The sequence below is a fragment of the Schistocerca americana genome, chromosome 3 (genome assembly GCF_021461395.2).
Source record: "Schistocerca americana isolate TAMUIC-IGC-003095 chromosome 3, iqSchAmer2.1, whole genome shotgun sequence".
In the NCBI taxonomy this organism is placed as follows: Eukaryota; Metazoa; Arthropoda; class Insecta; order Orthoptera; family Acrididae; genus Schistocerca; species Schistocerca americana.
Genome location: NC_060121.1, coordinates 237,140,366 through 237,212,454, shown reverse-complemented (window position 1 = coordinate 237,212,454; position 72,089 = coordinate 237,140,366).

Sequence of the window (72,089 nt, the reverse complement as noted above, 5' to 3'; positions counted from 1 at the left end):
CACGTGCTGACGTGGGTTAGGGGTGCTGCAAACGAGCCGTCGATTCTGTCGCTGCACACTATTTTTGAAAATATTTGTCTGTTTATTTATTTATTATTGTGGTGATATGTGTACATTCCAAATGAATATATACGTATGCCTCACAGCAAATTTTTGTTTTCTATGCCATGAATTTCGAAAATGACGTGATGCAAAACTTTTGCTTTTGTTTGTAGTTACGAGGTGAGCTAATCATGCATCAATTATGCATAGCAAGTGCTCACATCTTGCGTTCTAAATCATACAAGTAACGTCATAGGTATTAACAGTTCACAATCACAAATTTTCGCAACCATCTGTAAGGGATTGGGGATCAGATAGAGATTTGGAGAAATTTCTGTGTAACTTTTAGTCCGATTTAAAATGTGTTACGTTAAAAATTTATTTTTATTTAAATAATTATTTTAGCTGCAAAACAGTTTAAAATTGCTGCTTCACTATACTGTTTTTTAAGCATCAGCGTACGCACAGAGAATCTATACATAATAAACTGCATTGCTGTAGGTAAATATCAAATGGAGTCTTGTAGAATATTGCACAGAGCATAGTTAACTCATCGCTAATACACAGTTTAAGAATCATGAGAGTAGGTGATTTAGGTGGAAGAGATCAGCACTCACCGGAAGCTTTCAGATTGGTTATATAATGGTAAGACAGAGACCTCGGAACTAGTTTTAAGTTGCATGACATTCTCACATGCAGAAGACGATTCTAACTACAATGTATTGGTTATGAACTGTATATTGAAACTGAAGAAATTTTCCAAAGGTAGGAAGTTAAGGAGATGATACCTGGACAAGTTGAAACAACCAGAGGTTGTGGAAAGTTTCGGAGGGAGTGTTAGGCAACGATTGACGGGAACAGGGTAAGGAATGAAGTAGCAGACGAATGAGCAGTTCCGGGATATGAAATAGTAAAGGCACCAGGGGATCAAATATGGAAAAAGACACGGTGTAATAAAAGCCCTTGGATAGCACAGGAGGTAATGAATTTAACTGATGAAAGGAGAAAACATAAGAATGCAATAAATGGATCAGGCAATAAGCAGTACATACGTCTAAAAAGTAATACTGCTAGGCAGTGCAAAATAGCTAAGGGGGAATGGAGAGAGGACAAGTCTAAGGATTGCGAATTACATATCACTAGGGGAAAGATACATACCGCCTACAGGAAAATTAAAGAGCCCTTCGGAGGAAACAGAAGCAGCTGTATGAATATCAGGAGTTCTGTTGGAAAACAATTCCTAAGGATAGAAGGGAAAACTGAAAGGTGGAAGGAGTACATAGTCTATACAAGGCAGATGATCTTAAACGCAGTGTTATAGAAATGGAAGAGAACTTAGATGAAGATAAAATGAGAGGTATGATACTGCAAGAAGAATTTGAGAAAGCGCTGAGAGACCTAAGTCGAGGCAAGTCCCCGGCAACAGACGACAATCCGTCTGATCTACTGATAGCCTTGAAAGAGGCAGTCATGACAAAACGCTTCCATCTGTTGTGCAAGATGTATGAGACAGATGTAGTACCCTCAGACTACAAGAGGAATATAATAATGCCAGTTCCAAAGAAAGCAGGCGCTGACGGGGTGGGTCTCTCCGAACTATCACTTTAATAAGTCATGGTTGCAAAATGTTAAAACAAATTCTTTTCAGACGAATGTAAAAACTGCCGACCTGGGGGAAGACAGTTTGGATTCCGGATTAATGTAGGAACACGCGACGCCGTAATGACCCCAAGACTTCCGTTAGAAGACATATTAAGCAAATGCAAACCTATGTTTATAACATTTATAGACTTTAGAGAAATCTTTCAATAACGTTGAGTGCGGTAGCGTTCTCGCTTCCCGCGCCCGGGTTCCCGGGTTCGATTCCCGGCGGGGTCAGGGATTTTCTCTGCCTCGTGATGACTGGGTGTTGTGTGATGTCCTTAGGTTAGTTAGGTTTAAGTAGTTCTAAGTTCTAGGGGACTGATGACCATAGATGTTAAGTCCCATAGCTCTCAGAGCCATTTGAACCATTTTTGATAACGTTGATTGGAATACTCTCTACGGAATCCTGAAGGTAACAGGGTTAAAATACGTGGAGGGAAAGGCTACTTACAGTTTGAACAGAAAACAGACAGCAGTTACTAGACTGAATGGGCATGAAAGGGAAATCGGTTGCTGAGAAGGGAGTGAGACATGGTTGTAGGCTACCCTCGGTGTTGTTCAGTCTGTTCATTGAGCAAGAAGTGAAGGAAATCAAAGGAAAATTTGGAGTAGGATTTAAAGTCAAGGGAGATGGTATAAAAACTTAGGTTTGGCGATGACACTGTTATTCTGTCAGAGACAGCAAAGCAACCGGAAGAGGAGCTTAACGGAACGTACAGTGTCTTGAAAGAAGGATAAGGAATGTACATCAACAAAAGCATACCGAGGATAATAGAATGTAGTCGAAGTAAATTGTATAGAGAGACCTAGAGACGAACACAGTAAGCAGATTCAGAATGATGTAGGATGCAGTAGTTATTAGGGGATGAAGAGTGTTGCACGGGATAGAGTCTTCGGACTGAAGCCGACAACAACAACAACATTGTATTATCGCTTTGAGTATCGTGTGCAACATGAAGTTTACACAAAAGCAACAGTGTTTGTAAACGTTTATTGTTTAAGACTTAGAACGTTCTTCAGTACTACAAATGAGTTTTATTCTTCTCAACAACCAAGACTAATTGTGGCCTGCACCTTCGAATATTGTGCCGTCCGCTTTCTTTCAATCGCTACTGTTTACGCGTAGCGACGTACAGCTCTGTAACCATGCGCATACGGTAAGTGCCTGTTCATAATGGACGCAGAATCTGCCACGCTCCTGCAAAATGAATCTAATTAGGATTTCTCTAAAACTGTGAATTGCCAAGAACAGTAGGGTCTGAGGGAGGTCTCAAACAGAGTTACAGAAAGGGAAAGTCCTGCTTTATTTCAGAGGCACTTGTATCACAGAAGTATGTATTGTTTTGGAAATGAATTAATACATTTAGTTAAATGTCCGCACTCGTTGAGCTATTATCCTACGTGAGTGTTCAACATCGTATGATGTCTGTGCTGTTATGGATTGTTGGAGAATCGTAAGACTGTGTGTAAAGAGTAGAATAGAGCACCTGGGAATTTTAATGAGAAAATGTACGCCGCCACTTCTATCTACCCCATCACACTTCGAAGATGATGTTTCTCATTCTCTCTCTATATATATATATCTCTGCGTTTCTCTCTTTTTCTTAGGGTTTCAATTGGTCGTGTTGTAATGGGGTTTTATGCTCTGTACCAATGAGATTGGTCTGGCAGCAATAAGTGAAAGCTTTCTTTAATCCTCAAATGAGCGCATACGACTATATTCAGAAAATTCCTGACGATATATAGGCTTAAGAGTTTTTTTATACGGTATGAATGCAAATACAAAATGTAAAAGGAAAAAAATCTAGGTTTGGTGTTTTACACCAGGCAGTGCATCGAGAGAGATGTTAAGCGTTACCACAGCTTCAGTTTATACGAAACGTGTGAGCTAATAGAAATAATTTACAGTAAGCTATGTAGAGATCCGATGTGGTCAAAATGAATGTATATTACATCATTTAACCCAGCTACTTTTCCATTAATATATGCCTATAGTCACAAGAACTAGAATGCGTTTATAGCAGTGTATGTTGTTAAAGATATTTAAAGACCTCAGTGTACCAAACGTATTCAGCTGGACGAAAGCGAACTTCGTATCTATGCACTCGACAACGTTTCCTGAATATCTTGTGACGTAGATCGCGCTCTCAACCGTTGCAATATGTTACACAGAAAATTTTGTCCAGTAAGCCAGTAAGCATATATAGAGGCGTGATCAAAATTTTAGTTTGAACGCTAAATCTACAACTGAACGAGACAATCACTGGCAGTGAATGCGAATTGTCATTGTGTGAGTTCTGTGACAAAGAAAACTTCAGTACCTTTAAAATCACTAAAACTACTGTTGCATTCTATGGCATCCAGATTTCCCGAGAAACGAAAGTATTGTGAAATTCGCTGGTTTAACCGTTTTAAACATGTAAAATATCAATTATGGGAGCGTGACTATGTCATTATGGTAAAATTCCTACACTCGTAACATCAGTAACAACAGATGAATTTTTTGTGCTATTAAAACGTTAAACATGCACACAGCTCGGTTTAAAACAACAGGAAAACGAAACTCAACTTTACAACATTCCTCGGTAATGTTGCAACACGAGTGCTATTGTGGATAATATAGGAAGTACTCCTAGGTATAATGCGCTCTAAAAGTCCTGATGACGGAGATAATTTCTCTCGAGGAATGCAGTGTATTCCAAAGTAACGTTACTGCCTGTTATATGAATGCACCCTATCTAGTTTCTAACGACTGATATTATTGTTGTATTTCACTACATCTTACTTTCTTGCCATTTGCTAAGAAAATAATTTTCTTCGTTGCCTCCTGTGTCCGTAGGACGTCTTTGTTCCTTATTCATTCATATTTTTTCTCCGGAAAAGAGAATAATACCTGTTGTAGAAGATTGAACTTAGCGCTCCATTTTCCCGGGGTACATGAAAAGATCCGGCCATTTCTCTCGGGAGCGCAGCGTAGCGGTGCACTGTTCTCATTTCTTTTCTGTATTGCTACTTCAATACACCATAAAGTAGCGAGCTCTCTGCGGATAAAACAAACATTTGTTTATATTGTTTACAGTTTAAAAAAGTCCAGTGTCCGAACTGATAACTTTTGCTTTATAATGATTCATACTTGTGAATTGGTGGTCCTGGACTAGACTGTTTCACGATGAATTACATTTGCGCAACCAGGCATTTATATGACATGTAAAAGTATATACGTATGATACTGTCGCTGCTACGATATGATGAGGATGACGATGTGCGGAAACGGTCACGGTATGAAATATTGACTACTACAACTAGACACCGAAAGAACAAAACCGAGAACCGTGAATATGATTGTTCTCTGGGTTTTGTACGCATTCACAGTTATCTTGCTCTTCAGAATATTTCTCACATTTATGAGAAGTTTTCTCTCAACGATTTCTGAAGAAAAAAAATGTATGAGAAGTAGACAGATGCAGGTAAAGAAAGCTTTTACTAACAAAGAAGCTACGCTGGTATGAGATATTGATTTGAAAATAAGGAGCAAATACGGAAAATTCAGACCACATCATTGTATTGACGTAACATTGATCATCATAAATCTGGAGATGAAGAAACTGGAAGAACATTGAAAAATGCAGATAGAGTACGAAATGTTCTACTGAATAAATAAATGAGGAAAGAAGTCCTTGAAAGGCCTTTCTACTTCCTTGGTTTAATACATTGGAGGCAGTATTTCCGCAACAGTCTATCGATTAGTCCCGGATATTGGGCCAACTTATGGAAGATGAATGAACCTATTTTCTACTTTATCTCTTCCCGTTTTGGTCCCTTCCGTAGACAATGTTCATTCCAATTACAATACCGGCTGGTTTTCCCGACCTGACCACTCATTTCCTAACGACACTTTTCATGTGTTTTAATTCCATTAGACTTTTCTTGCCTAACTTCTCGAAGTGCCTCTAGAAGACGGTTACGAAAGATGTTGAAACACAGTAAATGAAAACAACGCATTTACTAATCCTTTCTGTCCAACAGAAGTGACAAAGCACGAAAGCCAGGACTGACGTAGTTTAGGACTACCTGAAAGATCCAACCCAAAGACTACAGGATGCAAATGAACGTGGAGATACAGCTTTACAGTCACAGACTGTAAGGCACTTCTTGATTATTTGTTCATTGTGGTCTTTAAATACAAACACTTTCTTAAAAGAATACTCGTTGCCCGAGAAAACTTTTATAGTGAATCTGAGTACCCACCGTTGCCCGGGTACGTATTTGTGGTTCAAATGGCTCTATGGGACTTAAAATCTGAGATCATCAGTGCCTTAGAACTCAGAACTACTTAAACCTAACCAACCTAAGGACATCACACACATCCATGCCCGAGGCAGGATTCGAAGCTGCGACCGTAGCAGCAACGCGCTTCAGGACTGAAGCGCCTAGAACCGCTCGGTCACAACGGCCGGCGGTACGTATTTATTCCAGTCTCCCACTAGTCCTCATTACCCTCTCTCTGGCCTCCTGCCTCTTTTGTGTCCCCTTCTCCCTTTTTCTATCCATTTCCTCTGTACAGGAGGTCGAGTGATCAAGACTTTTGAGTGGGCGTCGAGGGCTGCTGTTAAATGATAGAACAGGAAATTAGGTAAAGTACTTCTTGTACGGTGTACAAGAGACGCACCTAGGGTCGGAAGTTACCAGCTGCAGAACAGTCTAGGAAGTCGAACAGACTAAAGGAAGTGAGCAACTGGAGGGGAGGTAGTTCACGTTCATTTCTGCTATTGACCTGTTACGGGGCGCAGGGACATAGGCCCTGCCTCCGAGAAATATGTCTGTACTACTCTAAGTCTAGATGACGACAGAGAAGCGACTGTGTTCTGCTCTGCAGAATCCTCAGACCTGCCTCCCACGCACTCTATTGGCTAAACTGATGAAGTGAATTCGCTAGTAACATCAGTAGAGGGCCTCGAAATTTGGAGGCCCCCTGGACCAGAACGTTCTTAAACAAATTCCAAACAAAGTCAAAATACATTCAGTGAATTAGAGGTAGTTTGCAGCTGCAGGCACCATACGTATTCAAAACGCAATCGCAAGTGTCTAATTACCTATTATGAGGCCATGGCAGTTGTCAATGGGCGTTTTCAGATTTTTAGAATTTTTTGGAAAACGTTGCATGGAACTTTAAAGCCTATAAAATGATGACCAGTTGCCTGGTAGTTGCATGAAACTTTAAAGCCTATAGAATGATGACCAGTTGTCTGGTAGAAGCAGTTCTTCTACGGGAAACGTTTTTTAATATCCATGCCATCTACACAGGTCTACAATGAACACAATTTACAGATACATGCGTAAGAAGACCAAGACATGGGTAAGCAATTTACATCGGCTTTTAGATATTACACAGTTTTTAGTCCAGTAAAACCTTGCTGTCAGCTGACATCGTGAAGACGACTCATCGGAAAACAGGGGAAATTTCTTTAGAACTGAAGAGGCATTGTTTAAAACTTGTAGCGTCTTTCTGGTGAGTCAAAGGGAGAACATTCTTACTTCCCTAAAGGGGTACAAAATGAATTTACACTCCTGGAAATGGAAAAAAGAACACATTGACACCGGTGTGTCAGACCCACCATACTTGCTCCGGACACTGCGAGAGGGCTGTACAAGCAATGATCACACGCACGGCACAGCGGACACACCAGGAACCGCGGTGTTGGCCGTCGAATGGCGCTAGCTGCGCAGCATTTGTGCACCGCCGCCGTCAGTGTCAGCCAGTTTGCCGTGGCATACGGAGCTCCATCGCAGTCTTTAACACTGGTAGCATGCCGCGACAGCGTGGACGTGAACCGTATGTGCAGTTGACGGACTTTGAGCGACGGCGTATAGTGGGCATGCGGGAGGCCGGGTGGACGTACCGCCGAATTGCTCAACACGTGGGGCGTGAGGTCTCCACAGTACATCGATGTTGTCGCCAGTGGTCGGCGGAAGGTGCACGTGCCCGTCGACCTGGGACCGGACCGCAGCGACGCACGGATGCACGCCAAGACCGTAGGATCCTACGCAGTGCCGTAGGGGACAGCACCGCCACTTCCCAGCAAATTAGGGACACTGTTGCTCCTGGGGTATCGGCGAGGACCATTCGCAACCGTCTCCATGAAGCTGGGCTACGGTCCCGCACACCGTTAGGCCGTCTTCCGCTCACGCCCCAACATCGTGCAGCCCGCCTCCAGTGGTGTCGCGACAGGCGTGAATGGAGGGACGAATGGAGACGTGTCGTCTTCAGCGATGAGAGTCGCTTCTGCCTTGGTGCCAATGATGGTCGTATGCGTGTTTGGCGCCGTGCAGGTGAGCGCCACAATCAGGACTGCATACGACCGAGGCACACAGGGCCAACACCCGGCATAATGGTGTGGGGAGCGATCTCCTACACTGGCCGTACACCACTGGTGATCGTCGAGGGGACACTGAATAGTGCACGGTACATCCAAACCGTCATCGAACCCATAGTTCTACCATTCCTAGACCGGCAAGGGAACTTGCTCTACAAGGTGTAAGTCAACTACCCTGGCCAGCAAGATGTCCGGATCTGTCCCCCATTGAGCATGTTTGGGACTGGATGAAGCGTCGTCTCACGCGGTCTGCACGTCCAGCACGAACGCTGGTCCAACTGAGGCGCCAGGTGGAAATGGCATGGCAAGCCGTTCCACAGGACTACATCCAGCATCTCTACGATCGTCTCCATGGGAGAATAGCAGCCTGCATTGCTGCGAAAGGTGGATATACACTGTACTAGTGCCGACATTGTGCATGCTCTGTTGCCTGTGTCTATGTGCCTGTGGTTCTGTCAGTGTGATCATGTGATGTATCTGACCCCAGGAATGTGTCAATAAAGTTTCCCCTTCCTGGGACAATGAATTCACGGTGTTCTTATTTCAATTTCCAGGAGTGTATTTGTATTAGGATGACCATATTAAGGATATAAGTTGACGCGGATATAAAAAACATTAAATATTGCAGAATAATTTTTGAGGGCACTACCGGCGATAGTATAACTGACCAAATAAGCTAAATAATTAGAAACGTCCATGTAGAAGACTACATTTTGGATATTGGAAACCCTTTTTTTTCAATCCAAATGCTACGTTCAGTCCCTGCGCTAGTCAATCCTCAAATATTTTTGCAGATCGTGTATTCTTTGTTCGCTCTAGAGTCACCTGTTTTCGAACTTTAGAGAAGTTACATTTATTCTCCCCGTTTTCTGCATATAGATGGTAATTATCTGTAGAAAGAGCAGGAAAACGTCTGACACTCGCTGGCTGTTTCATTACAATTCAATCATAGTAATAAAAGGAAACGTGGAAACAATTTTGAACAGACTGGAAAACACACAAGATCCAAGACATACCGTGGTTCAACATCAACAAGAAGCTACCTCATTGCGACAATATGTGCTTTTACATTTTTGACGTACGCAAACTTTTGGCACGTGGTACTGTAGGAAGTAAATTTAGTCCAACAACATCTTCAGTATTGTGATTGTAGAGGAACACAGCGGACAGTCGCGTATCAATCTTTGTTTTCTTGCAGATGTATCTCGATTTCACGAACTACATATCCATCATCACTGTGTTTAATAGCGAGTATAGACTCATAAAGTTTGGAAATGCATATATTGTGCGTTAGTTCGCCAGTGATTTTAATTGTTATGCGTATGTAGTACAGTAACACGAATAAATAACTGAATTTGTAGGTGTTCTGTGCTGTGTGGTGTGATATGGTGCGACGTTTAGTACTTTTAGCTGCTATCTCTGGAGGCAATAATGGCTGAAGCGCAGTTGGAAATTGAATATACGTGTAACTGAACTTGGGTGGTACATACTCGAATGTCACTGCATGATCCTTGAAATCAATGCAATGGTTCATTCACACACACAGGGTGTGTAGTGTTAGCAGTTAGCCAACACTACGAACACTACCAGAGTGAGGCAGCCGATATGCACACGTTAACCCACGCAGGCTAGAGATAGGTCTGAAACAGGATACGTAATGAATGCTATAAAGAAAAGTACGTAGCTGCTGGAATACTTAACTTTAATCCATCATTGTTGTACATCGCTCTTGACGATACAAGTGAGACTCTGTAGATACATGCAATGTTACTATTGGCGCCTTGCTAGGTCGTAGCCATTGACTTAGCTGAAGGCTATTCTAACTATCTGCTCTGCAAATGAGCGAGGCTTCGTCAGTGTGCATCGCTAGCGAAGTCGTCCGTACAACTGGGGCGAATGCTAGTACGTCTCTCTAGACCTGCCGTGTGGTGGCGCTCGGTCTGCGATCACTGACAGTGGCGACACGCGGGTCCGACATGTACCAATGGACCACGGCCGATTTAAAGCTACCACCTAGCAAGTGTGGTGTCTGGCGGTGACACCACAGGGTGAGTCACTAGATATTGCCACCTCGAATAACTTATTTTCTGATAGCGGCTATCGAGACTAATCCAATGATGTGTAACGGTAAGGTCTGTGAAGCCCTCCCGGTTGGCCGTGCGGTCTAACGCACGGCTTTCCGGGTGGGAAGGAGCGCCTGGTCCCCGGCACGAATCCGCCCGGCGGATTTGTGTCGAGGTCCAGTGAGCCGGCCAGTCTGTGGACGGTTTTTAGGCAGTTTTCCGTCTGTCTCGGCAAATGCGGGCTGGTTACCCTCATTCCGCCTCAGCTACACTAAGTCGGTGATTGCTGCGCAAACAAGTTCTTCACGTACACGTATACCACCATTACGTTCCCTGGGGGTTCCACAGGGGCCAAACCGCACAATAACCCTGGGTTCGGTGTGGGGCGGCGGAGGGGTGAAGTGAACTGCTGTAGTCGTCGTGGGGTTGTGGACCACTGTAGCTGCGGCGGGGACGGAGCCTCTCCGTCGTTTCTAGCTCCCTGGTTAATATAACATAACATAACATAAGGTCTCTGAAGGTCACAAAGGTGCCATGAACGTCCATTTATATAAAGGATTCGAATTGATGATCATTGGTATCAATGTAGTGCTGCACTCTTCTTATCATGGATTGAGTGGTATTCCTTATCACTTCGGATCTTATTGAAGCACATGCACTGACAATTCTTTCTCGCACATCGTGCAAGTAGTAAATATTCGCCAAATACGGCGAATCCATCTAACGTGCCATTGGCATGTAAACATCATTCGACGGCTTCGCAATACAACACTAATAGGAACGGTAAGATTAGTATCGACAAATAGAGCGAATGTGAATGATGTACTCCTTCGAAGAAAGGAGATATGAGTAAACAGTTCCGGGCTAAGTTGCCGTGGTCGATCTGTAGAACTTCTTCTCCCTGACGTTTCGTTCTCAACAACGGAGAACATCTTCCGAGGTGAGTCGACAACTGGCTGCTAGGAGTTTTTTTTTTTTTACTTTATTGTTATTTTGACTCCTGAAAAAGCAGGTAGGCTGGCAGCAGCACAATACGCCGCTCTTCAGCCGAAGAGAGTACAAGGAAAATAGGAGACGGCAACAACCATCAGCTGGAAAAGTATTTCATCCGTAATATCACGGATCGAATTGGAAAAGTACTAGCCAAGTTTCAGGTAGAGACCAATTTTAGACCTACTAAGAAAATTAGTGAATGCCTAAGATCAACAAAAGATGCCCGTCACCCCCTAGCCACCCCAGGGGTATATAAAATTCCGTGTAGTTGTGGCAGGGTTTACATAGGAACTACAAAAAGAAGCATCAATACACGGTTGACGGAGCACAAAAGAAACCGTCGCTTGGGACATATCGACAAATCGGCAGTAGCGGAACATGTTTTTAAGGATGGAGATCACGAAATAAAATTTGGTGAAACAAGCGTGCTAGCGAGGACGTCGCACTATTATACACGTATGTATAGAGAGGCAATTGAAATCCACAAACATCAATACAATTTTAATCGTAAAGAAGGAGGATTAAAATTGGATAAGATATGGCGGTCGACGTTGCATCAATCACGTGACAATCGATTGCCTGCAATCGAGAGAACAGACGATAGCCAGAGACAGCTGCACATCGACGCCACGTGACGTGTTGTGGCGCCCCCTACGATCTCTATATAAGCGGCGGCCCCAGCTCCTAGCAGCCATCATCAGAGGGTTGGATCCCCTCAGTCGACGACGTCAGGTTGCAACGCCTGGGCTACTCTCAGGTTGTAATCTCCGTCTTCGACGGTTGTGTCTGTCTGTCTGTCTGTCTGCCTGCCCGCCGCTTCCTGCTGTAGCTGTTCGTCCGTCCGTCCCTCCGTCCGTCTGTCCGCCTGCCTGCTCGCTGTCCGCCGCCGCCGCTGCTGCCTGCTGTCCGTCCGTCCGTCTGTCTGTTCGCCGCCGTCTGCCAGTTCGCCGCCGCCGCCGCCGCCTGCTGTCCGTCCGTCCATCTGTTCACCGCCGCCGCCAGCCGGTGCCCGCCGCCGCCGCCGCCGCCGCAGCCTGCTGTCCGTCCGTCCTTCTGTTCGCCGCCGTCCGTCTGCTCGTCGCCGCCGCCAGCCGGTGGACGTCCGTCTGTTCGCCGCCGCCGCCGCCAGCCGGTGCCCGCCGCCACCGCCGCCGCCGCCAGCCGGTGCCCGCCGCCGCCGTTGCCGCCTGGTCGCCGCCGTCGCCGCCGTCCTGACCCTGGTCTACGGCCGTCTTCGTCTTCATCCGTCTTCGTCTTCATCTGTCTACGTCTTTGTCTGTCCCCAGTTTCTGTCCTTTCCTCTTCGTTCTGTTCGTTATTGTTTCTCCCTACCGTCATGTCCGCCCCCACCACCACTGCCACCGCTACCACCACCGCCATAGTTTATACTTCCCCTTCCGCCGCCTCCACCACTATCACCTGGTGTGCCCAGTCCCACCCCCCTCCTTCCATCCCTCCTCTTCTCACTCTCCCTTCGCCCTCACTCTTTGTCGCCCCCTCTCCAGCTTCTTCCTCTCGATCTGATCCTTTCCCCCCACTCCCCCAGCCTGTCACTGCAGCTCCAGCTCGGGTGGTGGCCCGTCGGGCCACTGTCCATGCCCAGCTCTCCCCGTCGCCTTCGCCACCGCCGCCGCCACCGCCACCGCCGTCGTCACCGTCGCCTTCGCATTCACCGTCACCGTCACCATCTCCGGCGCCGACTACGGCCCCGAGACCTGCCCCTCCCCGTCACATTCCAGTTGTTCCCATCCCCCACACCTCCCCCACCGCCGTCAAGCGCCCCAGTGGCACCCCTGCCTCCTCTGCTTCCAAAAAGGCTCTGCCTCGTCCTCCTTCCCCCACCCATGATGCCATGGATGTCTCCCCTCCCGTCCCTGCCCCCTCATCCTCCTCCTCTACCCCCTCCTCCTACCGCTACCTCCTCTCCCGTCCTGATCCCTCTCTCCTTGAAGCCCGGAACCTCACCCTCTTCCTTCGCCAGAATTGTCCTGGTGCCCCCGTCTCCCTCCTCACTCCTCGCCGTGATTCGGTCCTCATCTCCTCCCCCAGCCCAACCCTCCACACATACCTCCTTTCCCGCATCCCTGTCACCCGCTTTGGCCCTCATGCCTCTCTCACCCCTGCTCCTTCGCCACCTCCCTCCCGCCAACCCCAACCTCCGCGTCGCCCGCCGACTCTCACCGCCATGATCACTCGGCTTAGTCCAGTGATCACGGAGGAGGAGGTGTTGGCGGAGCTTCAGGCCCATCCCCATTTGGAGGTGCATGCGGTTCGCCGCATCCATAACTCTGCCGGCCCCACCCGCCTTATGCGGGTTTTTTCTGAGCACGCTCCCTCCATTGACCGTCTCCTGAAGGAGGGTGCCCTCCTTTTTAACCAGCGTTATAAGGTTGACCCCTCCCGTTCCCCTCCTCAATCCCTGCGCTGCCAGAGGTGTCTGCGCTGTAACGCGCACCCCACAGCTGAGTGCCGCGAGGCCCCCACCTGCCCGCATTGTCGGCAAGCGCACTTCCTCAGGCAGTGCCCTAACCTCCAATCCCCTCCTTCCTGCAATACCTGCAATCTCCCCCATCCCACCTACTCCCAAAAGTGTAAAGCCCGACCCCCTCCAACCACTCCTGAACTCACCATCCCTGTCCATCCCCTGGACGCCCCTACCCCTCCTGGCAATTCCCTTCGTCCCCCCCCCCCCGCTGAGGACATCATCAGGTTCCTTACCATCATCCTCCAGAATGTTCATCCCTTTCAGCGCCCCCACACCCTCCAGCAGATGTCCCTTGCCGCCCGTTCCATATTCCAACTCAAGATGTACGCCACCTACTCTAACAACCAGGCCCATTTCACCTTCTCCCATCTTGACACCCTCGTTTAAATCCCTGTCATGGCGCGACAGCAACGTATCCTTTTCAACAACATCCGCTCCCTTCCTGCCAACACGAACCTCTTTCTCCATACCCTTGCCACCCACCACGTGGACGCCTTCCTCCTTAATGAAACCTTCCTCCAACCCCACCACACCGTCCACACTTCGCCCTACCTCCTCCACCGCTCCAATAATCCCCTCCCAATTGCGCGTGGCGGAGTTGCCATTGGGCACCATCGCCAGATCCCCGTTCGGCTCCAACATCTCCTTCCCAACCCCACCGAACACCTGATCCTTAGTCTCTTCTTCCCTGGCCTTACCGTTACCTGCGCCACCATCTATGTCCGCCCTAACGCCCCTATTCCCTTCGACTTCCTCTCCCACATTGACCGTACCTTCTCCTCCTACGTGATCGCCGCCGACCTCAACATCTATAGTCATTCCCATCCCCCAGCACACCTGTCCCGAATCCACCTCCACTCCTGATGTTATCCTCTCCTCCCCCAACCTCCTTGGCCGCATAACGGTGGATGTCCTGGAGCCTATTGGTAGCGACCATCTCCCTGTCCTCCTCACCTTTTGAGACGGTCGTCACCCTCGCCCTGACCCTCGTACTGACCCTCCCCCTAAGTATGTCCACGACTATTCCCGAGCCGACTGGAATGCCTACCGGGATACCCTTTCCACCCAGGTCGATAGCCACCCTCTCACCTACCACCACCCTGACGATGTCACCCATGCCGCCTCCTTTCTCCAGCAGACCTTGTCTGAGGCCGTGGAGGCCCACGTCCCTACTGTCGCCATCCACCCCCACCGTCCTACCTTATCCCCACCGGCCGTTCTCCTCCTCCGTGAATCCCGTTGTCTCTATCGTGCCTTCCTCCGCACGCATGACCCGGGCACACTACGACGCCATCGGCAACTGCAGCGACACATTCGTAATTTGCTCGCGGCTAAGAAACGCCGGGACTGGCGACAGACATGCACCCGTTTAAATGCTACCCTACCAATCAACTCGTCCAAGTTCTGGTCGGCCTTCCGTCGCCTTACCGGAACTAAACCCTCCCCCTATTATCCTCTTCTCCATGATGATCACCCTTTCCCTGACTCCCTTAGTAAGGCCAATCACTTTGCCTCCTACCTCTCCGATGTATTTTCCATCCCCGATGATCCCCATTTCGATTACTCCCTCTTCCCGGATATCCGCGATCGAACTGACTCCTCTTCCCCTCCCCTCGCTCCTTGTTTCGAGTACTTGGACAGCATTGCACACACGGAACTCAATGCCCCTATCACTACACAGGATCTCATTGCTACACTCCGCACAAAACGCAACACCGCTCCTGGTCACGATCGTGTCACCTACCGTCACCTTCGTGAAGCTCCTGTCTCTTTCCTCTCCACCCTGGCCAGGCTCTACAATGTAGTCCTGTCCACCGGTTACTACCCCGACCTGTGGAAAACCTCCCGTATCCTCATGTTCCTTAAACCCGGCAAACCACCGTTCGCCGTCTCCTCCTACCGCCCCATCAGCCTTACCTCGGTCTTCAGCAAGGTCCTGGAATCTATCCTCACCCGCCGCATCCACCAGCATCTCCGCCAGCACCGCCTCCTTCCAGTCACCCAGTGTGGCTTTCGGCCGTCCTTCTCTTCCGACGACCTTCTCCTTCACCTCGCTCATCTCCTTTCCGAACAGCTTAATTCCCGTCGCTCTGCAATCTTCCTCTCCCTGGACCTCGAACGTGCCTATGACCGTGTATGGCATTCCGGTCTCCTCTTCAAGCTCCAAACCTTCGCCCTTCCCATTAACTACGTCCGTCTGATCGGCTCCCTTCTCTCCCGCCGTCCTTCCTATGTCACCGTCCATAACTCAGATTCCTACACCTTTTTCCCCTCTGCTGGCGTGCCCCAAGGCTCCGTCCTCTCCCCTCTTCTGTACCTTTTGTACACGGCGGACATGCCGCCGCCGTCAGCCCCCGTCCACCTTCTCCAGTTTGCCGATGACACCGCCTTCCTTGCCCTTGCCCCCTCCCTACAGCGCTCCCAACACCTTCTCCAATCCCATCTTGACCGGTTCACCGCTTGGTGCAACCAGTGGTTGCTCAAGGTCAATCCCTCCAAAACCCAGGCGATCATTGTAGGCAAAACCACCCCTTCCTTCCGCCTCCTTGATTTCTACATCACCATCTATGGCCGTCCTATCGCCCTCACTCCCACCCTTAAGTACCTTGGCGTCACCCTCGACCGTCGCCTCTCCTGGACTCCCCACCTCCGGACAATCCAAGCCAAGGCACGCTCCCGACTCAGTCTCCTCAAGCTCCTCTCCGGCCGTACGTGGGGTCTGGACCCCTCCACCATCCTCCACACCTATAAATCCCTCATCCACCCTATCCTTTGTTATGCCCATCCGGCTTGGATCTCCGCCCCCCCCTCCCTTTTATATATCCCTCCAAATCCTTGAACACCATGCTCTCCGCCTTGCCTATCGCATCCGTCTCCCCTCCCCCACGCGGATCCTGTATGATCTCATCCCCTTCCCCCACCTCCTCCTTTTCCTTTAAAGGATACGGATCCTGTACACCTCCCGTAAACTCGACCCTCCTCCCCTGCTCGTCTCCCCGATCCTCACCCACCCCCGCCCGCTGCCGCGCCTGTATTCCCATGTCCCACCCGGTCTCCATCTCTCAACCCTCCTTACCCTCTCCCAAGGTGGCTTCCGCCAGCTCCCCCTCCCTGATGATGTCCTCCTCCCCTGCATCTACCCCTCCTATCAACTTTAATCCTCCCCCCCCCACCTCCTGTGTCCTTTCATTTAGGCACCCTCGCTCCCCCCCTTTCCCTTCCCTTCTCTTTCCTTTCCCCCCTCCCTCCTACCCTCTCCACCGGGCTTCCCCTCCCCCTTCCTCCCTCCCCCTCTCTCCTTTGCCCATGGCATCTCTGCTCTCCCCTCTCCCATTTCCCCTTCCTCCTCCTCCACCTCCACTCTTGGCAGGTCCCTGGACTCGTACACGCTCAGTGAACATTCGCGCGCCGGAGATCATCGCCATCAGTGTTTAGTGTGTGTGCATCATTTTGTGTTTCGTGCAGTTACAACTCAACTGTTCACATGTGCCGTCGCCGTTCTCCGTGTTTTGTGCGCCGTGTCTCCAAGTGTTAGTGTTTTTTTTTTTTTTTCATCCAACGTGAAGGGCTTCTTGTTTATTGTTTTTTTGTATCTCCATTTTTTGCCCGCCGTTTTTTGTATTGTATATATCACCTCTCTGTCCTGTTTATTGTTCCACTTAAGGCTGAAGAGCAGCGTACTATGCTGCTGACAGCCCGCCTGTATAGGTGTTTAAAATTACAATAAAGGAAAAAAAAAAAAAACTCCTAGCAGCCAGTCGTCGACTCACCTCGGAAAATGTTCTCCGTAGTTGAGAACGAAACGTCAGGGAGAAGAAGTTCTACAGATCGACCACGGCAACTTAGCCCGGAAGTGTTTACTGATAAAGACGCCGGCCGTGAAAGCCTACATGGAATGAAAGTAGATATGCTTCACATTTACGGAGAATGCCAACGAAACTCAGTGAGACCTACAGAATTATAAGCTGAAAGATATCCTCAGCGTACTCACTGTGCACGTCGTACATTTCAATATGTGTATGATAAATCGTCAACAACGGATGTTTAACACATCGGAAACATATCCGGCAAAGGAAAGTTACTGTCGGGGAAACGCAAATTGGTACTCTTGCCACTGATGTTCGAGAACCTTGTATTAGTTCGCGTGAAAATACAAGGGAATCTGGCATGAGGCAGAGTAATGTTGTTCGTGCTCTGCATCGTCATAAATATCATCCCTACCATATCAGTCTCCACCAATGGCCTTGTCGCAGTGGTAACACCGGTTCCCGTCAGGTCACCGAAATTAAGCGCTGTTGGGCTGTGCTAGCACTTGAATGGGTGACTATAAGGTCTGCCGAGCGCTGTTGACAAGCGGTGTGCGCTCAGCCCTTGTGTGGCAAACTAAGGAGCTACTGGATTGAGAAGTAGCGGCTCCGGTCTCGGAAACTGACATCCGGCCAGGAGAGCGGTGTGTTGACCACATGCCCCTCCATACCGCATCCAGTGACGCATGTAGGCTGAGGATGACACGGCGGCCTATCGGTAGGGCCTTCATGGTCTGGTCGAGAGGAGATATCAGTCTCCACCAAGAATTAACTGGTACGGATTGTATGCGTCGCATTGAATTCTGGTGACCGGCTCAAGTACAGATTCAGAGGGATTTTATTTACTGACGAGGCTACATTCACGAACCATGGAAATGTTAATTTGCATAACATGCATTATTGGGCTACTGGAAATCCATGTTGGCTGCTGCAAGTTGCACACAAAGAACCGTGGTCGGTGAATGTTTGGTGTGGGATTCTGAACGACGGAATTATAGGCCCCTATTTCATCGAAGGAAATCTTAATGGTAGGTAGTACACCACATTCCCGCAAGAAAGATTTGGTCTGTTATGGGAAGAAATGCCTTTAGGAACAAGGAACAGAATGTGGTATCAACACGATGGGTGTCCGGCACATTTTTCGCTGATGGCTAGAAATAAGTTGCAGAGATAAATCCCAAATCGGTGGATTGGACGTGGAGGAGATGCGTCGTGGCCGGCTGGTTCGCCGACTTGACACCTCTGGATTTTTTCTTGTGGGGATTCGTAAATGACAGTGTTTATAAAGACGTTCCAACTACACCTAAAGATATGCGAGAGAGAATTGTCAGAGCATGTGGCGGAGCGGCCGCACGGTTTGAGGCGCCATGTCACAGGCAGCGCGGGCCCTCCCGCGGGAGGTTCGAGTCCTCCCTCGGACATGGGTGTGTGTGTTGATCTTAGCATAAGTTAGTTTAAGTAGTGTGTAAGTCTAGGTATTCGTCTAGATAGCCGCTATCAGAAAATAAGTACCAAATTGCAGTATCTCATTTACAAAATCAAAGTTGAGCTTCATATCTCTGACGCGATCCCATCTAGCAACAAAAAACTTAGGTCATATTATGGCCCCGGTTGTTCCATGCACCTTTCGTCCCACAAATTTTTCAGCTCCTGTCAGACTTTCGGAGTTATTCTTGGTGGCAATAGTTAGTGACTCTCCCTGCATATGTCTTGCGCTAGTATGGTGTTAATCTCTCGGGACGTATGGGCAGCTGTTTATAGTGGGTCAGCGGTTTGGAGAACGTGCTGGCTATGGAAACAGCAGAAAGCCTTTTCCATCGAGGTACGTCAACAGAGCTTGAAGAGCATGTCACAGAGACAAGAGACATCTACAAAGTTCTGCTGCCCTTAAAGTATCAAAAAGATAACACCTGCTGTTGGCACATGCACAACAGGCGTGATAGTGCTATATGCTCAATGACATCCTAATCCACCGGGATAGATTCTGGTTCCACATGACGGTGATGGATGCAATCTCACGACGTTCGTTCTATTTGTTGTCACTGTAACTGAAGTGCCCTCGTACTTGGAAGAGATTGAGGACACTTCTAGAGAATATCTGTTTATTAACAAATCCAAAATTCAGCTGTAATATCCTTGGATGAATATCCACACAGTTATGTACAACGGAAATACGTCTGTGATGTTGTCTGTGATGTCCTGCAAGACAAGTCCTAGAGTCGCTGTTCGCGGGGCGTGAAGTTCTGGGACGTTACAGGGCATATGGCGGTCGACACACTACTGGTGAAGACCACAACAAACTAGGCTAGGATTGTCGTTGTAGAGCGCTGAGACCATTCCTTTAATACTGTCAGATGCAGCGCTGGGACTGAAATGTTGATGCGGCCGGGCAGAACTGCTGCTGGTACTGTCAGCTTGATGTAACTGACTTCAGTCTAGCGGTGGGCAAAATAGTCGGGCGCGATAGACATCTTCGTGGGGCTGTGACGGCATGTTATCTTATGTAGCATCCTTCCGGCAGTGCTCTATGCTATGACAGGCATGATGCCTGCTGGCGAGGTTGACGCATACGCTTTGGAAGTGACGTGGAACTCCGTGGTAAACAGCCCATGGCGTACAAGGAAAATATCTCTGTTTTGATTAGAGCTGTATACAAACGTCCTCCTGGTAGGGTGGCTGGCAGCACAGCTATTCTGAAGTGTGGAGGAACCGACTACCAGGTGGATACAACGGTAACAATGTAAGCAGAACTGGGACTCGTCTGAAAAGATTACTGTGTGTGCAATGTTGTCATTGGGTGCACCGTTATTAGCGCTCGTCTTTCTGCTGTCACTTGACTGGAAGCCGTGTGGACAGCCCTTATTGCTGCAGACTCAAGGTAAGCTAGGTTCCTAAACAATATTGCACGTGTGGATGAATAATCCTCTTCTTTTGGGCGCTAGTCGTGAAGGGCGACTGTAATACTATATGACGTTGACTATGGCGCTCTTGAATCCATTGATTCCATGCTCGCTTGACAGTTTTGGTATCGTGACCAGCACGAGGAGAAATATAGGGGAGAACAGTCTCTATAGGCCACGATCTTGACATTATCGAATCCCGACAAGTTGCTGGTAGAGGTTTTTCTTTCTTACGCGAGACATAATACGATCTTCTCACAAGCTATGAACATTCAAACGTGATTTTTGAATGAGAATCCCACCACATAATCTACATCAAACACCGAAAATATTTGTGCAGTTGTACTTAGCTGCTGATGTCTTACATATCCAAAAATTTAAAGCAATTGAGGTCAGGTTGATGGGTATTGCTTACCAGCATTATGATACTGCAATTTTAATAAATTGTAAATCGGTATGATTCTTCTTGATGAATCTGTGACAGCAATTTACGGTAATCTGGGGTTTTATGTTCATAATACACTAACTACTGTAGTAAAAATCGGCGATACTGAAGAATACACTTCTCTATTCAACACCTTATAACGCGAAAACTAATTACCATTTCAGGACCAAAGTTGGTAAGATTAATTTCAATGACATGGGAAAGAGAAATAATTTAGAACCAATTCAACTGAAACACTTTTAATGTGCTACTACGGTATATCATACCATTACATACCAGTACCATTACTGCTAAAAATGTGTCAATACTGCACCCAGCAGTTTCCAGACGAATCTGAAAGCGCAGGATACCATTCTGCACAGCAGAACGAGACATGTCTATAGGTATCCCGGCTACCTCTCTTGATATGCTGCGCTTCAGATCAGCACATGTGTGAATGTTCCCCTGGTAAACCCTGTTCTTCAGGTAGCCCCACAACCAGAAATCACAGAGAATGAAATCAGATGATGGTGGTGGCCAAGCGTTTGTAAACGATCGCTTCACAATTCGATTGTTTCCAAATGTTTTTCGGAGAAGCAGGTGAAATTCACGAGCGATGTGCGGTGGGGCCTTATCTTGTGTGAAAACTGCTGAGTTCAATGCATCTCTCCCCTGTAAGGCAGGTAGGATATGCTAGCGGAGCATATCGCAGTAGCCCTGGCCAGTCACACTACACTCCTTTGGTCCTTCAGTGCCAACCTGTTCAAAAAAGAATGGGCCAATGATGAACGTAGCCGTGAAGCCACACCATATCGTGACAAGACAGGTGATACGAACTAACTTCATGCACAGTGACTGGAGGTGAAGATCCTCGCACTCGGCAATTCTGTAAGTTCACTCGTCAGAGAATAATGAGCTTCGTCTGTCCATAGGATGGTCCAGGGACAGCCCTCGTCAACTTCATTCCTTGCAAGAAAGCGGAGAGCGAAGTCAACACGTCGTTGTGCGTCCTGTGATGAAAGCTGCTGTACGACATGGATCATGTATGGATACCATTTGAGAATGATTCAAAGCACCTTCCGTACAGTGAATCACGGATATTCAACTGTCATGACACACAACATCGCGCGCATTGCCTGACGATCGGGAATTGCGCGCAGCGATTTCATCAACCACCTGTGGTGCAAACGGTCATCCGCCTCTTCACACACCGACTCCCAGTTCTCCACTTGATTCGAACTTCTTCATCATGCTCCGCACAGCAGGTGGAGAAAGAGGACGCTCCTGTAATCCTTTCAACCGGCGATATTCTCGAAGTGCAGCTGCCGCATTACTGTTGTTTTGATAATAGAGCTTCACCGATAATGCCCTGCTCCTTTTGTCCAAGCTCATATTGACACGTTAAGAAATGCACTGCGACTGGTCATGTGTGTGAGACTATGAATCACGATCCCTGACCACGGCACCTGGTGGTCATAGTTGAAACTCGACGGTGATGCTGTGACGCATGGAAATCATGCACCCCATACTCTGGACATTAATACTATCAAATCTGGTAATCATACGGTAATTAGTTTCCCTGTTATAACGTGTTGAATAGGGAAAGTTTAATTATAACCAGCCGGTATACTGAATTAGAGTTCATGTTGTACAGTCAGTGAATGTCTTTACCAATGAGATACCCCTCACATTTTAGTAGTGCATTAGCTGCTTGGTTTCAAAAGTGATAATTACCTGCATCAAAGTAACCTATCACGCTTCTTCCATTCAACTGTTTAGATCACTGTTGGAGTCAGCACCGACACAAACATGGAAGGAACGAAATTGTGATGGCCGGTAGCAGAAGTTCAAAATGATCTGTACATATCACACGCTGATTAATACAACACTTCATTTCTACAAATAACTTCATTCCCGTACTTCCTGTGCCTCATACATACAAGTACTTGACCTCTATTGTTACTCAATACTGATGATCTCGAAACCTGCAACCGAACTGGGCCGACCAGCTATGGGCGTTTGGTTAAATTAGCGTTGGAAGGTGGCGCTGAAATCTGTTTTCGTGGAGGTGTGGCGCTGCCCGTTCTTTCGATTTCTGCGAGGATCAGCCCTTTCTTGATGCCGTTTCGCGGTGCTGCGCTGGTCGGTGTGCAGTCGATATTTTAGGACTGCAGACGGGAGGCATGAAATATGAATGTTGCATCTTCAGTTTGCACTTTCATTTTGTCCACAGTATTTTTACTTTTCAAAATCGCGACTTCGTCACGTTCTATTCAATCTTCCTACGATCAGCTTCAATTACTCGAGCCTACCACTTTGACCTACCTCTTTGTTGCATCGTAGAGGCATGTTGTATCTTTGGTGTACCGACATTGCTTTCAGCCAGTGGGAAACGTTTACGTGTGTCTAGCAACGAACCGTGTTAATTCGAATAGGTGTTCGCCATTGTGTTCCGTTTTTTCTGCTCTCGGCTTGCTGTTTACTGCTCCTCTTTTCGGTGTGCTGTAGTCGGAGTCTTGCAGTGCTTGAGATTCTGGCTGAAATGATAACAGTTACTTGTCTTGGTGACGAATAGACGATGTGTAGGTTAATTAAGTGGTGTTTTCTAAATATTCACACACTTATTTTGAAATCTCTCTCATAATACAACTTCCAGAGCATTATAACGCGAAATGCTTTAATTTTTTGTGGCGACCCAAAGGCTTATAGACTGTTCGCTTTCCTTAAGATAGAGGCTGATATTTAGAACCGATTAATATCTTTTCATTCAATCAGTTGGGATATACACTACTGGCCATTAAAATTGCTACACCATGAAGATGACGTGCTACAGACGCAAAATTTAACCGACAGGAAGAAGATGCTGTGAAATGCAAATGATTAGCTTTTCAGAGCATTCACACAAGGTTGGCGCCGGTGGCGACACCTACAACGTGCTTACATGAGGAAAGTTTCCAACCGATTTCTCATACACAAACAGCAGTTCACCGACGTTCTCTGGTGAAACGTTGTTGTGACGCCTCGTGTAAGGAGGAGAAATGCGTACCATCACGTTTTCGACTTTGATAAAGGTCGCATTCTAGCCTATCGCGATTGCGGTTTATCGTATCGCGACTTTGCTGCTGGCGTTGGTCGAGATCCAGTGACTGTTAGCAGAATATGGAATCGGTGGGTTCAGGAGGGTAATAGGGAACGTTTGCAAGACAACAACCATCTGCACGAACAGTTCTACGATGTTTGCAGCAGCATGGACTATCAGCTCGGAGACCATGGCTGCGGTTACCCTTGACACTGCATCACAGACAGTAGCGCCTGCGATGGTATACTCAACGACGAACCTGTGTGCACGAGTGGCAAAACGTCATTTTTTCGGATGAGTCCAGGTTCTGTTTACAGCATAATGATGGTTGCACCCGTGTTTGGCGACATCGCGGTGAACGCACATTGGAAGCGTGTATTCGTCATCGCCATACTGGCGTATCACGCGGCGTGATGGTATGGGGTGCCATTGGTTACACGTCTCGGTCACCTCTTGTTCACATTAACGTAACTTTGACAGTGGACGTTATATTTCAGATGTGGTACGACCCGTGGCACTACCCTTCATTCGATCCCTGCAGAACGCTACATTTCAGTAGGATAATGCACAACAGCGTGTTGCAGGTCCTGTAGTGTCCTTTCTGGATACAGAAAATGTTCGAGTGCTGCCCTGGCCAGCACATTCTCCAGATCTCTCATCAATTGAAAACGTCTGGTCAATATTGGACGAGCAACTGGCTCGTCACAATACACCAGTCACTGCTCTTGATGAGCTGTGGTATCGTTTTGAAGCTGCATGGGCAGCTGTACCTGTACACGCCATCTAAGCTCTGTTTGACTCAATTCCCAGGCGTATCAAGGCCGTTATTACAGCCAGAGGTGGTTGCTCTGGGTACTGACTTCTCAGGATCTATGCACCGAAATTGCGTGAAAATATAATCACATGTCAGTTCTAGTATAATATATTTGTCCGATGAATACCCGTTTATCATCTGCATTTCTTTTTGGTGTAGCAATTTTAATCTCCAGTAGTGTAGATTTCAATCTACCATCTTCTCCTGCGTTAAAATGGTTTATTGTGTCGCTGAAAGACGTTTTTCGAAGACATGTAATGTCATGCCTTTTTGTCAAGTTGAACTTCATGTTACACACACTGAGAGCCGATGCGATTTTTGTGCTTTGTCTGCACTCTTTTGAGTAATATATTCGACTATAAGGTGTTCGTAAAATGTGTCTGAAATATTTCACTCAATCAAAGCCATTCATTTATTATCGCACGTAAAATAGTTTCCTGCTGTTGAGCCATCATCTTGTCCGTATCTGTTGCTACATGCTACTTAATATCAGCGATCAGCCAAGGTCTGAATTAGTCAATCCTACGTTGCTATTGCATTCCATTAATAATAAATATGTGACGAATATTTTCAGCTTTAACTTAAAGAATAATTTTACGAATAATTTTAACAAAAGATTTTGTAAAATATGGGTAGAAAGAGAGATTAGGTAATTGAACCAGAAGAAATCCATATTAGGCGAGGAGTTGTACAAGGTACATTGACGACTATTCAAGGGGGTACAGTTTGACGAATTATGTTATGATACCAGTGAGTTAGTTCAAAACGAAAGAGGCGATAGTTAAGACACATGAAAAAAAGTTACTAGATTTGGTAAAAAAGAAAGGTGGCGTTCTAAATGGAGCAGATGTGTGTGAAGTGAACAATAAAACATTTTATCCTAGGGTTAAAAACTATTCTAACATCGAGCTCTCCGATGAGGAAATGGCTATTCTACATAATGGTTTAAAAGAAAATGTTCTGCCAACAGCAACGACGAAAAACATCCATAAATTAGTGGCTGAAATCAAAACTATTGCCGGTAGTTTGAAAATGTCGAGAGAGGAACAGTGTAATTGGACATATAAGGAAAATAGAAGAATTCAAAAGGAATTGTCATTTGGGAAGGAGAGCAAAGGATCTAACGTATTAAAACAGACAAATCGGGTGTTGGAAGAGAACGATATCTTGGTGCTGAAAGGGGACAAGAGTAACACAGCCATAATTATGAAAAAAGATGATTACGTGGTAAAAGTAAATATTTTCTTCATAGAAAATGGAACAGTCAAAGCTTTACTTTACTAGTAGATCTTAAGAAGGACTTGAGAACTGTTTAAAGAAACACAGCTTTACTTTATCAAAGAATAAATAGACAACATAATAGTAATGAATACACAGGCTCCTTATTTTGACGGTAGAATAAAGACCAATGAAGATGGGGAACCGGTACGATCGGTGGTGAATGGGAGAAGAGGACCTGGAGCAAGATTAATGAAGCGATTAAAGTGAGGTGCTTCGGAAAAGGTATACTTATAATGAGAGCTTTTTGGTTAAAAAGACTAAGGAGGTAGCGCAGTTGATACAAGAAAACAACTCATATGAAGGTGCAAGGTTGGCCTCATTAGATGCAAGTAATTTGCATAAATCTGTGCCAGTGGATGGAACGATAGACGTTACAGAAAACAACTTACGTGAACGTGGAAAAACATCTTATATGGAAATTGATGAATTTATGAGGTTATTAAAGTTTATATTATCGTTCAACTATTCTAAGTATAACTGTAAATTTTATGTACAGGATAAAGATTTAGCAATGGGATGTGCATTAGTAGGGCAGATGGCAGATATCTTCTTGAATAAGAACCAAACGGCTTTTTTAAAGGCAAATGTTAAGTGTAATGACAAAATACAGATGTACAGAAGATATGTTCATGATATTTTCATAGTATGGTTCAAATGGCTCTGAGCACTATGGGACTTAACTTCTGAGGACATCAGTACCCCAGAACGTAGAACTACTTAAACCTAACTAACCTAAGGACATCACACACATCCATGCCCGAGGCAGGATTCGAACCTGCGACCGTAGCGGTCGCGCGGTTCCAGACTGTAGTACCTAGAACCGCTCGGCCACAACGGCAGGCTTTTCGTAGTATAGCAGGGGCCCGAAGAAGAAATAAATGAGTTGGGGAAAGACTTCAGTAAGACGCATAACGACATAGTTTGTACAATTGAGCAAGAGACACATGGCGTCTTAAATTATCTGAATCTCATGATCTAGAATAAGAATAACAATCTGATGGTAGTAATTTTTAGGAAACCCACGTTCACAGCGGCGGTTACTGATAACTCTTCATGGCAACCCTAGAAATATAAATAAGCATTTTTCGAAAATTCGATCCACAAGGCTAATTTCATACCTCGAAGTGCGGAAAACAAGAATGCGGAAATGAAAACCCTTAGAAAAATAGCAGTAGAAAATTGTTTTGACCCCGGTTGCATAGGTCGGTTGGATATAGCAGTTAGAAACGATAACCTACAAAATGATAAAAATACAGATAAAAATCCAGACAAATACAGAGTCGTGCAGTATTTGTAGACCATCTAACATAAATTAGCAAGGTGGTTTAACAAGAAAGAGGTTAGAATTGCTTTCAACACAGACAACAAATTAGGACAAAGACTGAGGCATAATATCGATCCATATGAGAAGTGGATGAGGAATTAGGGGCCGGCCGTTGTGGCTGAGCGGTTCTAGGCGCCACAGGTTGGAACCGCGCGACCGCGACGGTCGCAGGTTCGAATCCTGCCTCGGGCATGTGTGTGTGTGATGTCCTTAGGTTAGTTAGGTTTAAGTAATTCTAGATTCTAGGGGGCTGATGACCTCAGCAGTTAAGTCCCATAGTGCTCAGAGCCATTTGAACCATTTGAGGAAATAGGGCGTGTATAAAGTAAAATGTCAGGACCGTGAAACAAGATGTGTTGGGCAGACGAGATGGAATTTTAAAGTTAGATTTAAAGAGAATAATAGAGAGAGTGGCTCGTCAGTTTAGAATGAGCGGCATTCGTTCGGGGATAATACGGGAAGCCTACAGGTGCTGCACGTTGAAGAAAAGGGTGATTGCTATCAAATTGAAAAGAGGTAGCGATTTATTGTGCCTTGAAGAAGGAGTGCGTCGGCGTTCTAAATGAGAGAACGGAAATGTCTAAAGGGCATTTTTGGGCACACTTTTGCGATATCCTCATTAAGAAGCATTCACCAACAAGTTTTACCTAGTGACATAGGATCTTCGTCTGCTATTTTCATTCAGATTGCAGCGTAGAGGTAGTTTTAAGTTACAATTGGCTAGGATCAGTTGGGCATTTCTCAAAGATTTTTTGACAGACAGTAGTGTGATTGGTGCTGTGCATTACACTGTAGGTAAATATCATCGTTGCTTGATGAGGGCAGCGGATTTCAGTTTGCAACTGTACCTCGTGAACGGTGGAAGTACCGGCGTGCGATGGTTTATGTTTTATGGGTTGTTTTTACAATGCAGTTGTGCAGCATTGATTTGTGTTGCGACGAGGTCTAACGGCACAAATAAAGAAAATGAATTAAGGTAAATTATAACTGCGGATGTCTGTAATCCATATATGGCTGTCGGTAAAAGGAAGTTGTTTTATCTGGTTACCTTGTTCTTAGCACTTGAAAATGGGATAATGTGGTCCCGAAACATGTTGTGACAATAATCACATGATCGACAACTAGGCTGAATATCCTCAATATTGTTCGATTTAACACCACATTCTTTGCGTGAGACAAATTTTAAGTGCAGAAATGTAGGTCACTGGACGCTGTTCTGGTACGCTAATGAAGTTTTTTGTGTAATGATGAGATATTTCGTGAGACACACTGTCGTGAATGGCTCCATAGTTTCACTAGTGTATGCAGATATTGATCTTAAATTACGTTATGATCTCAGTGGTCAATGAAGCACATGACAAACCATTCTTTTGAAGCTTGAAGTCAATTTCAGACGCGACGAAAGATTCTCATCGCACCGCTTTTGGCTACAAGCTGTAAATGTACACATTATAAAATTTTTTGATAGGCTCTTGGTGAGTGTTTACCTACTATTTGATGTTAGATTACAGGGCTATGCAAATTCATTACTACTGCGCTTGTATTAAGTACGCGTGTATTCTGTTAGTATTTCGTTAACGTCTGTGACCACATCGCGTTCTCAGCTGTGTGCAGAGGCATAAACATCAGATAATACAGTATAGCTAGACAGATCAGGACTTTACCTAACAACCCATGATAGTAGCTCATTCTTACAACACAGCACACTGTTTACAGGGTGTGCCGCACAGTTTGATATCTAACGCTGTGTCTTCTGACATTGTTTACTACTCAAACTGTTATTTATCTGTCACCGATCTCCGCTTCCTGTATGAGGGAATTTACAATAACCCGGCGAACGATAAGACTACAACATCAACACCTGTCAAATGGAACAGTGATATCGGCAGTAAGTATATTGTCTTAGTTTCTTTCCGTCGAGGTTTGGAAGAGTGGAGGCGTAGGGACCTCACAGCCGCAGAGCATCAAACAGAGCAAGAGTATAATTGTGTTGCTGGGCTTGCGGCAGCCGATTTCGTGGCGGCGAACTGACGCTGTTGAGAAGAAACTTTGCCGGAGAGAAGCTTCTAATTACCTCCCCAGTTTACAAGGCTCTTGGCACTAATAGGATAAGTTCTGGACAGGAACATGTTTTCATGCTGCAGTTAATCAGTGTATCTGGACACTTCACAGTAGCCATGAAGTCTTCTCACAGAGCTTTATGCACTGCCGGTAATTAATTACTGGTCCACACGTGGGAGAGCGTACAAGGTTACAGAGTCGAAATGTTTCACAATATTGTCACCAAAGCGACTTTTAAAAAAAATTATGGTTCAAATGGCTCTGAGCACTATGGGACTTAACATCTGAGGTTATCAGTCCCCTAGAACTTACAAGTACTTAAACCTAACTAACCTAAGGACATCACGCACATCCATGCCCGAGGCAGGATTCGAACCTGCGACCGTAGCGGTCGCGCGGTTCCAAACTGAAGCGCCTAGCAGCGCTCGGCCCCACCAGCCGGCGAAACAAAAAAAAAAAAAAAAAATTATCTGTCCGTTTTAAAGGTTTCCAATTCGCTGAAGATTTATTGTTTCAACAGTGCTTATAGAGCACATGAAATGACTACATCTACAAATCTATAACACAAGAAGTTCAGATGTTCCCATGTCTATGAATTCCTAAGAGACCAAGCTGCTGAGGTCATCTGTCCCTAGACTTACACGCTACTTAAACTAACTTATGCTAACAACAAGACACATACCTATGCCCGAGGGAGGACTCGAATCTCCGGCACGAGAGGCCGCGCAGTCCGTGACATGGCGCCCTAAACCGCGCGGTCATTCCGCGCGGTAGCACAAGAGGTCCTGAGGTACCAGGTGCTGAAACACACATATCAGTACGTGGCGTAGTCTCCCCTGGCGGCAATGCCGGCGTTGACTCTGGCACTCACTCGAACTTATAGGTATCGAATACTGTCCTGGGATAAGTTGTATGGTATTGTATGTTTACCAGGGGCCTAGAAACGACGGAGAGGCTCCGTCCCCGCCGCAGCCGCAGTGGTACACAACCCCATGATGACTACCACAGTCCATTTCACACCTACACCTCTGCCTCCCCACACCGAACCACTCTTTCAGGGTTGTTGTACGTTTCGACCGCCGGTGGACCCCCCCCCCCTCCCCCCCGGGAACGTCACACAACCAGACGAGTGTAACCCCTATGTTTGCGTGGTAGAGTAATAGTCGTGTACGCGTACGTGGAGAACTTGTTTGTGCAGCAGTCGCCGACATAGTGTAGCTGAGGCGGAATAAGTGGAACCAGCCCGCATACGCCTAGGCAGATGGAAAACCGCCTAAAAATCATCCACAGACTGGCTGGCTCACCGGAACTCGACACAAGTCTGCCGGGCGGATTCGTGCCGGAGACCCAGCGCTCCCTCCCAATCCGGAAAGACGTACGTTAGACCGCTCGGCTAACCGGACGGGCTCCTGGGGTACGTTACTCCACGCCTGCTCGAACTGTTCATATGTTACTGCAAGGGTTGTTGGTTGATGAGTCGCACGAGTTACTTCTCGTCCCCTCCCCCTCACGCGTGCTAGATTATAGACAATTTCGGACATTGTGTTGGGAAGTTACTGCACGTCTTATAGAGTACATTGAGTTTACTGTGTTGGAACGACGCATCACCTTCCTGTTGCAAAATAACGGTAAAAGAAAGGAACTAACAATATTCTGCATGCACAAGTGCTGGATAGTGTACCCTTCATCAACCTCAAAGGTGAACGAGCTACGCTATCTGTTGGCGGATGACGTTGAAATCATGCCGTCATCGTATCAAAATCGACGCTGTGTTTCCAAGTGTACTATGTATTTCCAGCAGTTTAAATCGTAATTAATCTTGCAATTAAGGCTACAGAAAGTCTCTCTCTGTGTTTGTGTTTGTTTGTGTTTGTTTGTTTGTGTGTGTGTGTGTGTGTGTGTGTGTGTGTGTGTGTGTGTGTGTGTGTGTGTGTGTGAGTAGGTTGATTCAGGAGGCGTGAGGGGGAGGGGCCAAGGGACCAGACAGTGAAGTTAAAAAAAAAATGGCTCTGAGCACTATGGGACTTAACATCTATGGTCATCAGTCCCCTAGAACTTAGAACTACTTAAAGCAAACTAACCTAAGGACATCACACAACACCCAGTCATCACGAGGTAGAGAAAATCCCTGACCCCGCCGGGAATCGAACCCGGGAACCCGGGCGTGGGAAGCGAGAACGCTACCGCACAACCACGAGCTGCGGGACAGTGAAGTCATCGGTCCGATCGGATGAAAGAAGGATGGGGAAGGAAGTCGACAGCGCCCTTTCAAAGGAAGCATCCCGGTATTTTCCTGAAGCGATTTAGGGAACTCACTGAAAACTTGCATCAGGATGGCCGGATGCGGGTTTGAACCGTCGTCCCCCGGAATGTGAGTCCAGTATGTTAGCCACTGCGCCACCTCGCTCGGTGTGTGTGTATGAATGTGTGTGTGTGTGTGTGTTTATTCCATACACTGTCGAAACGCATTAAGAAATTCCAACCAAATATTATCCACACACGTCTTACTACTTGCAAAGTCGAAACGAAACTACTGCTCGGATCTAAAATTACTGCATAATCCGAAGGTATAGACGTCCTGGTAGTATTGGGGACGGTTTGAGATGTAAAAATATTCGAAACGATGATTTTCGTGATTGCCTGGCTGAGTGCTGATAGCGTCTCTCTAAAGTAGAAGTCTATGAAACTTCCCGAAACATTTTACGAACTTATAGAACGCTTTGAAAGTGTTGTTATTGTTGTTGTCCTCCGTCCTAAGACTGGTTTGATGGAGCTCTTCATGCTACTCTATCCTGCGCCAGCCTCTTCATCTCCGACCAACTACGCAACATACATCCCTCTGAATCTGGTTACTGTATTCATCTCTTGGTCTCCCTGTACCAGTTTTACCCCACATGCTTCTCTCCAGTACTTAGTTGGTGGTCCCTTGATGTCTCAGAATGTGCCCTACAAACCTATCCATTCTTTCGGTCAGGTTTTACCACAAATTTCTCTTGTCTCCAATTCAGTTCAGTACCTTCTCATTAGTTATGAGATCTACCGATCTAATCTTCAGCATTCTTCTATAGCACCACACTTTGAAAGCTTCTGTTCTTGTCTAAACTATTTACCGTCCATGTTACACTTCCATACATGGATACACCCCATACAAATAATTTCAGAGAAGACTTCCTGACACTTAAATCTAAACTCGGCATCAACAAATTTCTTTTCTTCAGAAACACATTTCATGCAATTGCCAGTCTACATTTTATATCCTCCCTACTTCGACTATCATCAGCTATTTTGCTTTGCAAATGGCAAATCTCATTTATTTCTTCACGTGTCTCATTTCTTAATCTAATCACCTGATCTAATTCGACTTCATTCCATTATCCTCGTTTTGCTTTTGTTGATGTTCATCTAATATCCTTGTTTCTTGATACTGTCCATTCCGTTCAACTGCTCTTCCAAGTCCTTTGCTGTCTCTGGCAAAATTGCAATGCCATCGGCAAATCTCTAAATTTTTGTTTTGTTTTGTTTACTGCTTGCTCAGTATAAAAACTAAAAAACTCCACCCGAACAGGCTGTGAAGGCCTAACGGCCTCAGTATACAGATTGAATAGCATCGGGGATAGCCTACAACCCTACCTCATTCCCATCTCAACTACAGCTTCCCTTTCTTTTCAATCGACTCTTGTAACTGCCCTCTGTTTTCTGTAAAAAGTGTAAATAGACTTTTGCTCCTTGTATTTTCCCCCGGGGACCTTTAGAATTTGAAAGAGATTATTCCAGTCAACAATGTTAAAAGCTTTCTAAGCCTACAAATGCTATAAACGTAGGTTGCGCCTTTCCTTAACCTATCTCATTTCTCCGGTATCCAAACTGATCTTCCCCGAAGTCGGCTTGTACCAGTTTTTCCATTCTTCTGTAGAGGTGGTAAATGGGGAAAAAATAATCTTATTACGACATCATATACTAAGAAATCCTACACCTCCCATCTCACTTAGATAGGATCAAATGTATTTTGAAAGGAGATTGAAAGAGGTGGAACGAAAGGGGCAATAACCTACAGAGAGAGAAAGTGAGAGAGAGTGAGAGAGAGAGCTTCCAGAACTGTACAGATAGTTTGTCATTCCTAGAGCAGGTTCAAGTGGATGTAGTTTGCAGTACGAGATCTGTTCAAAAAATTCCGGAACGTTGTCGACAAAATTTTCAACACTTGCCTTTTACTTATTGTGCATGGTATCTTTCGAAATACTCTCCTCCACAATTGATACATCGATCCCAAAGCCGTTTCTACTTGCGGAAGCAGTTTTGGTTCGCATCTTGCTGGATCGCGCTGAGCGCCGTCAGCGAATTTTCTTTTATCTCTTCTGTTGTTGCAGGTCTTCGTACTTTCAACGGATTTTTCAACTTTGGATATAAAAAGAAAGTTCGCAGGGACAGGTCTGGAGATCATGATGAATTAATCCTTCATTATGAACTAATCCTTCAAAGTCTAAGAAAACTACCAGCTGGTTTTGACATTTGATCTGATCTGACGACCTTTTCTCGGTCTTGGAGAACTTATGCCGACCTATTGTGAAAGCTGAACCTTGGCCTCAACACCATAACCGTAGACCCACTTCTCGTCACCATTTACAATTCCCTTTAGAAATATCTCAATCTCATTTGCGCGATCCAAAAGCTCTTCACAAATTGCGAGGCGAAGGTCTTTCTGGTTTTCACTCATGAGGCCTAGGACGAACGTGGCGGCAACACGATGCATTCCAAGACGCTGTGTCAGGATTTTGTGACATGATTTTTGAACGGATCTCGTATTCTTAGATGAAGAGACTTACACAGGAAAGACTAGCGTGGCGAACTACATCAAACCATTCTTCGAACTGAAGACCACAGCAACAACTATACGATCCCGCAAAACCGCGTGGGAATATCATAGAATGAAGCTAAATGCTTCCCGAGACCGTTCTAAATCTCAAACGTCTATGATGTATACATACAGACTGAAGCGATGAATGGAAATTTGTACAAAGTCTGTTCGATGTGAGGGGGAGTATCAAGTGTGCCGAGACGTGAATGGGAATTAGGTTCAAATGGTTCAAATAGCTCTGAGCACTATGGGACTTAACTTCTGAGGTCATCAGTCCCCTATAACTTAAAACTACTTAAACCTAACTAACCTAAGGACACCACACACATCCATGCCCGAGGCAGGATTCGAACCTGCAACCGTAGCGGTTGCGCGGTTCCAGACTGTAGTGCCTAGAACCGCAGGGCCATCACGGCCGGCTGGGAATTAGGATTGAGGAGAGAGGCGTGCTCGGATAGTCCGAGTAGTTGCGGAAAGTCACTGTAACAGGGTGACGTAGTGGTTAGCGCATCTGTCTAGTGAGTGGGAGATCTTGGTTCGTATCAAGGCGTTGGTATAAATTTTCATTCATCTCGTCAGTCTGCGTATACACTTCATGAATAGAACAGACTGACGTGACCTAGATATTAAATAAATCGGTAAAAGTTAAGAACAGCAGATAGCATTTGGATTAGGACGATGATGAGGAAATAGAGTTTTACTCCAAGGCAAATGAGATGAAAAAAAGCGCAGGAATAACAGAGAGTATCTGTTTGTCTGTGAATCCTACAAAACCCATCGACGAGGTTGCCGGTAAAAATTTCTATATCATTCTGGTCTCTTGATGAAATCATCACACACATTTACAGAGATTCAGAAGCAGCTAATGCTGGTAAAGCAGATTTTGATAAGAAAGTGATTTAGAAATTCAGTACTAGTGTACACCTTAGCATTACTATTTAACTGTTGTGGCAGTAAGTTGTGACGCTTAACAACTACACACCGCTAAACATTTACGAACAGTGAGGAACCTTGACAGTAAGCCGTTCATGAACTGTAAAATACCTACGAAGCATCAATGAAACATAATCCATTGTATGTAGAGAATCATAATCTATTTTCTATTAAATAGCAATTGGAAACGTCATTCAAAAAGAGTACATTCAGTCAGCTTGGTAGATTCAATCGGTTTCCTGCAATACGTCTTAGCTTTCGAAAGAATACCGTTGACTGAAAGTGGGAAGAAATAAGAATGATTCATTTCAATAGACCACTTCGCAGACATTTAAAAAAGAGAAGAAGCGAGATTAGGATTTAATTTTTCAGAAGCTCAGCTACTCCTATTCTACTGTATGGAACTATAAAATGGATTATAGAGAGAGAGAGAGAGAGAGAGAGAGAGAGAGAGAGAGAGAGCGAGAGAGGGAGAGAGAGAGAGAGAGAGAGAGAGAGAGAGAGAGAGAGAGAGAAGGTTACAGATACCAATAACATGTAATATAAGGAGAACCGCGCGGCATACAAAAAGAGACAATATGAGTACAGAAAGAACAAAGACTAATTTAAGAACGTGGTGACAAAAAAAGACTGTAAAATAAAGTGGATAAATCGCTTAGATAGAATGTACCACACTTTTGTTCACAACAACATATATACATATCAGCCATGGATGGAGAACGAGGATTGGCCATACAGAAGGCAGACTGAACTGCCAACTAAAGAAAACAACATAAAAAGCTCCTAACAGATATACATCCTAATACCTCATTAAATGCAAGGAAAACAGGAAGATAAGATAAACACTCGTGAACGTCGTTCTATAATGAGAGACGACTTTCAAATCAGATAAAATTTACTCGTCCTAATGACGTAGCTTTCTTTTCCCATTTGCCCAGTTTCGTTTCACAGCCGACCATAAATTTCCTGCGACAAAGTGCTTAATCACCTGGACTGTCAGCTGAATAAAAGTGTTATGAGTTATGGAGAAAACTTTCAGATAAAGAATGTTAAACAGTACTTCCTAATGAGTGACAAACTATCATTTTGAATCTAGAGGCACAATGTCCTGTATGATGAGTTTTATGGATACTTTTATCTTTTGGCACAACGTGAAATATGTATGACAATTAGTTACAGTGTCGCATATTCATTAAAAAGACGGTTAATGCTATATTGCCGCCTGACATATCCTGTGGAGGAGTTCCTTTGCCGCAGCGGAGGGAGTAAACAGATGCCAGATAAATGCTGAAGAGTGTGGTCCAGTGTAAATGTCTGTTGACTCATCACAGAGTGCAGTTAATTACGTGAAAAGGCGTTCCAGTGCATCGCGTGTTTTGTTAGAACGTGAAGCGAGCATCTGTTGGTAGTGGCAGACTACAAAGCATTCTGATGGCAGTACTGATACCACTAACGAAGCTCGCATGCTATGCGAATTCAGAACGGAATTCCGTTAATCGAAACTGTTCCGAAGGTACCGTCTTTATTGGTTGCTAGTTAGGAATTATTTCAGGGGAAATGCAAATATCCGATACGCCATTTACAGATAATCATTACTGAGTTGATAGTCTCCCATAAAGATGATAAATTCGAGCTACGACCGCACGGATTACTACATAAAATCGGGTAACGTAACATCCGTAATTTCAAAGCACACAGATCGCCACAAACGACTGCGCGTCATTCATGAAACATTTAACTCCAAATTATATTTTCTGCTAGACAATACTAACGTGAAAATAATTAACTTGCGATCGCTTTAATGTGAAATGTATAATTCGTTGTGGCAAAAAAAGTTATCTGTAACTGCTACTAGTTGCTTCGAAATATCATTTACAAGTACTCAAATCCACTATGTCAATGCGGTGATGGCTCGACAGCGAATGTACATAAAAAAGATGTACAGATGTTGATTTTACTGTTTACACAGAACCAAGGAGAAAAGGAATTACAACAGAACAATGCACAAAAAACGTGAAAGATCCAAACTGTGGATAAATTGCTATTGAGACACACTCTGGTGCTAGACAACATATATTTGCATCTATTTAAGAAATATCTCAAAAAGTATCTAAATATTAGCCATAAGCAAATGTAAGAAAGTTTTCTTCATAGGACATGTGAAGTCTGTTCAGAAAGAAGAAAGAAAATTTGTAAGACAACAAATACAATAACTTATTGGAAGGAAAGCTGAGAAATGTTAAATAAAGGCGTAAAGTTTTGAGACATGTATACATCGTATTTAGAGTTAAGAATATGAGCAGTAAAATTAAATTAATATGGGATGTTCGTACATGATATCGAAATATATATACTGTATATTTAGATTTAAGAACATGAACAATAAAATTAAAGTAATGTGGCATGTTCTTAAGAGAAGAATAATGTAAACACCCAAACAAGATTATATTTGAGAAGAATTTGAACATCAAAAATGACAGTAACAAATGTATTCAAAAATGTGTTATAAAATGTCTGAGAAAGAAGATTTAAACAGATTACAAGAAAAAGCATAAGAAAGGGACAGTCATATGAAATACACTGGAAACTCCTTCCTCATCGACTTCTGAAATAAGGGAGTATAAAAATTCATGTAATGGAATATCTCTTACTTACAGAAAGGATTTTACAATAGTTTTAGTGCATGATTAATGCTTCATAACTTCCTGACAGACTGATACATACGTTGTTGTCCCTATAAAAAGTAAGATATCTCTCATTTATTGAAAACTAATATTCTTGTGCCAGAATTATTCTTGAGTCATACAGAGAGGGAGGAGGAGTGGAGTGGGGGTATGAGTTAGTTGTTCTGTTGTCTTTTGTATGAATGAGTATTCTTTTCGCGAATTTGTTAATTAGCATGTATTTAGTTCTGCTAAAGTTGCTAAATTTAGCGTGTTTGGTTAAATAGTATGATCTTTCTTAAATATGCGTACTATTCCTAAATTCTAAGCTCGTGTAGTTTCTCTGTGGCAGTTCGTCCCAGTGCGTAAGTACGCATCGACCTGAATCATCCAGTATGAGTGTGGAGTATCTGTTTCTCTTCCATGTTAACGAACTGTATACCTGATTCCTGAATCATATTTAACGAACAACACACCTTGGTGTTCCTGCTTAGAGCACCTCCGAGGACTTAACTCGTAGGTGTATCGCCCACCTTAGCATGTGACGGTGTAGCCTTTCTTCCGCCGTTGGTTCTCTTTGAATTGCTGCACAGCTAGTGGGCTGATTAGCGTTGTTTGGGTTAGGAATTTGGCGTTCGTCGAGTCAGGGGCCAGTAGTATGTGGTCCGGTTAAAAATATTAAAGTGGATATAATGCAATTAGTGAAATGGAACAGAAAAGGCGACATCGCGTGCCATTTACTCGGAAATGTGTTTTCCGTAGAACTCTTCATATAACTGGAAAAAAAGATAGCTGGTAATAGGCTTACATGTATGAAAGGTAGAATTATTATTTCAGCGTTATGCTTGTTGTGAACTAGCAATCATAATGATTGACATTTGATAATAAATTCGAAAAAGTTCGCGAAACTTCAGCCGAACAAATATCAATCAATATTTTCGGAGTCAGTTACAGAACATCCTAATAGTAATAATTCTAGCCATGGCTATATTGGTTAGGGCACATGATCATGGTCTAAGGACGCAGCCAGGATTTTGTCAAAGGATGGGTCGGATTTCTTAAAGAGAACTTCAAAAAGATTCAGAGTTCTCATTTGCTCTGAAAATTTCCATAAACACCGAAATACCACTGTATTCGTCGATCATCGTTTACCCTTCCCCTCTCAACAAACCCCATCCCATCGTCCTATATCGGAATTGATTTTCATAACTGAACGCCTCCCGGGTGACAAGTAAGAAGCAGTCACGCTGAAATCTCCCTTCTCCCACCAAGGTCATCCTACGCTCTTCTTCTTTCAGTCTGGACTTGAGCTGAGGAAGTTATTAGGAATGGACGACCGCTAAATCTTTTGGGACACCACGAGTAGTATCGACAAAGCTGTTGGAATAAAGAGATCTGTATTCGACAGAGAATCTAGAACAATTTTTGGTGGCGAAAATGCAAAGGGTTTGAAATTATTAGTCTTTACACTTACCCAAGTTTACGGTCACTTCTTTCAATGTAACAAAGATCATTTCCTGCATTAAAGAATGTCTTTGCAGACAAATCCATGGGCCTAAATAAGGAGAATTTGGATTGTTATTTGTTTATCATATGGCGTTCAGCACGAGGAGTCTCCGAGGAGATGCTAGCCTGGACTTTTTATTTAAGCAGAAAGGCTGCATCATTAAGGGAAACGAAATCTGTGAGGAAAGAAAGCTATTTGGAAGGAATTGGTTGTGGCCTATAGTAAGGGACCAACCCCGGAATATGCCTAAACTGAAAATGGGAAACCACCGAAAATCAATTTCAAGGCTGCCGGCTGTTGGATTCAAATTATCTCGCTTCCTGAATCCAGTGGTTGATAGCACAGCGGCTCAATACGCAGAGCTATCCCAAGCTGGTGGAGAATTTGGAAAAGCTGATTGCTGTACATTGTTTTAAAACAAAATGAAATGCATGACAACGGAAGACTGAATTCAGACTTTAATTGTGCATGTTTAGTCATTTGATAGTGAATGAATGCATGCATATTTTAAGATTTAATTATGTGCAAGACGACTTGCTTTTGTTATTATAGTTGTCCAACAATGTAAACAGATTTTGGACGAAAGGGGAAGGGTCAGATGCAAAGCTCAGTGGCTCGGACGAATTCAAGCAGCCTGGTCAAATTCCTTAGAACCTAGTGCTGTAATCGCTTGCCGTTCCCCTGTCCACAAAGCCCTTCCCATCGTCCTGTATCGAAGTTGGTTTTCATAACTGAATGCCTCCCAGGTGACCAGACGCGCCATTATTTCGCCATTTGGACTACTAACGATATGATACTGAGCAAATTTAAAGAAAAAAATGCATCCCTCGGCGTTCGGGTGATACTTTTTTTATCAACGCGACACAGACAAATCAACGTCTATATTAATGCACTGATTTTACTTTAATGCTATTTGTAATGATTTTTACCGCTCTACTGCCTTATGAAATACTGCCATATTGCAACTGAAAATTTCTGTCAGCCTCCAAATAATGAATCCAGTGCTAACAATAAACAGTTATACATAGGTAATTACACTGTCACAGTAGTGCACACATATTTTTAACGTACCATAATGCTACCTGACGAATCAAAATCGGTTTTGCTCTTCTTTCTGATCGCAAAATTATTCAAATCAAATGTGTGTGAAATCTTATGGGACTTAACTGCTAAGGTCATCAGTCCATAAGCTTACACACTACTTAATCTAAAATATCCTAAGTACAAACACACACACCCATGCCCGAGGGAGGACTCGAACCCCCGCCTGGACCAGCAGCACAGTCCATGACTGTAGCGCCCTAGGCCGCTCGGCCAATCCCTCGCGGCGCTAAAATTATTCATGATTACAAACTACCCACTACACCATGTATCTAAAAACACTAAACGGTACCACTTACATTAAATTCAACTGCAAATAAGAATTGAACGGTATAACAAAACAATAACTGACATCAAGCAAGGCCAACAATTGATCTTGGCTAAAACAGGTATGGGCGATAGCCGATATTTCTGTGGATGTATAGATAGCTTAAATGTATCATTGATCTTGGTGACTATAAATAGTGCGTATTCCTTTTTCGTCGTATGATTGAAAATCAAAACATTTTTCAATTTTTCAATTCCACTACGCGATAACTAAGTCATGTGTAATTTCACTTAGGTGTTGGGGGGGGAGGGGTTCCGGAGGCCCTGGAACCTCGCCCGTTTGGCTATGTCCTTGCATGGTCACTGAAAACAAATGTGGCCAACGGATGCGAGCTTTACTACGAATTACACAGACCAGTTGTCAAAAATTAATCAAAATTTGTTAACAATTTACTATTAGGGAGCTTGCAAAGAATCTTACTAAGTAACAGCTTGAACTATGTTATACTGACTCTTAAGACAAAAAAGGTCTTTCTCAAACATAAGTAGTAACTAGATGGAGGTGAAAGAGAGAGAGAGACAGAGAGATTGCATCTGGCCAGTCGTCACGTCTGTGGTGACAATGGACAAAAACTGAGGAGTTTACTGCCTATCACGGTGTCCCTATCAGACTGTAAGTTAAACTCACCTTATAATCTCTTGTCCCTGAACCCTGAAGGCATCAGGTTTCTTCGCTTATTGCAAGTGTTCTTTCGCGTAGACTGAAAGTATAATTGAAGAAAAAGTGGCAGTAGGAAAGCTACAGACACAGTGGGAAAGCCACAGATCGCTAATAGACAGTAAACAAGATTAACTTTGAATATATTGCAGAAAAAGTTATAAATGGAAAGAAGTCGTGCCACACTTTTCTAACGGATCCACTCACAATTCTGGATGACTTTGTGAGCTACCAACTTATTGTAAGACAACTAATGAAGGGGAAAACACGACAACTCTTCCACTCCCCATGGAAAGCGGGGATTGCTTTATCAAGACGAATCAAGATAATAAGGTATGTCAGCCATAAACTTGAAAATACGATTACAGAGACAGGCGCAGAAAAATGAAGTTTACCACATTACTGTCAGCGGTGTCACGATGCCAGCACTCGAAGTGTAAATACAGCATGATTGCTCGGTGGCATGCAACGTGGTTGCTGCAAGCTTCTTATCGCGAAGCACGCAGATGAAAACTATACGGTCTTTGCTCTAAGCTGCCACAGAAGTAGTGGAAGATAATGTTTTACTACCAAAATGGGCATAACAACCACTCTATTACTATGTATGATGTGAAGACGTTCAGGATTTGCAAACGGATGGGGCTGGAGAGTGATCCTCCACGCTGTTTGTAAACTTGGACGCCACCCCGTTCATATATAATGGCTCTGGACATTAACTGATTTTCGCCATATTACGTACCTCCTGAATTTTAATTAATTCAGGACAGTAGTGAATGTGAAAACTACTTCGCGCAATCCAACCAAAAGTCCTTCATGCAGGCAAGCAATTGGTGATACCCATTGTCTGGGGAAAGTTAATCTAACTACATAAAATGACTGAGTTAATTTATTGTCTTCCTAATTGATTAGCAGTCCGGATTGAGATTAGTATCAATGAACTACGAATTTTGCAAGGAATTCCAATGTGTGACTGAAATAGTGAAAATAATTTTATTTGGCTCACCTTCTCTGTGACAGCCATTGATCTGTATACCCGTTGTGACTTACCCACGGCTGTTGTATGCCTCCAAATGTTTCTGTTTTACAATAACGCAATCAATAATTTTTAATGCTAACAGGCAATGAATAATGCTGAACATTTGTTGCTATAAAATATGCTTGGACTTGGTCTATATTCGAAAAAGATTCCAAGGAGGTATGTTTACAAGCTTATAAATAGTTGTGTAGTGTGACGATTTGGATTTAGTGAATATCAGATTTGTTCAATGTTTATGAAAGAGGTAAACTGTTTTAGGATAAAGAGATTAGAGATTGATATGCTTGTGCGAAGTTAACTTAATGTGGAAATTTGTCCAGTGTATGGTGAATGTGAATCACAACGCTCCATGAATTTATGCATCAACTAATAAAGGAAAAATAGGTCATAAAATAAATTAAATAGTATCTAGGTCCAAGTACGTTCTGCCATTACTTAACATATTCTGTAACCTCAGGGAATTGGTTGGAAAAGAAGGAGGTTTCTGAACTCTATAGGAGCAATATTCGTCATTTGATATGTATGGGAGGAGTCTTTTGAAATTCGAGGGCGGATTGGGAGAAGAGTGTTAATGGTTATTTATGCCAAATGCTCCATTGTGTCCAAAAGTCCTGACATACAGGGTGATTCAAAAAGAATACCACAAATTTAAAAATGTGTATTTAATGAAAGAAACATAATATAACCTTCTGTTATACATCATTACAAAGAGTATTTAAAAAGGTTTTTTTCACTCAAAAACAAGTTCAGAGATGTTCAATATGGCCCCCTCCAGACACTCGAGCAATATCAACCCGATAATCCAACTCGTTCCACACTCTCTGTAGCATATCAGGCGTAACAGTTTGGATAGCTGCTGTTATTTCTCGTTTCAAATCATCAATGGTGGGTGGGCTGTTATTTCTCGTTTCAAATCATCAATGGTGGGTGGGAGAGGTGGCCGAAACACCATATCCTTAACATACCCCCATAAGAAAAAATCGCAGGGGGTAAGATCAGGTCTTCTTGGAGGCCAGTGATGAAGTGCTCTGTCACGGGCTGCCTGGCGGCCGATCCATCGCCTCGGGTAGTTGACGTTCAGGTAGTTACGGACAGATAAGTGCCAATGTGGTGGCGCTCCATCCTGCTGAAATATGAATTGTTGTGCTTCTTGTTCGAGCTGAGGGAACAGCCAATTCTCTAACATCTCCAGATACTGTAGTCCAGTTACAGTAGCACCTTCGAAGAAAAAGGGACCAAAAACTTTATTGGCTCAAATGGCACAGAAAACATTCACCTTAGGCGAGTCACGTTCGTACTGAGTTGTTTCCCGCGGATTCTCAGTGCCCCATATACAGACATTGTGATGGGTGACTTTCCTGTTGGTGTGGAAAGTTGCTTCATCACTAAACACAATCTTTGAAACGAAAGATTCATCTGTTTCCATTTGAGCAAGGATAAAATCACAGAAATCGATTCTTTTAATCTTATCAGCTGCAGACAGTGCTTGAACCAATTTTGGACGATAAGGTTTCATAACTAACCTTTTTCGTAGGACTCTCCATACAGTTGATTGTGGAATTTGCAGCTCTCTGCTAGCTCTGCGAGTCGTTTTTCCTGGGCTGCGAACAAATGCTTGCTGGATGCGTGCTACATTTTCATCACTCGTTCTCGGCCGTCCAGAACTTTTCCCTTTGTACTAACACCCATTCTCTGTAAACTGTTTATACCAACGTTTAATACACCACCTATCAGGAGGTTTAACACCATACTTCGTTCGAAATGCACGCTGAACAACTGTCGTCGATTCACTTCTCCCGTACTCAATAACACAAAAAGCTTTCTGTTGAGCGGTCGCCATCTTAGCATCAACTGACGCTGACGCCTAGTCAACAGCGCCTCAAGCGAACAAATGTACAACTAAATGAAACTTTATAGCTCCCTTAATTCGCCGACAGATAGTGCTTAGCTCTGCCTTTTGTCGTTGCAGAGTTTTAAATTCCTAAAGTTGTGGTATTCTTTTTGAATCACCCTGTATTAAAACACTGCACAAAACCAATATTTGAGTTGTATGTATGTCTGTTTGGATTTACAAGTTATAAACTCATTATTGCAGACCTCTGCAGATACCCCACATTTCATCTAATTGATTTTCCTCTACAGACTGCTATAAGCGTGACTCGACAATGATTTAATTTTCATTTAGGACTTCCATATTGATTTTGACTAATCCTCTCGGGAAAATTTATGGTAACAGATCCAATTGAGTCATCTTACCTGATATTATCAGTATACTTTCCAGTTACATTCCACAGAAGAAATAACACAGTTATGAGGAGAATCTAGATGTTTCTATAGTTGAGGGCCAGTCTGGTAGAACACGGTATAGTGGTACGTTAGATCTCGGAACAAGTATAAACATGAAAGAAGACATTAACTATTGAGGAAGCGATCTAATATTCACAAATGTTTTTGTTGAAATTGTCATCGCATGTACTTTATAACAAGTATATTAACTTCATTATCAATTTCTGTGTACAACGCAGTTTCGATAAAAACATTTATACATGTACAATGAAGGTAATGAAGGCAGCATAATGTCGCAGTTTGATAAACAAATGATTTGTATTTTTGCCTCAACTTACATCTTAGATAGAAGTTATCTCGAAGGAAAAATTTAGGAAAAAAGAAGGTGCTAGGTTGCTAGTTTACTGGCTACCGGTGTGTGTCTTCTGTGAGAAAATTAAACCAGCTATAGTCCATCATTGTTTGCATTGTGCTTAATAGCAATACTTTGTAACATAATGAAAGTTTAACTGTTAAGACTAGGTATGCACAAGCTAATTCTGAGACATTAATGAAAATCTCTAAAAATAATCAAGTGATGTTTCTATTTAATCCCTCATTAAGTCAATGTAGAATAATCTCTGACATGTGAATGGTGAAATATAAAGTAGCAGTATGAACGTTAGCACTCATAAAACATTAGCATTGTATTCTGTCATCCGTGTAATATGCCTATGCGAGAAGGTCATTTTCCTGTCAAAATAAAATAATATCGAACAACTGTGCATCTTCGTGGTTTGATGCCAAACAAACAGATATCATTTGTAGTTGTTTGTTATTGTTGATGCAAAACGTTCTGACAATTATAACACTAAATACTTTATCCATGGATGTTATTATGACACATATACATGTCCAATATTTTTAAAATTTTGGTCTGTTTTAAAGCAAAATATTATCTCCGTGGTCCGCTAGAAAATGCCTAAACGGTCGAAATTGCAATAGTTAACAAAACAAAAATTTTAACAGCCGTAGGCAACTGTTTTGTCTATTATACACTAAATTAATTTTTATTTGTATAGATCTTTGTTAATCGTTGTATGGGAGATACACACCATTTTCAGATTTGTATTTTAATAAGCTTCTAGTATGACTGATGGAATGGAATTCAGAACGCTTCCCACTGGCATTCTTCATTATTCTGCATAGATTCTCAGAGTAATTAAGAACATTTGGTTTGTAATGACTACCTTATGATGAGAGGACATCAGGTAATAAGTTACACTTACACTGTTTTTGAAGGTGTTCTTCATTACAGATTATTTTAATACTAATTTACTGTAGCTACCTTGAACAATTAGATTAGATTTAATTTCGTTTTCAGTTCTTTCGAAAATCTATACAGTTTCAAATTTACTTACTAGTGTCATACATTCGGTTCATTGTGAGGAATGTTTTTATTTGTGTGGTTCATTTAAGTAGTATTTTTAATACTGTTTAGTTGTTATTAAACATATTTGCAAAATGCTAGCAAGGCTGAGGCTGGGATGTAAGACTTTAAAATTGCGATTTTTATGTAAATCATTCAGGAATTGTGAAACCATGCCATGGACTCAGTGTTACTGGACACAAAATGCTATAACTAACTGAGTGAGAGATGTAACGGTTACATGGAGAATCATTTCTAGATGTGTGTGTATTCTGCAAGGAAAAAGCTGTACAACAGATTACAGGAGGATTGGAGTGAGTGCCCCCTCCTGTCACTCCACCCTTAAGCATGCTTATGCCTGGTGTATCGGGAAAATTCGCCGATAATCATTTAAAAATATTATAGAAGCTATGAACCCACTCTACAAAAAATAATATTAATAACACGTGGAAATCACCAAAAATACAAGTGATAAGATTATCTGAAGTATAAAATCTATTTATCGAAAAAGGCACATACCTATAAATATTCTACTCTTTAAAAAAGACAGCTTTAAATTTATACACTTCGAACTTAAAAAAAATGAAAAGGCTAATTTTCTCCAGATTTCATTGTGCAGAGGGTCGGTTACATACAGATCTCAATCATTGCGTAAATCTTTATAAGGCACGTTCAGAAAGTAATACAATATTTCCCACTGTTAGTCACTCGGAGGAATGGAGCCTCGAATTATCCGAATTATCCGCCACTCTAGAAGAGACGAGCCTTTGCTTCGGGCTCTTTTCTTACTCTTCGTTGCTCACTACAGTTCGGCGTCCTTATCTCTTTAAAAGAAAGACACTTAATTGTGTTTGCGAGCGCTGTAACTGGGGAACATCACACTTTTAAGCTGGTTTTCCACTGCTCATTTCCATACTACCCTCAGCAGACACAGCAAGTTGCAGAGTAATATTGTTGCAGTGTTTATACACGCCACTTCCTGCTAGGCCTTGACACGCCTCGGCATTTGCGTATGTGAAACAAAATGAAAAACGTGTGGTCTGTAAACATGTGCAGAAGAAATACAGAAAATTAGAAAATTCTGCTATGCCTAAGCTGTCGCATTTCCACCAAGCTTCCTGGTCTAACATAGCAAATGCATTTCAGAAACAAAATGTAACTTAATATTTACGTCTACACTGTAGAGCCAAGGAATCTGGTCCCTGCCTAATATCGTACACGGTCCCCGCGAGCAAGCAGAAGTGCCGCAGCACGACACGGCATGGACTCGACTAATGTCTGCAGCAGCGCTGGAGGGAACTGACACCATGAATCCTGCACGGCTGTACATAAATTCGTAAGAGTACGATGGGGTAGAGATGTCGTTTGAACAGCATGTTGCAAGGCATCCCAGATACGCTCAATGATGTTCATGTTCGGGGAGTTTGATGGCCACAGGAAGTTCTTACATTCAGAATGTTCCTGGAGCCACTCTGTAGCATTTCTGAACGTGTGGGGTGTCACATTGTCCTACTGCACTTGCCCAAGTCCGCCGAAATACACAATGGACATAAAGGATGCAGGTGATCAGATAGGATTCTTACATACGTGTCACCTGTCAGAGTCGTATCTAGACGTACCAGGGGTACGGATTATCGGGGGTCACATATCACCGCAAATGCATACGCCCCACACCATTACAGAGCCTCAACCAGCTTGATCAGCCCCTTGCTAACTTGCAGGGTCCACGGATTTATGAGCTTGTCTCCATACCGGTACACGTTCATCCACTCGATACAATTTGAAACGAGACTCGTCCGATCAGACAACATCTTCCAGTCACCAGCAGTCCGATGTCGATGTTGATGGGCCCAGGCGAGGCGTAAAGCATTGAGTCGTGCACTCATCAAGGGTACACTAGTGGGCCTTCGGCTTCGAAAGCCCATATCTATTATGTTTCATTGAATGGTTCGCACGCCGACACTTGTTGATGGCCCAGCATTGACATCTGCAGCAATTTGTGGAAGGACTATTATGCAGACTAGTAGTATGCTAGTAGACGAGAATGAATTACCAGGGAGAGAAGTTCTGTTAACCACCAAAAAAATCATGCCCTCCAAGGGGAAAAAAAAACAGGTCTGAATACTTGTAAACACGTGACAGTGATGTAGACGAACAAAACTACCATTGTTAAATGTTCTTTGCGTACAATGCAAACCGTTGTTTATTTCAGGAACTTGGTGGCCTATATATAATCGAGTTCAGAAACCTGGCCGAGTTGTCGCAGACTCCGACCTCGGAAAACTGTACCATCTGACGGTAATTCATGTTCGTCATTAGATATTACACCGTTGCCGTATCGGCCGTCAGCCTATGTGCAGTTGTGGGCGATGCAGATGCCACGAATCGTTTCAGAAGTACTGTGACTTTTGTGCTTTCTGGAGTGATGGTAATGAGTGGAAGGAGCGGAAAACATTGTGACGCTGTCTGGCTTTAACTGGCCAATGGGACAATAACACGTAAATGGCATCGTCCGTTGTATATCATTGAAGCTCATGACAGCAAGTGCTCTGCTGATAATCACTGCTGCTGGAAACTAGTAAAATTCGTCTACCATTTTTCATTCTTTCTCAGTGTATTTCCACATATTGCACCCAAAATGATGATATATTTCTTATTTCAAGAAACATGATAATAACGGCAGAAGGAGAAAGAAAGCAGTTATTTACTTTAAACATTGTTGGTACTGGAACACTCATATATTATACAGTGTACAACTCGACATTGTAGACGAATGGACTCTTCGTTACGGCGCAGTGAGAGCGGTAGGCAGCTAGTAGTTTACATCGAGTGCTCTGGCTAGAGGAAGTCATTTATCTGTGTGACCAGCTAATGGACTTTGGATGTAACACAGGATAAAAGCGGAAGACGCATTTCCACGATAGACGTTCAAAGCACTCTGTGGTGTCAGGAACACGCGCAGCTACTCATGTTAGTAGAACCAAAACGTTTTCACCATACATGTGATTTAAAAATTTTAATGACATTATTATCTGTTGTCTTTTTTCCTGTTTGTTTTTGCACTGAACAGTTACTACCTTTTCAGTGTTATAAACATAAAGAGGCTAAAAGTATAATTATAGTGCAAGCTGTTTTTTAATTTCCAGATTTTGCGTTTTCCCGCCATTTGCTTTACTTGCTGGTGGTCCCGTCGTAAATCCTTTTAGTAGTCATCAGTTTTCTGACTAGTTTGACGTAGCCCGCCACGAAATCCCCTCCTGTGCTAATCTCTTCGTCACACTGTAGCACTTGCAAGCTCCATCCTCAATTATTTGTTGTGTGGAAGCCAATCTTTTCTACCTCTACCGTTTACACCCTTTGTAATTCCCTCCAGTACAATGAAGCTTATTCCCTGATCTCTTAACACATACCTTTCTTCTTATCATTTTTTTCCATATATCCCTTTCTTCACCGATTATGCGGAGAACTTCCTCACTCCTTACCTTATCAGTCCACCTAATTTTCAACGATCTTCTGTAGTACCACATCACAAACGCTTAGATTCTCTTCTGCCCCGGCTTCCCACTGTCCATAATTCACTACTACTCAATACTTTGCTCCAAACTTACATTCTAAGTAATTTATTCCCGAAACTATTTTTATTTCATTTGATACTAGGAGACTTCTCTTGGCCAGGAAGGTCCTCTATATCTATATTAGTCTGTTTTTTGTTATATTCCTTGCTTCTTCCATAACGGAGTATTTTGTCATCAAGGCAGCAGAATTCCTTAATTTTTTCTACTTCGCAATAACCAATTTTGACGATATTTCTCTGGTTCTTCGGATTTCTGCTGCTTCTCATAACCTTTGTCTTTTGAGGATTCACCCACAGTCCATATTCCGTACTCATTAGGCTGTTCATTCCATTTAACAGTTTAATTAATTATTCTTGCCTTTCTCTGAGGATAGTAATGTCGTCAACGAAACTTATCACTGATATCCTTTCATTCTGAATTTTCATCTCGCTCTTGAACATTTCTTTTATTTCCGTCACAGCTTCTTCAATAGACAGAACGGCATGGGACAAAGGTTGCATGACTGATTTATAACCTTTTTACAGAGCACTTCGTTTTTGGTTTTACAACATGCAGCAAAGGACTCCTCATTTATTTTACGTTGATTCCTAGTTGTAACAATAAACGGCATCGTAGACGTGAAATACGACTGGCCGATGTCCCGGTTGAACACCTCGTTAACTTGAAATGTGCGATAAGCAATCAGATCTCTACTATTAAAACTCTCCACACCTGCAACGGCTTTTACTGTAGCCACGACACCGCACAATTGCAGCAATGACCAAACGATTATGTTTTGAGGCGTATCTTTCTGTGGTTCAAATGGCTCTGAGCACTATGGGACTCAACTGCTGAGGTCATTAGTCCCCTAGAACTTAGAACTAGTTAAACCTAACTAACCTAAGGACATCACAAACATCCATGCCCGAGGCAGGATTCGAACCTGCGACCGTAGCGGTCTTGCGGTTCCAGACTGCAGCGCCTTTAACCGCACGGCCACTTCGGCCGGCGTATCTTTCTGTGTAAGTCTAAAATTCAGGACACACCTGAAAACACCGACGGGCCTTGCTGAATGACTTGCGCTCCGACGTTAGTACTCTACTAGCGACTGGCTGTCGGTGTTTTACGGGTGTGTTCTTAATTTTACACTTAAGCAGAAAGATATACTTCACCATGGTAATGGTTGGGCCTTTGCTGGAATTAAGGGGTATCCTCGTACTACCCCGGGTATGGAGAGTTTAAATAGCAGAGGTGTGATTGCTTACCGCACATTTAAAGTGAAAAAGGTGTTCAACCGGGATTTCGGTCAGTCAGTCGTATTCCACATCTACCATGCCTTTCGTTGTTTGGACCAGGAACCATCGCAAAATAAATGAGAATGAATCCGTTACTGTACGGTTAAATTCCCCTCTTAGGTCTTGTACATATTGTTTTTCTCCCGTGTTTGCTTATGGCTTAAACCTATTTTTGTCTGAATTTCGAATACCTTGCACCGTTTCAAATCGTCGAAGACTTTTTCTAGGTCTATAAATCGTATGTTCAAAATATTCAAATGTGTGTGAAATCTTATGGGACTTGACTGCTAATGTCATCAGTCCCTAAGGTTACACACTACTTAATCTAAATTAACCTAAAGAGAAACACACACACCCATGGCCGAGGGAGGACTCGAACCCCCGCCGGGACCAGCCGTAAATCGTATGAGCTTGATGTTTCTTCAGTCTTGCTTCCATTATCAAGCGAAACGTCAGAACTTCATGGTGCTTTTACCTTTCCTAAAGTCAAACTAAGATTCGTGTAGTAGTTGCTCAAATTTTTCAATTCTTGAGTACCTTATTTTTGTCAGCAGCTTGGATGCGTGAACTGTTACGCTAATAATGCGATAGTTCTCGCACATATCTGCCCTGGCTATCTGCGGAATTCTATGGATGACATTTTTTCTGAAAGTTTGATACTACGTCCCCAGTTTCACAGATCCTACACACCAACCTGAATAGTTGTTTGGTTGCTACTTCCGTCAATGGTTTTAGGAATTCTGATGTTTTCTATACTTTCTGCTTCATTTGATCTCGTACCTTCCGGAGCTCTCTTAAATTCTAAGTCTAATACAGGATCCCCTACGCCTTCCACATCGACTGCAATTTTTTCTTCTATCACGTCATCAGAGAAGTCCTCCTCCTAACTGAGCCATTCAATGCACTCTTGGCACCTTTCCACTCTCTGCTCTGCTGGCTTGCTTTTAACATCAACAAAGGTTGTTTGACTCATTTATTTGCTGAGTCAGTGCACACGACGATCATTTCTTCACAGCCATTTCATCTTGGCTATCCTGCATTTCCTATCATTTTATCAATAAGGGTTTTATATTGTTGTATTTCCGTCTTTCCCGGTACATTTTTGTTCTTACTTCTTTCATCTGTCGTGTTTCTTCTGTTACCAAAGGTTTCTCAGCAGTAACCTCCTTCATAATTCGTTTATCTCTCCAACAACCGCGATTGCCCTTTTTAGAAATGTCCACACCTTCTCAAGTGAACTGCTTACTGTGGTATTGCTTATCGCAGTATCCACACCTTCAAACACGTCTCATCATACCTCAGTATTTCGGTGTCCCACTTCCTGATTCTTCCGAACGTTTCCCTCAAACGTCAGCCTACTCTTCGTCATTAAGGAATTGTGATCCGAGTCCATATCTGCATATGGATACGCTTTACAATTCAATACCAGATTTCGAAATCTCTCTCTAACAGTGATGTATGCCAGCTGGAATCTTCCCGCGTTTCCTTGTCTTTTTCAAGTATACCTCCTCCTTTTGTAATTCACGAACATAGTATACGCTAGTAACATCAGAAATGTATTGCTGAATTCAATTAGTCTTTCTCATCTCATTCCTACTGTGAAGCCCATATTCTCCCGTGACCGTTATTCTACTCCTTGTCCTACAATCGCATTCCAGTGCCCCATGATTATTAGATTTTCATCTCCCTTTACATACTGAATTACCCGTTCAATATCCTTATGCTTGCGACACTGTCATGTGTACCCGAACTATAGTTGTCGACGTTGGTTTACTATCGAATCTGATGAGAACAACCCTGTCATTGAACTGTTCGTAGTAACTCACTGCCTGCCCTTCTTTCCTGTTGCAGTCCTATCATTGAACTGTTCGCAGTAAATTACTATTTGCCCTACGTTTCCGTTCATAACAAATACTGCTACTGTAATACCGTAAAGCGGGGTGAATTTGAACATTTTAAATTCATTTTTGTAAATTGAACAGAAACTTCTGAAGATGATGACATGAAATTTTTTGGGAAGTTGCAAGAGGTGTTGCTGAATATGATAAAGCAGGTTATAGATTTTTATCCCCCACGCCTAGTTTATTTTTTAAAAAAATTTCAGTGTTCAATTTCACCCCATGGGTCGGGGTCACATTGAACTTGGAAATATTTGCCTATTCTGTGGGAGTCATGTCAATTACTGTTAAGTGGCACCCCTATCATATGAAACAGCATGATATTTTGTATATAAATATAGTTTTGAAAGTAACTTATTTAGAAAAAACCTGAAACAGTTCGCATGATTATGGCTTAATTCTGATAATAATGGAAATGAGTACTGAGCTAGTTATGAAATAAGAAAATTATTTAAAAACAGATCTTTTCAAAAACTTCTGTATGACTGTAATAAAAGAAATGAAAAAAGTTATCACATTTTAAAGAATTACATTTGTAAGCACTCTACAGGAAAGGAAGTTGCCACGAAAGTGTGTCCACTTCAGCAGATGTCATAGACATCAAATTTAAACTCAAAATGAAGCCTTCCCCGCCTATCTATCTTAGAATCAGGTAGAATCCTACAAATGTCATCTTTCTCAAAATCTGACTCATTGGGAACATTAGGCCACACAAAAAAACTCCATCTGATTCCACCTTGGAATGCCACTTCCTCAGAAGTGTAATTTAATCATCAGTGATAACATGTCCAACACTATTTTACACTTTTCTTTGGGGGAAACTTCACTAAAACATGTTTTCCATGGAGCTGATGTGTCAAAGAGTAGGGAAGGCGCTCTTCAAAGTCACCCCTTGAAAGACAAGCCTTTATATTTTATTTTTTTACGCCACCAAAGAATAAATTTAACATTTTATGCTTTCTGTAAATGTACATTCAAGTGTTAATCTTGCCCATAAAAACTAGTTTCAAATTCTAAACACAAAAATCCTTCTAATAATAGGCAAATTTTTTGCGGTTGTGAAGGAACTTACACTTCCAGAAAATTGTTTTATTCTCTGGCGTTGGTATACAGTGTTATTTCACATCGACTGTCATATCATCTGAAAGTATCGATTATTGGCAATATCTAACGACTCTGGCCTTAGTTCCATATTTACACACTAGAGTGCAGCATTTATTTTAAAAAGACGCTAAATTGCTGTTCAAAGTCGCCTCGCCGTTCAAAGTTACCCCGCTTTACGGCACTAATTTTTGCTTCTGTTAATATGATCCTAATTCCCTCTGACGAAAAATCCATGTCTTCTTTCCATTTCACTTCAATGACTCCTACTGTATGTAGATCGAGCCTTTGCATATCTCTCTCCATATTTTTTTTAGCTTTCCTACAACGTTCAAATTTCTGACATTCCATGACGTAGAATGTTATCCCATCGTTGGTTACACTACGTTCGCCTCCTGGTCACATGCAGCTTGGCAACCCCTCTTGGAGATCCGAACGGTGGACTGATCCGGAATCTTTTGCTAATGGAGAGATCATCATGACCCTTTTTCTAATTAGACATCTCCTGTGAATACACATTATGTATCTTTAATGCAGTGGTTTCTATTGCTTTCTGCATCCTCATGTCGTTCGTCATTGATGATTCAACTTCCTTTTAGGGGAAGTTTCATACGCAGAGGCCAAGGGAGTTTCTGAAACTCTGTCCATTCCTCCCACTCTTCTACGAGGCCGTTAACAGAATGACGGTGGCTTCTTACATCGAAAGTCTTCAGCTGTCCTATTCTCTCAGTTACCTGTTTTCCTCCCTTTAAAATCTGGATAAGATTTTCCTTAAACTGAAGGAAAGAGCACGTTTCAATTGTTTCAGAAAATGTTGAAAGAATTTCTTACTACAACCACATGTTGTCCGATAACAGACGTTTCCGCAGTCTAGGTAATCTCTGCGTGCTGTCATACACCAGTTTTCGGAAATCTTCAAATAATACGATTTCTTAAGGAAAAAGTTTATTATACTTTTTCTATAAAGTTTTTCATTGTTGTAGTTCATTTTGTAACTCATATTACTCGTACATTTGTTTTATATAATTTCACCTCATTTTATCTATTTTTGAGATTCATTTTACTGATGATTTTTTACGTTTTCAGGTCACAGATATCCTGCATCTTCAGTTACAGCAACTTTTTCGTATTTGTAAGCTACACGATCTCTCACCATGGGGCGGTGCTTCCACTGCCCCATTTACTCCTCCTTCCCCGTCCCGCCCCCCAACCTTCTTTCAGCTGGCGACCCCGTGTGGTGTTAGGTCTACCTACATCAGCCTACATCACAGCAAATCACGTGTCGTACAGTTTGTGAACTTTGCTATCAAGGAGATAATGCATCAGCTAAAAATCTAGTAAGTGAAGATAAGGCGCGAAGATGTTATTTGACACTTCACGCCTTATTTTCGCTTATCAGATGTTTGGTTGAAACGTCATCCCTCTTTGGTAGCAATCGGTCTATAGTTGTGTTTTTCTGATGATATCATAGCACCAGCTACACTAACTCATGTTGTTATGTTCATCTGTTTAACATATTACTACAACGCGTCTTTCGTGACTATTGGACATGGAAAACGGTCTGATCTAGATACTTGCGTGCGAAATAAGCATGTGTTTGATACAGAAAATTGTTTTGTATAGCAATAGACTGTAGCGTTGACGTTCATATGTAGTAACAAGTGTCTGATCGGCTTCATATAATGAAGCGTTACGTCTACTAATTTTATTTTTTTGATGCTACAATTTCTAAACGTCCATTGAAAATCTAGAAATGTCAACTGCATTACTGCGATAGAAATTTCTGTATTAGAAATGCAGATTCACGAGAATTGCGTATAAGAATTACTGTGCTAAAAGTACGATGTGTTCGATGCAGTTCTTGGAAACTGTGAACACTATTCGGTTCCCGAACCATTTATCTGTGTAACTAGCTAATGCACGTTGGTAACTGCAAAGGATAAAAGCGGAAGGAGCAGTTCAACGATCGACGTTCTCAGAACTGTACGGCGTTATGACTCTCAGTTGACCCACGTAACGTTTCGTCACAGAAAATCATGTTTAGTACGTTTCTACAACTTTTCCATCGAAGACAGGCATTTCAACAGCTGATATGTGAAGATAATTATCTTCCGTATGAGATAAACGCCTATCACTGCTGAAAAACAAACTACACTCCTGGAAATTGAAATAAGAACACCGTGAATTCATTGTCCCAGGTAGGGGAAACTTTATTGACACATTCCTGGGGTCAGATACATCACATGATCACACTGACAGAACCACAGGCACATAGACACAGGCAACAGAGCATGCACAATGTCGGCACTAGTACAGTGTATATCCACCTTTCGCAGCAATGCAGGCTGCTATTCTCCCATGGAGACGATCGTAGAGATGCTGGATGTAGTCCTGTGGAACGGCTTGCCATGCCATTTCCACCTGGCGCCTCAGTTGGACCAGCGTTCGTGCTGGACGTGCAGACCGCGTGAGACGACGCTTCATCCAGTCCCAAACATGCTCAATGGGGGACAGATCCGGAGATCTTGCTGGCCAGGGTAGTTGACGTACACCTTCTAGAGCACGTTCCCTTGCCGGTCTAGGAATGGTAGAACGATGGGTTCGATGACGGTTTGGATGTACAGTGCACTATTCAGTGTCCCCTCGACGATCACCAGTGGTGTACGGCCAGTGTAGGAGATCGCTCCCCACACCATGATGCCCGGTGTTGGCCCTGTGTGCCTCGGTCGTATGCAGTCCTGATTGTGGCGCTCACCTGCACGGCGCCAAACACGCATACGACCATCATTGGCACCAAGGCAGAAGCGACTCTCATCGCTGAAGACGACACGTCTCCATTCGTCCCTCCATTCACGCCTGTCGCGACACCACTGGAGGCGGGCTGCACGATGTTGGGGCGTGAGCGGAAGACGGCCTAACGGTGTGCGGGACCGTAGCCCAGCTTCATGGAGACGGTTGCGAATGGTCCTCGCCGATACCCCAGGAGCAACAGTGTCCCTAATTTGCTGGGAAGTGGCGGTGCGGTCCCCTACGGCACTGCGTAGGATCCTACGGTCTGGGCGTGCATCCGTGCGTCGCTGCGGTCCGGTCCCAGGTCGACGGGCACGTGCACCTTCCGCCGACCACTGGCGACAACATCGATGTACTGTGGAGACCTCACGCCCCACGTGTTGAGCAATTCGGCGGTACGTCCACCCGGCCTCCCGCATGCCCACTATACGCCCTCGCTCAAAGTCCGTCAACTGCACATACGGTTCACGTCCACGCTGTCGCGGCATGCTACCAGCGTTAAAGACTGCGATGGAGCTCCGTATGCCACGGCAAACTGGCTGACACTGACGGCGGCGGTGCACAAATGCTGCGCAGCTAGCGCCATTAGACGGCCAACACCGCGGTTCCTGGTGTGTCCGCTGTGCCGTGCGTGTGATCGTTGCTTGTACAGCCCTCTCGCAGTGTCCGGAGCAAGTATGGTGGGTCTGACACACCGGTGTCAATGTGTTCTTTTTTCCATTTCCAGGAGTGTAGATTTCTTCGAATGTAATATTTAACAAGCCGACCGAAGTGACCGTGCGGTTCTAGGCGCTGCAGTCTGGAACCGCGAGACCGCTACGGTCGCAGGTTCGAATCCTGCCTCGGGCATGGATGTGTGTGATGTCCTTAGCTTAATTAGTTTTAAGTAGTTCTAAGTTCTAGGGGACTAATGACCTCAGAAGTTGAGTCCCTTAGTGCTCAGAGCCATTTGAACCATTTTTGAATATTTAACAACCGAATTTAGAATTTCCTCACCGCACTTAAAAAGCAAAGAATTCCATAATATAAAATGTACAAGCGTGTATTGTTTCAGGGCCAGTTAACTCTCGTTGGTCTTTAAGGATTTTCAAAATCTGCCGTGTCTGTAATCGGTATGACAGCAATTGTGTAAGTCTGTAAGATAATTCTGAACTTTACGAACTTCAGTATACCAGAGCTACCCGTTAGGTGAATGTAAGTGTCGACGAAACGTTGCCTTTCGTCATTTTTGTTTGCGCTGTTTTCAAGTTGTTCTATCGATTTCTCTAAACCAATATTTCGATTTTTTGTCTGAAGGACGCATTTTGATATGTGGTAGTTTGTAAAATGTGAGTGGTGTACACGATCAGGACGTCTTTTCTAAGTGCTTATGCAATACATCGATACATAATGTAAGAGTGGACGTATGCATACATTTATGTGCCATATCTCCTCCTAAATCACAGAACCGATTTCAACTCAATTTGGCGTACAAATCACTTATTGTTTGGAAGAAATCGCTGCGGGGGCAAGAACCACCTATATATCAAAGAAGCGTAAGACGAGAAAGAAGCGTAGCTGACGTCACGCGGATAGCCAGACTATATTCATCCAGTATTTGAGAATGAGAGTACTTTGTGACTTGTACAAAACTTTACACATAATTTCAAACCTTTACTGAACTGCTTCTTGCTGATAACCGCCATCCGACATTTTCGCTGTTCATGCAGTAAAACTGCCGCATCGTGTATTACTTTTTTACCACTAACTATATTCGCGACACGTTTTGCAGAATAATTTCGCATATAGCACTAAATGTACCAGCAGATAAATACCATTGTAAGACACTTACTTCAAGAGGTATGATATTACAAATACAGAGACGTGTGAAAAGCTGCTACATTATGCACGACGTCTTAATTTATTACTTCTTTACCACTAACTCTATTCGTAACACACTTCGCAGACAATATGCACATCCATATCTGAAGCTCCAAAAGTATGTTATTGTGAAACATATAGATAAGGAGATATGACGTCATAATTAATGAGCTGCGTGAAAACGAAAGTCCAAGACGAATTTCGGCAGGGATATAGATGAGATATGCGTACAGATATATATGACATATGTTAAATTTATATGAAATATTTATGACATTTGCGTAGGCAGGCAAAGCCACGGATAAAAAGCTCCTCCCAAGCTGGAAACAAGTACTGTGAGGCTAAGAACCAGGGATTTCTTATTGGGATTATGGTGATAACATGGAGAGAGTTGAGGGTGGAGGAGATGGTAAGTTAAACAGGGGAGAAAGGACACAGATGGGGGAGGAGGGAATGCACAGAGGGAGAGAGAGGGTAAAATGGACAGAGGAATTGAAGAGGAGGGTATCGACAAAGATAGGAGAGAAGAGGAGATTGATAAAGCAAAGAGGAGGAGATGGACAGAAAGAGAGGGAGGAGAAAATTGTCACAGAAGGAAAGAGGAGGAGGTGGACAGAGAAGGGAGCGAGGAGGAGATGAACTGTGGGAAATGTGATCAGGAAATGGACTGGGAGAGGGGGAAAGTGGAGATGGAAACAGAGAGGGGGAGGATCAGATGGACAAAGAGAGAGGAAAGAAGGAGATAGACTTAGGGGTTTGAGGAGAAGTAAGACACAGCGGAAAAAAAAAACATGTGGACAGAGGGAGGCATGTAGATGGACAAAGAGAGGGTGGAGGAGAAGATAAACAGAGAGAATGGCAGGAACAGATGGGCTGTGACAGGGGCAGGAAGAGATGTACAGAGAGTGGGGGGAGGAGCAGATGGAGAGAGAATGAGTGGGAGAGAGGGCATATGGACAGAGTCTGGGGGTAGAGGAGCAGAGGGATGAATAGATAGACAGAGAGAGGACGGAGGAAAAGATGTACAAATAGATAGGGGAAATGGACATATAGGGGGTGGGGAAGAGATGGTAGAGGTGGAAGGAGCCGATTGACATTGGGGCAGGAACAGATGGACGGGCAAGAGAAGATGGACTGGGATGGAGGAAGTGGACAGAGGGAGTGGGTGGTGGAGACAGACAGAGAAGGGTGGGGAAAGGAGGAGATGAACAGAGAGAGTAACACACAGAAAATGGACTAATAAAATAATGGAATAAATACGTACGCAGGCATTGCCAGGTACTAAGCTATTATAAAAATACAATACTTCTCATAGGACTGGCAAGGAGGTAAAACTTATTTCCAGCATTTTTTCACAAGTACATTATTTTCCCCATACATACTTCTCTGACACCGTGATTCACTTGCTTTTGTTTGCAAACACCACACGGAGTGAGGTGGCGCTCGCGGACGATGGTTCAAAACCACACCCTGCCATCCCGACTGTGATTCCTGCCATTTTCTTAAATCGCTCCAGGCGAATGATAGGATGATTCCTACGACATGTCACGGCCGATTTTCATCTACATCACTGACACATTCAAAGCTATGGCTGCTCAGTGTCGATGGGAGGTCAAAACCTAATATTCCTTCTTGCTTTGAAAACACAATGTGAAGACTTTTCTCCCTTTGTGACTATTTTCAGTGTGCCGTTTAGGACCAGCCTAGGTAACAGCTGAACTGTTAGCAAGTTACATTGCTTGCTAAGAAATTGACGATGTTTTCATCCTGACGCATTTCACAAAAAATGCTACATCTACGTTCTCACTTTTCACAAGTACATTATTTTCCCCATACATACTTCTCTGACACCGTGATTCACTTGCTTTTGTTTGCAAACACCACACGGAGTGAGGTGGCGCTCGCGGACGATGGTTCAAAACCACGCCCTGCCATCCCGACTGTGATTCCTGCCATTTTCTTAAATCGCTCCAGCCGAATGATAGGATGATTCCTACGACATGTCACGGCCGATTTTCATCTACATCACTGACACATTCAAAGCTATGGCTGCTCAGTGTCGATGGAAGGTCAAAACCTAATATTCCTTCTTGCTTTGAAAACACAATGTGAAGACTTTTCTCCCTTTGTGACTGTTTTCAGTGTGCCGTTTGGGACCAGCCTAGGTAACAGCTGAACTATTACCAAGTTACATTGCTTGCTAAGAAATTGACGATGTTTTCATCCTGACGCATTTCACAAAAAATGCTACATCTACATTCTCACTTTAGGGTAACTTTTTCGGCTGTAGGTCGTCTTCAGTAGTTCTTCAGCGCTGTTAATGTCTGAAATAAAAAAAAATTGCATGTAATAACACTTCAAAATTATCTCTCCGCTGCTGAGAGACCGCTTCTACAAATAACCCATAGCGTGAAACACTGGGACGTAGCCGGCTGCGTTTGAGGTAAAATGAAATCGATTCCCGTGACACATGGCTGCGTTTCGGGTAAAATGAAATCGATATCTGTGACACATGGCTCGGTTTCTCCCACGCTTGCTTAGCGTCACGTAACGAATAACGTAATACAAAGCTTATATTCCAAGAGAGATAATTTTTACTTCTGAGACATGTGTTGAGCGCATTTCTGTGATAGTCATTCGTTTTTACGTCTTTGGGGGATATTCTTCATGACAGATGGAAATTTTATCGCAGTGAAAGAGAAAATTTCTCCATCATTGGCAAACGCCGAGGGAGGCTGTACGGTGGTTAATACACTGGACTCGCATTCTGCAGGACAACAGTAGAAATGCGCGTCTGGACATCCAAATTTAGGGTTTCCGTGATTTCCCTAAATCGCTCTAGGCGAATGGCTGCATGGATCCTTTGAAAGGGCACGGGGGATTTCTTGAGAGAGTGCTCCGTCTCTGAAAACCCAGATGTCGACGGAACGTTAAACGCAATCTTCCTTCTACTTGTCAGCTATGAAAAGAAAGGAAGAACTGAGGACTACTTTTATCTAGCTGTTCAAATAGGATATCTTGTTAATAATACGTGGTGCACTTTCAAACAAAAGCCTCCACAATAACTGTACTGTCACTAGACAAAACAAACCAATTTTTCAACTCATTTAACATCATCATCCACCCTTCACTGCTGTCATTTTTTTTATCACATGTGCCATAGAGTAGTCTAGCCACCCGAAAGGACAAAATTTTGGACGCCACAAAAAAAAAATAATTGATAAACGTTGGGCCATTCACAAATTAGTTATTCCTTTCATTCCCACTCTTGTGGTAGACATTCTAAACTTACGACTGTATGTTATTACAAACAAAATACACATAATATTACCCCCAAAATGGCACTATTGCAATACACTGAACAGGAAGTTACACACAAATATCTGTACATAATAACGCACTCAAGAGTCAGACACCAACCTTTATGCAATAAACTCACTCCAAAGAAAGACACAATTTATTTGATTTAGAATGTATAGCCTCAGTTCAGTTATATTTATCAGTTATACTGGGTTCCTAGACTTTGGGTAGTATAATCTATATGCGTTTCGATGTGCTGATGAAGTACTTGCTTTTGAAAGAATTCCACAGCTAAACTCTGTTCTTATTCCGTTGCAGTGGTGATGCAGGGCCCACGTCGATAGCCTTTTTGATTACAAGAACGAGAGTCGCAGCTGCGATCACGAAACTATTCGCAAAACGGTGAAAAATAAATAATTTAAAGAAAACGGTAGCGGTGGACTGTCTCTTTCCCAGATAAAATATTTATGAAATTCCAACAGGCAAGAAATTACGCATAAATAAGTCTATCTTCCTCTCTTTTAACCCATATCCCATCCCCCTCCACTTTTTTAACGGAGAAAGTTAATAACTAGGAGATATAACTGGTTTACAACACTCGATAAACATTGATAAATTATCTTGTGCTAATGTAGTTTAAAGTTGTGTACCTATTTTTCTTTATACGCTGGTACATCGTAAGTGAACGTAACCAGAAAAATCACGTGATGCTGCACTCAGTGACAAGGCTTATTACAAGTAGAGTACACTTCTTTCACAAATCGAAAATACCTACTATTTCTTGTGTTTGAAAGAGAGAATAAATATTGAAACCTGTGCCGCAATCAAGTGGACAATTTGTTTACTACCTCCGTTTTACGAATTTTATGGTGATGTGTCATCTCAGTCCTGAAATTCTGTTGAACAGAAACACAGCGATGACGCCAAAGTAGATCTTGGCATACTGCTCTTTGCACCTCTACTTACGCAGCGCCAAAGGATACATTGGTTACTATGTGGATGGCATAATGAAATAGTTTCGTGTGAAAGCGTAGCCTACGCTAATATAAAAAGACAAGTTGTTTTTTAATGTTGTTACGAAAAATGTGGAGAAGCTCTGGATCGATTTACTTCAAATTTTTACACTATACTTTAATAAACGTTCGGACAGACATAGCTTACATATTTTTGTGTATGTATCGTAGATAAATCTATAGATGCTATGTAAAAGGGAAAATTTGTTAGCGAAAATCTCGAAAAGTCCTTCAGCCATTTACTTAAAATTTTTATACGACAGTCTAATAATATTCGGACGAACATAGGCTTCATATTTATAATACATATAGTATGGAAATAGATATAAAAAGCTATAATTCTATACAAGGACAAGTTGTTGTTTGCTTTAGTTACCAAAAATAGCGAAAAGTTCTTGAGAGATTTGCTTCAGATTTTTAAACAATTCTCTAACATACCTTTTAGTGGACACAGGCATCCCCCCATACCCCCCCCCCCACCCATAAACCATGGATCTTACCGTTGGTGGGGAGGCTTGCGTGCCTCAGAGGCCAGAGAAACGTGTGGTTCCTGAGGAGAGACACAAGCCTTTCCAGTAGTTGCAGGGGCAACAGTCTGGATGATTGACTGATCTGGCCTTAGTAAACAATACGGCCTTGTTCTGGTGGTACTGCGAACGGCTGAAAGCACAGCCGTAATTTTTCTTTAAGGGCATGAAGATTTACTGTATGGTTAACTGATGATGGATTCCTCTTCGATAAGATATTCCGGAAATAAAATAGTTCCACATTCGGATGTCCGAGCGGGGACTATTCAGCAGGATGTCGTTATCAGGGGAAACAAAACTGGCGTTCCGCAGATCTGAGCGTGAAATATCAGATCCCTTAATTAGGCAGGTAAGTTAGAAAATTTGAAAGGGAAATGGATTGATTAAAGTTAGATATAGTGGAAGTGAAGTTCGCTGGCAGGAGGAACAAGACTTCTGGTCAAGTTAATACAGGGTTATAAATACAAAATCTAATATGGGTAATGCAGGAGTAGGTTTAATAATAAATAAAAAAATAGGAGTGTGGTAAGCTACTACAGACAGCATAGTGAACGTATCATTGTAGCAAAGATAGACACGAAGCCAACACCTATCACAGTAGTACGCGTATATATGCCAACTAGCTTCGCAGATAACGAAGAGATTGAAGAAATGTATGACGAGATAAAAGAAATTTTTCAGATAGTGAAGGGAGACGAAAATTCAGTAGTCATGGGGGACTGGAATTCGATAGTAGGAAAACGAAGGGAAGGAAAAGTAGTAGGTGAATATGGGATGGGGGTAAGGAATGAAAGAGGAGGCCGCCTGGTAGAGTTTTGCACAGTGCATAACTTAATCATAGCTAACACTCGGTTTAAGAATCATGAGAGAAGTCTGTATATATGGAAGAGGCCTCGAGATACTCGAAGGTTTCATAGAGATTATATAATGGTAAGACAGAGATTAGGGACCAGATTTTAAATTGTAAGACATTTCCAGGGGCAGATGTAAATTCTGACCACAATCTCTTGTTTGTGAGCTGTAGATTAAAACTGAAGAAACTGGAAAAAGAGGGAATTTTAGAAGATGGGACCTGTATAAACTGAAAGAGCCAGAGGTTGTAGACAGTTTCAGAGAGAGCATTAGGAAACAATTGACAAGTACGTGGGAAAGAAATACAGAAAAAGAAGAACAGGTAGCTTTGAGAGATGAGATACAAGACAAAAGTAAGGATGTAGAAGCATACATCACTAGGGTTAAGGTAGATACTGCCTAACGGAAAATTAAAGAGACCTTTGGAGAAAAGAGAACCACTTGTATGAATATCAAGAGCTCAGATGGAAAACCAGTTTTAAGCAAAGAAGGGAAGGCAGAAAGGAGGAAGGAGGATATAGAGGGTCTATACAAGGGCTACATAAAATGGCTCTGAGCGCTATAGGACTCAACATCTTAGGTCATAAGTCCCCTAGAACTTAAAAATACTTAAACCTAACTAACCTAAGGACATCACACTCACCCATGCCCGAGGCAGGATTCGAACCTGCGACCGTAGCAGCCCCGCGGTTCCGGACTGCAGCTCCAGAACCGCACGGCCACCGCGGCCGGCACAAGGGCTACATACTTCACGGCAATATTATTGAAATAGAGGGAGAAGTAGATGAAGATGAGATGAGAGATGCGGTACTGCGTGAAGAATTTGACAGAGCACTGAAAGATCTAAGTCGAAACAAGACCCTGGGAGTAGGTAACTTACCAGCAGAGCTTCTGATAGCCTTGAGAGAACCAACCATGACAAAACTCTACCAGCTGGTGAGTAAGACGTATGGGACAGGCGAAATACCTTCAGACTTCAAGAAGAATATAATAAATCCAATCCCAAAGAAGGCAGGTGTTGACAGGTGTGAAAATTGCCTAACTATTAGTTCAGTAAGTCATGGCTGCAAAATACTGACACGAATTCTTTACAGACGAATGGAAAAAACTGGTAGAAGCCGACCTTGGGCAACATCGGTTTCGATTCCTTTGAAATGTTGGAACACGTGAGGCAATACTGACAATAAGACTTGCCTTAGAAGATATATTAAGCAAAGGTAAACCTACGTTTCTGGCATTTGTAGACTTAGAGAAAGCTTTTGACAACGTTGACTGCAATACTCTCTTTCACATTCTGAAGGTGGAAGGGTAAAATACAGGGAGCGAAAGGCTGTTTGCAATTTGTACAGAAACCAGATGGCGGCTGCAAGAGTCGAGGGGCAGAAAAGGGAAGCAGTGGTTGGGATGTGAGTGCAACAGGGTTGTAGCCTGTCCCCGATGTTATTCAATCTACATATTGAGCAAGCAGAAAACGAAATAAAAGAAAAATTTGGAGCAGGAATTAAAATTCATGGAGAAGAAATAACAACTTTGAGGTTTGCCGATGACATTGTATTTCTGTCAGAGACAGCAAAGGACCTATAAGAACAGTTGAAAGGAATGGTCAATGTCTTGAGAGGATGATATAAGATGAACATCAATAAATGCAAAACGAAGAGAATGGAGTGTAGTCGAATTAAATCGAGTGATGGTGAGGGCATTAGATGAGACACTTAAAGTCGTAGATGAGTTTTGTTATTTGAGGAGCAAAATAACTGATGATGGTCGAAGTAGAGAGGATATAAAATGTTAAATGGCAATGACAAGCAAAGCGTTTCTGAAGAAGAAAAATTTGTTAACATCTAGTATGCATTTAAGGGTCAGGAAGTTGTTTATGAAAGTATTTGTATGGTGTGTAGCCATGTATGGAAGTGAAACATGGACGATAAATAGGTTGGACGAGAAGAAAATAGAATCTACAGAAGAATGTTGAAGATTAGATGGGTAGATCGCATAACTAATGAGGAGGTATTGAATAGAATTGGGGAGAAGACGAATTTGTGACACAACTTGACTAGAAGAAGGAATCGGTTCGTGGGAGTCACCAATTTAGTATTGGAGGGCAGCGTGGAGGATAAAAATCGTAGAGGGAGACCAATAGATGAATATACTAAGTAGGTTCGGGAGGCTGTAGGTTGCAGTAGTTACTTGGAGATGAAGAAGCTTGCGCAGGATTGAGTAGCATGGAGGGTTGCATCAAACCACTCTCTGGATTGAGACCACAACAACAACAACAACAACAACAGGATACAAATTGTTTAATATATGTATAATAAGTAACGGGGAAAAGTTGGCAGCAAATATCTCAAAATCTCAGGGCAGACTCACTTCACATTTTCCACGATAGTTTAATAGATATTCAGAAAGGTAGACTTTTTTAAGCAACAGTGTACCGGGTACATGCTAAAACCAGTCGTCACAAGGAAAGTGATAATTTGAAAAAAAAGGTAAACTGTTTTTTCTCGTAGTCAGTTTTACCTATTACAGCAGGACATTTTAACATTTGACAAATTGTTTCTTCCATAGATATTCTTACTCATTAAATATAATCTGAATCCTCAGAAACCTTGTAACCGGCGCCGTTGGCGGATTAAAACCGTATGAAATACTACCATCGAAGATACTTTCCTCATACATCCAGCAGCAGAAGAAGTCTCTCATAACATGTAAACCAATTATTCCATTCATTTTAAGTGACTTCAAATCCCAAACAAGGCTTCGTTGGCAATAACAACAGCCAAGGCCTAACGTCAGAGAGAGGAGGGAAGAAGTGATGAAAATTGAGTGGAAGGGGGAACGGATATAGAGAGGGAGAAGTAGAAGCTATGCAGAAAGAATTGGTGGGGGGGGGGGGGGGAAGGAAGAGGTGGAGAGAGTTGGGGGGGAAGACGAGATGTACAGAGATAACGGGGAGGAGGGCATGGAAAGAGATAGGAGACAGGAGGGCATTAGGACGTACATCCGACTCCCATACATATTTAGCAATTGTGAAGCATTGTCGGGTACACTAGTACTCTACTAAAAATTAATGTCGTTCAAATGGCTCTAAGCAGTATGGGACTTATCATCTGTTGTCATCAGTCCCCTTGACTTAGAACTACTTAAACCTAACTAACCTAAGGACATCATACACATCCAAGCCCGAGGCAGGATTCGAACCTGCGACTGTAGCGGTCACGCGGTTCCAGACTGAAGCGCCTAGAACCGCACGGCCACACCGGCTGGCCGGGAACTCTCAGGCAACAATGATATATGCACCGCCTATATCCATTAATGTTAAAAGAATTCTTCTGGACAAGTTTATGTTGTGTGGTCACTTATATCGAGAATCATATTAAATAAATTAGTGTCGAAGGACACGTTGGAGTTAATGTGTTAACTAGTTGGGGAAGAAATTTTTCATGATAGTGACTTTAATAGTAGTAACATTAATGATAACAACTATGACTTTTGTAAGGGAAGGTTGCTGTGCGTGGGCCAGCTCCTTCGACGGACAGGCTCGATTTCTCTGTAGATATTCATAATAGGGCAGACTACATGTCATTAAGTGTAGCCAGTGTCGCGAAAGATTCATCTTAGGTGTGAGTTGTTCAACAAAGACACAAAGCAACAATGGAAAAAGGTAGAATTTGCACAATGTTCTTGTGATAACTAGTTGTAATGAATGGAAACAGTAATTAAACTTTTGCGGCCCTCATCGGTAAGAACGAGCAATCCATACAATTTTCTCATACTTACAATATGAAGTTACGTGCTGTGGACGGAGTATAGGTATTTCGAGATGTAGTGCGATTTTCCTTAAATGAGCCACCTCGAATTTCGTCTAACCCAAGGCCCAAGTAGGCTGCTGTGAATAAAATTCAAGTAATGGATTTCATCATATGTTTTCTGATACTCTGCAAGTGTTTTGCTAATCAGTTTTTTTCATCTATTAGCTATCTTTGTTTCGATTACATATAATCCAGCTTCGTATGCTAAAAGAATTCATAAAATAAAAAAAAATGAGAAGTGTTGACAATTATTCGGATGTGTGTAGTATTTAATAGCTAATACACCATATGCCATCCACGGAAACTACCTGAGCCAATGTAGAAAACTAGTTGCCTTGATTGCACCGATGATACATATATTTATTTTTCAAACATTTCATTAACAGTGAATATTTTTGACGTCTGACTCTACTATAAAGACATGCAAGAGATAAGGTTCAAGTTAGACTAAAACTAAAATATTTATTAAAATATTTAAGGGGTTTACTGAGCATATTCTTTTGGTGGTCCATCGACAGCAGCCTTCCCTTTCCAGTAGGCGGCTGGTTTTGTAGTAGTAGGTACATTGTGCTAATAACAATGGCGAATAGTGACTTTGATGTCTTATACTACTGACCTGTTTATTGTTACATTTGGGTCCCAGATTCCGCCCCATTAGCTCTAGTTCGTTAGGTACAGTTTATTCACATTTTATGCCAATCTAACCATACTGGTTCACATGTATAATTACGTCAGTCGCATACAAGTAAATACAGAAGATATTTGGATGGATCAAGACTTCCTCTTTTAATAAGCAGTTCTATCAATTTAACCACTATTATTCATTTATAAATAACCTGTATTTGGTTCGTTAATTTTCTGCCATTGGCTCACTGAATCGTTTTTTCCGTGATTTCCTCTGATGCATTGATCTTGGACTTTCACACATGGTGCTCCAACAGTAATTCGCCGTCGTATGCAGATTGCATTGTCCACGGTACCGTTCTTGCATGGGTCTTATTTAGTAGTGAAAACGCACAACCCGTTCCACGTTTATATCATTCAGACTATCTGGTAATTGGTCCAAATGGCTGTGCAGGTATTGTAATTTTGCGCTCATGTTAGTAACATGCGCACAAAATGTAATGCCCATGTTCTCGACTAGTTCTTCGTATCTAGGAACCTTGTCGTTTCCAAGGGAATTCTGCCCTACCATATAGAATAACGAGCACGCAGCTGCTTCAGTAGCATTCTTTCAGTCTTCAAATTTCTGTCCATTTATGAGTTGGCGGATTTGCGGTCCATCAAATACATTTGTTTTCATTTTCTCCATTCTCAGTGCAGGAAATTTTGTACACTCAAAGCCAAAACATGCTCCATCTTATAACAATATTTGTTTATTGTTCATTTAAATACTTTATAAATTTTTTGCTATAAAAATTTCCGCAAATTGGTACTAATTTTTCTGTATATACTGGAGGTTGAAGTTCTTTGTATTCTGTGTGAGTAATATAAGTAAAATACTATGGAAATTGCTTAGTATGTTAAATAATTTTCTGATGACCTTTCGTATTTAAAATATTTTTGTGTATAAATTGTTCACGTTAATGTAAACCTGACGATTTAAGAAATGGTGACGCTTCGCAATAATATAAGAAATAGGTGTTATGTAAACCAAAAGTGGCTCTGGGGAGTGGAAAAAGTGGCATGGGCGAAATGGCGCGCTACCAAGAGCAAGGACGCGAAGTAAAACACACAATCTGTAGGCAGCAGTGATTGAGGCAACACCTTTGTGGAGCAGCAGAACCTTTGCCTGCAAATTCACACAAAATGCCTCGGATGGAGACTGCAAACGGCTTACGGCATAGCTGCGAGTTGTTGGTCTACTGCATGCAGAACTGACCGGCGCCAAGAAGAGAAAGTGAACCCATTCAGCAAAAGACTTTCAGGCCGCACTGTGGATAGTATAGCCGCCTTAATTCTTCGCCACACCCAAGCCTACAGCTACAAGATAAGACTTTTATAACAAATCTACTTTTGTACAGCGTGAATCATTAATTATAAATGTGTTTCAATAATCATTCATGAACTTTAAACAAAGTGGTTCACCCTGCAATTTCATCCTAATCATACACATATTTAGGGCTCATTCCTAGTGTTTGATGAATCCGAGTACTCTATTTCACAGACTTATGAAGTGCCAAGTTAATATAAAGAAGCACCATTTAAATGGTTTTTGTGTGTTCTTAACAATTGCAAAGTGTTATAGTAAAAGTATGCGTATGTAAAATTTAGTGTGTACCCAAATTACTAGAATTTGGTAAATGACAATACCGGGTTAGTTCAAAGAAAAATAGCTTTTCAAAGTAAATTCCAGTAAGAAAGAGGTTTTCTTGAAGTGAAATGATCAGAATAAAAAGTTTCTGCTTTAGTATCTAAGTAGTTTGGTATTTAAGTTGTTTATTATAGCCGGCCGCTGTGACCGAGCGGTTCTAGGGAGCTTCAGTCTGGAACCGCGCGACCGCTACGGACGCAGGTTCGAATCCTGCCTTGGGTATGGATGTATGTGATGTCCTTGGTTAGTTAGGTTTGAGTAGTTCTACGTTCTAGGGGACTGATGACCTCAGATGTTAAGTCCCATAGTGCTCAGAGCCATTTGAACCATTTTTATTTGTTATAGAAAATGCTTTTCTATAGCTTCCCCTGGCCAAATTTTTTTAGCTTCCTTATCTACACGTTTTTCTCTTTTAAGATGTTCCAGTGTCTGCACCAACGTTGTTTACGTGGAGTAATATTTATTTGAAGAACCAAAGTAAACAGTAAGAAGAACGTAGGTCAAACTCATTCTGCTTTTCCAGTACGTCACTGTTTCATTGACTCGATAGGCTTGCGACCATTAGCACATGTTTTAAACCACTAAATGAACTTGGGAATGAGATGTCCCAGCTTCGGTATATTACTACTCATACTGCGTGCTATTTAAGCTCAGGGTAAATATCTTGGGAAATGAACTAAATAGTCTGATTTACTTATCCATTAGACACAACACTCAGTCAAATCCTGTAAACAGGATCACTCTATTAATTAGCTTTTCCTATTAACCGGACTATCCTCCCATAGTGTACTTTAGTTGGAATCTAAACTAAATTTTAGTAAGAGAGTTATACGTGGGTTTTCCCGTAACAGGACTACTTGTTCTGTTGGGGTATAGTATATGTGACAACATAGAGACAGGTTTTTCTGTTATTTGTAAAAGCATGCTAAACTACAATAATAGTGGTAGGATTATAATCTCTACTAAAAGCCGTCATTAACTGCTTCATTAATTGAAGGTTGATACACAGTGGATGTCGATCTGCCAACTAAAGTTTCTGTTATAATATTGTTTTCTCCAGTTGCTATGCTTTCACTGAGAGGCCAGTCTTCTCACCCAATGTTGATCTTTAGCTCTAGCGTCCCATAAACATTTGAATCCTGGGTGTTTGGTACTAGATGTGCTAGAAGAAAATTGACAATCTTGATATCGACACAAATAGCCCATTGGTGATTACGGTATGAAATCTTCTCCAGGACTGTGGCTATCATAGCTTAATTTTCACGCATAGGAACCGGCTGACCTATTGGGATTGACCTGTATTTGTTCCCATTATGCAAAAGAACACGTTTATGGCTCCGTTCGTAGCTATCTATAAATAAATGCCATTCACTTCGTGTGTATTTTCTCATACATAGTTTCATAAACAGTCCTTCAAGACTGGAGCAAAAACCAATTGATTTTCTGTTGTAAGAATAGCTTGAAATCTGTTTCTCTTTTGCGATAGAATATGACTTTTTCCGCAGTAACAGACAGTGTTTTCTGCCAGCCTGCAAACTAACAATTCAGACGACATTTTAGACTTAGATCTCTAATGAGATCGTTTCATTCCGCTTGATTATAGCTGGTTGCAACTGATGAAGGTCCAGCAAAATCACTCTCATTTTGTTCAGCATAGCTTTCAACTGATTCATCCTCTTCTTCTGATGACTTTAGAAGACCGTCAAGTGTAG